Consider the following 72,089-nt stretch of genomic DNA (forward strand, 5'->3'; position numbering starts at 1 on the left):
TCTCCCATACTCCCGCCCCACATTCCCCCCCACCGCACCTATACCCCTACATTCTCCCTTACCCCCGCCCCACATTCCTCCCACCAGCACCTATACCCCTACATTTCCATACTCCCGCCCCACATTCCTCCCCACCAGCACCTATACCCCTACATTCTCCCATACTCCCCGCCCCACATTCCTCCCCACCCGCACCTATACCCCTACATTCTCCCATACTCCCCGCCCCACATTCCTCCCCACCTCACCTATACCCCTACATTCTCCATCCGCCCCACATTCCTCCCCACCAGCACCTATACCCCTACATTCTCCCATACTCCCGCCCCACATTCCTCCCCACCGCACCTATACCCCTACATTCTCCCATACTCCCAGCCCCACATTCCTCCCCAGCACACCTATACCCCTACATTCTCCCATACTCCCGCCCCACATTCCTCCCTACCACACCTATACCCCTACATTCTCCCATACCCCCCGCCCCACATTCCCCCCCACTCGCACCTATACCCCTACATTCTCCCATACTCCCAGCCCCCACATTCCTCCCCACCACACCTATACCCCTACATTCTCCCATACTCCCGCCCCACATTCCTCCCCACCCGCACCTATAACCCTACATTCTCCCATACTCCCGCCCCACATTCCTCCCCACCGCACCTATACCCTACATTCTCCCATACTCCCGCCCCACAATTCCCCCCCACCGCACCTATATCCTTACATTCTCCCATACTCCCACCCCACATTCCTCCCCAGCACACCTATACCCCTACATTCTCCCATACTCCCGCCCCACATTCCTCCCTACCACACCTATACCCCTACATTCTCCCATACCCCCCGCCCCACATTCCCCCCCACTGCACCTATACCCCTACATTCTCCCATACTCCCGCCCCACATTCCTCCCCACCACACCTATACCCCTACATTCTTCCATACCCCGCCCCACTGCACCTATACCACTACATTCTCCCATACTCCCGCCCCACATTCCCCCCCACCGCACCTATACCCCTACATTCTTCCATACTCCCGCCCCACATTCCTCCCCACCGCACCTATACCCCTACATTCTCCCATACTCCCGCCCCACATTCCCCCCCACCGCACCTATACCCCTACATTCTCCCATACTCCCGCCCCACATTCCTCCCCACCACACCTATACCCCTACATTCTCCCATACTCCCGCCCCCACCCACACCTAAACCCCTTCATTCTCCCATACCCCCGCCCCACATTCCCCCCCACTGCACCTATACCCCTACATTCTCCCATACTCCAGCCCCACATTCCTCCCCACCACACCTATACCCTACATTCTCCCATACTCCCGCCCCACATTCCTCCCACCACACCTATAACCCTACATTTTCCCATACTCCCGCCCCACATTCCTCCCCACCGCACCTATACCCCTACATTCTCCCATACTCCCGCCCCACATTCCTCCCCACCCGCACCTATACCCCTACATTCTCCCATACTCCCCGCCCCACATTCCTCCCCACCGCACCTATACCCCTACATTCTCCCATACTCCCGCCCCACATTCCTCCCCACCACACCTATACCCCTACATTCTCCCATACCCCTGCCCCACATTCCCCCCCACTGCAACTATACCCCTACATTCTCCCATACTCCAGCCCCACATTCCTCCCCACCACACCTATACCCATACATTCTCCCACACTCCCGCCCCACATTGCTCCCCAACGCACCTATAACCCTACATTCTCCCCATACTCCAGCCCCACATTCCTCCCCACCACACCTATACCCCTACATTCTCCCATACTCCAGCCCCACATTCCTCCCCACTGCACCTATACCCCTACATTCTCCCATACTCCCGCCCCACATTCCTCCCCACCACACCTATACCCCTACATTCTCCCATACTCCCGCCCCACATTCCTCCCCACCGCACCTATACCTCTACATTCTCCCATACTCCCACCCCACATTCCTCCCCAACGTACCTATACCCCTACATTCTCCCATACTCCCGCCCCACATTCCTCCACACTGCACCTATACCCCTACATTCTCCCATACTCCCGCCCCACATTCCTCCCCACCACACCTACATTCTCCCATACTCCCGCCCCACATTCCTCCCACCACACCTACACCCCTACATTCTCCCATACTCCCGCCCCACATTCCTCCTCACTGCACCTATACCCCTACATTCTCCCATACTCCAGCCCCACATTCCTCCCCACTGCACCTATACCCCTACATTCTCCCATACTCCCGCCCCACATTCCTCCCCACTGCACCTATACCCCTACATTCTCCCATACTCCCGCCCCACATTCTTCCCCAACGCACCTACAACCCTACATTCTCCCATACTCCAGCCCACATTCCTCCCCACCACACCTATACCCCTACATTCTCCCATACTCCAGCCCCACATTCCTCCCCACTGCACCTATACCCTTACATTCTCCCATACTACCGCCCCACATTCCTCCCCAACGCACCTATACCCCTACATTCTCCCATACTCCCGCCCCACCGCACCTATACCCCTACATTCTCCCATACTCCAGCCCCACATTCCTCCCCACTGCACCTATACCCCTACATTCTCCCATAGTCCCGCCCCACCTCACCTATACCCCTACATTCTCCCATACTCCCGCCCCACATTCCTCCCCACCGCACCTATACCCCTACGTTCTCCCATACTCCCGCCCCACATTCCCCCCACCGCACCTATACCCCTACATTCTCCCATACGCCCGCCCCACATTCCCCCCCACCGCACCTATACCCCTACATTCTCCATACGCCCGCCCCACATTCCCCCCCACCGCACCTATACCCCTACATTCTCCATACCCCCGCCCCACCTATACCCCTACATTCTCCCATACTAACGCCCCACATTCCCCCCACCGCACCTATATCCCTACATTCTCCCATACTAACGCCCCACATTCCCCCCACCGCACCTATATCCCTACATTCTCCCATACTCCCACCCCACATTCCTCCCCACCGCACCTATACCCCTACATTCTCCCATACTCCCGCCCCACATTCCTCTCCACCACACCTACATTCTCCCATACTAACGCCCCACATTCCCCCACCGCACCTATATCCCTACATTCTCCCATACTCCCACCCCACATTCCTCCCCACCGCACCTATACCCCTACATTCTCCCATACTCCCGCCCCACATTCCTCCCCACCACACCTATACCCCTACATTCTCCATACTCCAGCCCCACATTCCTCCCCACTGCACCTATACCCTTACATTCTCCCATACTACCGCCCCACATTCCTCCCCAACGCACCTATACCCCTACATTCTCCCATACTCCCCCGCCCCACCGCACCTATACCCCTACATTCTCCCATACTCCAGCCCCACATCCTCCCCACTGCACCTATACCCCTACATTCTCCCATAGTCCCGCCCCACCTCACCTATACCCCAACATTCTCCCATACTCCCGCCCCACATTCCTCCCCACCGCACCTATACCCCTACGTTCTCCATACTCCCGCCCCACATTCCTCCCCACCGCACCTATACCCCTACATTCTCCCATACTCCACCCCACATTCCTCCCCACCTCACCTATACCCCTACATTCTCCATACCCCCCGCCCCACATTCCCCCCCACCGCACCTATACCCCTACATTCTCCCATACGCCTGCCCCACATTCCCCCCCACCGCACCTATACCCCTACATTCTCCCATACCCCCGCCCCACCGCACCTATACCCCTACATTCTCCCATACTAACGCCCCACATTCCCCCCACCGCACCTATATCCCTACATTCTCCATACTAACGCCCCACATTCCCCCCACCGCACCTATATCCCTACATTCTCCCATACTCCCACCCCACATTCCTCCCCACCGCACCTATACCCCTACATTCTCCCATACTCCCCGCCCCACATTCCTCTCCACCACACCTACATTCTCCATACTAACGCCCCACATTCCCCCCCCACCGCACCTATATCCCTACATTCTCCCATACTCCCACCCCACATTCCTCCCCACCGCACCTATACCCCTACATTCTCCCATACTCCCGCCCCACATCCTCCCCACTGCACCTATACCCCTACATTCCCCCATACTCCCGCCTCACATTCCTCCCCACCACACCTATACCCCTACATTCTCCCTTACTCCCTCGCCCCACATTCCTCCCCACCGCACCTATACCCCTACATTTCTCCCATACTCCCACCCCACATTCCTCCCCACCGCACCTATACCCCTACATTCTCCCAAACTCCCGACCCACATTCCTCCCCACCGCACCTATACCCTTACATTCTCCCATACTCCCGCCCCACATTCCTCCCCACCGCACCTATACCCCTACATTCTCCCATACTCCAGCCCCACATTCCTCCTCACTGCACCTATAACCTACATTCTTCCATACTCCCGACCCACATTCCTCCCCACCACACCTATACCCCTACATTCTCCCATACCCCCAACCCACCGCACCTATACCCCTACATTCTCCCATACTCCCACCCCACATTCCTCCCCACCTCACCTATACCCCTACATTCTCCCGCCCCACATTCCTCCCCCCCGCACCTATACCATTACATTCTCCCATACTCCACCCCACATTCCTCCCCACCGCACCTATACCCCTACATTCTCCCATACTCCCACACCACATTCCTCCCCACCGCACCTATACCCCTACATTCTCCCATACTCCATCTATAGCCCCCCCCGCCCCACAAACCTCCCCACCGCACCTATACCCCTACATTCTCCCATACTCCCGCCCCACATTCCTCCCCACCGCACCTATACCCCTACATTCTCCCATACTCCCGCCCCACGTACCTCCCACCACACTATACCCCTACATTCTCCCATACTCCCACCCCACATTCCTCCCCACCGCACCTATACCCCTACATTCTCCCATACTCCCGCCCCACCACACCTATAACCCTACATTCTCCCATACTCCCGCCCCACATTCCTCCCCTCCGCACCTATACCCCTACATTCTCCCATACTCCCGCCCCACATTCCTCCCCACCGCACCTATACCCCCTACATTCTCCCATACTCCCACCCCACATTCCTCCCCACCGCACCTATACCCCTACATTCTCCCATACTCCCGCCCCACATTCCTCCCCACCACACCTATACCCCTACATTCTCCCATACTCCCACCCCACATTCCTCCCCACCGCATCTATACCCCTACATTCTCCCATACTCCCGCCCCACATTCCTCCCCACCACACCTATACCCCTACATTCTCCTACTCCCGCCCCACTCCTCCCCACCGCACCTATACCCCTACATTCTCCCATACTCCCACCCAACATTCCTCCCCACCACACCTATACCCCTACATTCTCCCATACTCCCACCCCACATTCCTCCCTACCGCACCTATACCTCTACATTCTCCCATACTCCATCTATAGCCCCCCCCCGCCCCACAAACCTCCCCACCGCACCTATACCCCTACATTCTCCCATACTCCCGCCCCACATTCCTCCCCACCGCACCTATACCCCTACATTCTCCCATACTCCCGCCTCACATTCCCCCCCACTGCACCTATACCCCTACATTCTCCCATACTACCGCCCCACATTCCTCCCCACCGCACCTATACCCCTACATTCTACCATACTCCCGCCCCACATTCCTCCCCACCACACCTACACCCCTACATTCTCCCATACTAACGCCCCACATTCCTCCCCACCGCACCTATACCCCTACATTCTCCCATACTCCCGCCCCACCGCACCTATACCCCTACATTCTCCCATACTCCCGCCCCACATTCCTCCCCACCGCACCTATACCCCTACATTCTCCCATACTCCCGCCCCACATTCCTCCCCACCGCACCTATACCCCTACATTCTCCCATACTCCCGCCCCACCGCACCTATAACCCTACATTCTCCCATACTCCCGCCCCACATTCCTCCCCACCGCACCTATACCCCTACATTCTCCCATACTCCCGCCCCACATTCCTCCCCACCGCACCTATACCCCTACATTCTCCCATACTCCCGCCCCACATTCCTCCCCACCGCACCTATACCCCTACATTCTCCCATACTCCCGCCCCACCGCACCTATACCCCTACATTCTCCCATACTCCCGCCCCACATTCCTCCCCACCACATCTATACCCCTACATTCTCCCATACTACCGCCCCACATTCCTCCCCACCTCACCTATACCCCTACATTCTCCCATACCCCCGCCCCACATTCCCCCCCACCGCACCTATACCCCTACATTCTCCCATACTCCCGCCCCACATTCCTCCCCACCGCACCTATACCCCTACATTCTCCCATACTCCCGCCCCACAGTCCTCCCCACCGCACCTATACCCCTACATTCTCCCATACTCCCACCCCACATTCCTCCCCACCGCACCTACACCCCTACATTCTCCCATACTAACGCCCCACATTCCTCACCACCGCACCTATACCCCTACATTCTCCCACCCCACATTCCTCCCCACAGCACCTATACCCCTACAATCTCCCATACTCCCGCCCCACATTCCTCCCCACCGCACCTATACCCCTACATTCTCCCATACTCCCGCCCCACCTATACCCCTACATTCTCCCATACTCCCGCCCCACATTCCTCCCCACCACACCTATACCCCTACATTCTCCCATACTCCCGCCCCACATTCCTCCCCACCGCACCTATACCCCTACATTCTCCCATACTCCCGCCCCACATTCCTCCCCACCGCACCTATACCCCTACATTCTCCCATACTCCCGCCCCACCGCACCTATACCCCTACATTCTCCCATACTCCCGCCCCACATTCCTCCCCACCGCACCTATACCCCTACATTCTCCCATACTCCCGCCCCACATTCCTCCCCACCACACCTATACCCCTACATTCTCCCATACTCCCGCCCCACATTCCTCCCCACCGCACCTATACCCCTACATTCTCACATATTCCCGCCCCACATTCCTCCCCACCGCACCTATACCCCTACATTCTCCCATACTCCCGCCCCACATTCCTCCCCACCGCACCTATACCCCTACATTCTCCCATACTCCCGCCCCACATTCCTCCCCACCGCACCTATACCCCTACATTCTCCCATACTCCCGCCGCACCGCACCTATACCCCTACATTCTCCCATACTCACGCCCCACATTCCTCCCCACCACATCTATACCCCTACATTCTCCCATACTACCGCCCCACATTCCTCCCCACCTCACCTATACCCCTACATTCTCCCATACCCCCGCCCCACATTCCCCCCCACCGCACCTATACCCCTACATTCTCCCATACTCCCGCCCCACATTCCTCCCCACCGCACCTATACCCCTACATTCTCCCATACTCCCGCCCCACATTCCTCCCCACCGCACCTATACCCCTACATTCTCCCATACTCCCGCCCCACATTCCTCCCCACCGCACCTACACCCCTACATTCTCCCATACTAACGCCCTACATTCCTCACCACCGCACCTATACCCCTACATTCTCCCATACTCCCACCCCACATTCCTCCCCACAGCACCTATACCCCTACAATCTCCAATACTCCCGCCCCACATTCCTCCCCACCGCACCTATACCCCTACATTCTCCCATACTCCCGCCCCACATTCCTCCCCACCGCACCTATACCCCTACATTCTCCCGCCCCACATTCCTCCCCACCGCACCTATAACCCTACATTCTCCCATACTCCCGCCCCACATTCCTCCCCACCGCACCTATACCCCTACATTCTCCCGCCCCACATTCCTCCCCACCGCTCCTATACCCCTACATTCTCCCATACTCCCGCCCCACATTCCTCCCCACCGCACCTATACCCCTACATTCTCCCATACTCCCACCCCACATTCCTCCCCACCGCACCTATACCCCAACATTCTCCCATACTCCCGCCCCACCACACCTATACCCCTACATTCTCCCATACTCCCGCCCCACATTCCTCCCCACCACACCTAAAACCCTACATTCTCCCATACTCCCGCCCCACATTCCTCCCCACCGCACCTATACCCCTACATTCTCCCATACTCCCGCCCCACATTCCTCCCCACCACACCTATACCCCTACATTTTCCCATACTCCCGCCCCACATTCCTCCCCACCACACCTATACCCCTACATTCTCCCATACTCCCGCCCCACATTCCTCCCCACCACACCTATACCCCTACATTCTCCCATACTCCCGCCCCACATTCCTCCCCACCGCACCTATACCCCTACATTCTCCCATACTCCCGCCCCACATTCCTCCCCACCACACCTATACCCCTACATTCTCCCATACTCCCGCCCCACATTCCTCCCCACCGCACCTATACCCCTACATTCTCACATATTCCCGCCCCACATTCCTCCCCACCGCACCTATACCCCTACATTCTCCCATACTCCCGCCCCACATTCCTCCCCACCGCACCTATACCCCTACATTCTCCCATACTCCCGCCCCACATTCCTCCCCACCGCACCTATACCCCTACATTCTCCCATACTCCCACCCCACATTCCTCCCCACCGCACCTATACCCCTACATTCTCCCATACTCCCGCCCCACATTCCTCCCCACTGCACCTATACCCCTACATTCTCCCATACTCCCGCCTCACATTCCTCCCCAGCACACCTATACCCCTACATTCTCCCATACTCCCGCCCCACATTCCTCCCCACCGCACCTATACCCCTACATTCTCCCATACTCCCGCCCCACATTCCTCCCCACCGCACCTTAACCCCTACATTCTCCCATACTCCCGCCCCACATTCCTCCCCACCGCACCTATACCCCTACATTCTCCCATACTCCCGCCCCACATTCCTCCCCACCACACCTATACCCCTACATTCTCCCATACTCCCGCCCCACATTCCTCCCCACCGCACCTATACCCCTACATTCTCCCATACTCCCGCCCCACATTCCTCCCCACCGCACCTATACCCCTACATTCTCCCATACTCCCGCCCCACATTCCTCCCCACCGCACCTATACCCCTACATTCTCCCATACTCCCGCCCCACATTCCTCCCCACCGCACCTATACCCCTACATTCTCCCATACTCCCGCCCCACATTCCTCCCCACCGCACCTATACCCCTACATTCTCCCATACTCCCGCCCCACATTCCTCCCCACCGCACCTATACCCCTACATTCTCCCATACTCCCGCCCCACATTCCTCCCCACCGCACCTAAACCCCTACATTCTCCCATACTCCCGCCCCACATTCCTCCCCACCGCACCTATACCCCTACATTCTCCCATACTCCCGCCCCACATTCCTCCCCACCGCACCTATACCCCTACATTCTCCCATACTCCCGCCCCACATTCCTCCCCCACCGCACCTATACCCCTACATTCTCCCATACTCCCACCCCACATTCCTCCCCACCGCACCTATACCCTTACATTCTCCCATACTCCCGCCCCACATTCCTCCCCACCACACCTATACCCCTACATTCTCCCATACTCCCGCCCCACATTCCTCCCCACCGCACCTATACCCCTACATTCTCACATACTCCCGCCCCACATTCCTCCCCACCGCACCTATACCCCTACATTCTCACATACTCCCGCCCCACATTCCTCCCCACCGCACCTATACCCCTACATTCTCCCATACTCCCGCCCCACATTCCTCCCCACCGCACCTAAACCCCTACATTCTCCCATACTCCCGCCCCACATTCCTCCCCACCGCACCTATACCCCTACATTCTCCCATACTCCCGCCCCACATTCCTCCCCACCGCACCTATACCCCTACATTCTCCCATACTCCCACCCCACATTCCTCCCCACCACACCTATACCCCTACATTCTCCCATACTCCCCGCCCCACATTCCTCCCCACCACACCTATACCCCTACATTCTCCCATACTCCCGCCCCACATTCCTCCCCACCACACCTATACCCCTACATTCTCCCATACTCCCGCCCCACATTCCTCCCCACCGCACCTATACCCCTACATTCTCACATACTCCCGCCCCACATTCCTCCCCACCGCACCTATACCCCTACATTCTCCCATACTCCCGCCCCACATTCCTCCCCACCGCACCTAAACCCCTACATTCTCCCATACTCCCGCCCCACATTCCTCCCCACCGCACCTATACCCCTACATTCTCCCATACTCCCGCCCCACATTCCCCCCCACCGCACCTATACCCCCACATTCTCCCATACTCCCGCCCCACATTCCTCCCCACCGCACCTATACCCCTACATTCTCCCATACTCCCGCCCTACATTCTTCCCCACCGCACCTATACCCCTACATTCTCCCATACTCCCGCCCCACATTCCCCCCCACCGCACCTATACCCCCACATTCTCCCATACTCCCGCCCCACATTCCTCCCCAACGCACCTATACCCCTACATTCTCCCATACTCCCGCCCCACATTCCTCCCCACCGCACCTATACCCCTACATTCTCCCATACTCCCGCCCCACATTCCTCCCCACCGCACCTATACCCCTACATTCTCCGATACTCCCACCCCACATTCCTCCCCACCACACCTATACCCCTACATTCTCCCATACTCCCGCCCCACATTCCTCCCCACTGCCCCTATATATCCCCTAATCCAGCTGTTCCCACACTGAGTGCCTCAGGTTGCTGGTCCAGGACCAAAACAAATGATTTATGGTGAAAGTGACAGGAAAGAGCAGCGCTGGCGGCTGACAAACATGAACTATATGGACAATCAGGAGCACACCGGTGTCCCCACCACATAGCGGAACAGTCACATATAAGCACAGGTTACTTCACTATCAATAAGAAACACTTGGACTTGGGTGCCATGAAACAACGCGGACGCCCTAGTTTGGGAACCACTACGCTAATCAGTAAAAATGACCCTTCAGCCCCCTACATTCCCCCCACGATCTTTATCCCTGTGCCCCAGTGTCCCCCTTACCTTTCCTCCCAATCTGCTCTTCTGAGCAGCTCCGCAGACTGACGCAGCACAAACCGGCTTAGCTGAGGAAGGAAAGAAACGCGTCGATGAGAGAGGAACACAGGGTCCTGCGTGTGGTGATACACTCTGACAGCGTCTTCTGCAGGACACCGGTCATTTCTTGTAAACGGACTCAATTTAATCACGTTAAAAACTTCTCACAACCCCCCTCCCCCACACGTCATGTGACGTGGAAGAGTCAAGCCTGTAAGTGTGGTTACACCTCTCACCTCCTCCATGTTACTGTTCTAGATGTCATAGGCGGAGACGGAAATCCCGCACTATATTCTCTTCCAGAAGCAGCGAGCACGCAGACCTACTGTATTGCGGCATTCCGCATTCTTCTCGCTGGTCTCGTAATGCCCCCTTTATTCCAATGCCCTCCTGCCAATCTCACCTATGCCTGACATTAGGAAGTGGCGACGGCTCCGGTGTGAGCCACGGATGTACCCACACAGGGGAGAACGCTGCATAAGGGACAGCCCTGGGGGCAGGAGTACATAGGCGTTGTCATAACGTGATTTATGCAGATAATGACAATGGGGGCTCTTCAGTAATTGCACCGTGAATGGGAGAGTACTACGAAATAACGGGTGACCGCGCTGCACAAGTACTCACACCTGCCGCTAGTCTCTCTGATGCTACCCCCCCCCCCCACGTCCACTCAATGTATGGACCCCCACGCGTGGGCCTCACCGTGTAGAACTTGTCCAGACGCAGACGGTCGATTCCATTCCACTCCGATTCAGGGTTTGCCAAAAACAGCGAATAAAGAGGTTCTCTGCCAGGAGATAGGAGGGGACTGTGAGATGGGGCATGTTATGTCATTATCAGCATCTTACATATTCCACAGCGGATACAGAACACTCCCCCGGGTCACATGTGTAAGAGGGAGCAATGGATTCTGGGAGGACAGATTCTGGTGGAGGTACAGATGTACCACGGTGTGGGTGACAGGGTAGGAGGGGATGGTGCCCACCATGAAAGGGTCAGAGAGGACCGGTCTAAAAGCAATCTGCACACAATGGCCCTGAGGGTGAGGGGGTATCAAGCTCCACTTCCTGGGGTCACCGTCACCACTGTATAATACATGGACAACGGAGAAACCTTTATTAAATGATTTCATGGTTATTGATTAGTCTGTGATGGCGCTTAGTGAGTGGAATCGGAGCAGCATACATACGTGACTGGCCGACTGCAGCGTGTTTATCAGCTGGGACATGGAGCGCGCCAACTCCTCCTGCAGAGAGAGACAGAGAACATGTTCATGCACCTGCGCGGGCAGACCACCGCACACCCGCACAGGCAGGCCGGGCCAACGCACACCCGCACAGGCAGGCCGGGCCAACGCACACCCGCACAGGCAGACCGGGCCACCGCACACCCGCACAGGCAGACCGGGCCACCGCACACCCGCACAGGCAGACCGGGCCACCGCACACCCGCACAGGCAGCCCGGGCCACCGCACACCCGCACAGGCAGACCGGGCCACCGCACACCCGCACAGGCAGACCGGGCCAGTTCCGCACAGCTATGGCAACACCATGATCACACACCCGCACAGACAGCGAGACTGCAGTGGCAAACAAAGCGTGATGGATTTCAGGCAGGGCGGGATTCACACAGCCATGGCGACAGTGATCACATCCTCACACAGACAAGGAGACCGCAGATGCAAACAAAGCAAGATGGCAGGCAGACGCACAGGCAGGGAGGCGGGCAGGGGGGTGGACGCACAGGAAGGGAGGCGGGCAGACGCACAGGAAGGGAGGCGGGAAGGGGGGCACAGGAATGGAGGCGGGCGGGGGGTGGACGCACAGGAATGGAGGCGGGCGGGGGTGGACACACAGGAAGGGAGGCGGGCAGGGGTGGACGCACAGGAAGGGAGGCGGGCAGGGGTGGACGCACAGGAAGGGAGGCGGGCAGGGGTGGACGCACAGGAAGGGAGGCGGGCAGGGGGTGGACGCACAGGAAGGGAGGCGGGTGGACGCACAGGAAGGGAGGCGGGCGGGGGTGGACGCACAGGAAGGGAGGCGGGCAGGGGGTGGACGCACAGGAAGGGAGGCGGGCGGGGGGTGGACGCACAGATAGGGAGGCGGGCGGCGGGTTGGACGCACAGGAAGGGAGGCGGGTAGGGGGTGGACGCACAGGAAGGGAGGCGGGTAGGGGGTGTACGCACAGGAAGGGAGGCGGGTGGGGGGGGGGGTGGACGCACAGGAAGGGAGGCGGGTGGGGGGGGGGGTGGACGCACAGGAAGGGAGGCGGGAAGGGGGGTGGACGCACAGGGGAAGGGGAGGCGGGCAGGGGGTGGACGCACAGGAAGGGAGGCGGGAAGGGGGGTGGACGCACAGGAAGGGAGGCGGGAAGGGGGGTGGACGCACAGGAAGGGAGGCGGGAAGGGGGGTGGACGCACAGGAAGGGAGGCGGGAAGGGGGGTGGACGCACAGGAAGGGAGGCGGGCGAGGGGTGGACGCACAGGAAGGGAGGCGGGCGAGGGGTGGACGCACAGGAAGGGAGGTGGGTAGGGGGTGGACACACAGGAAGGGAGGCGGGAAGGGGGGGTGGACGCACAGGAAGGGAGGCGGGAAGGGGGGGTGGACGCACAGGAAGGGAGGCGGGATGGGGGGTGGACGCACAGGAAGGGAGGCGGGTAGGGGGGGGGGTGGACGCACAGGAAGGGAGGCGGGCTGGGAGCACACAGACAGACAGGAGGACCGCAGGCAGGTAGGTTACCTGGAGCAGAGGTTTGTCCTGCATCCACATACAGTAAAAGAGACCCTTCCAGATCTTGCAGAACTCATCAGCTGTGAATCCACCTGGCCAGAAATGAGAATAAGTGGGGTCCAGCTAGCGATCAACTCGGAATGACCCCCATAGTGCAACCACATAATACTAATATCTCACCAGCAACGTCTCTCCCCCAATTCATCGTCCCAAAATACTACTATGCACACCCTACCCCTATATCCCCAGCATTACTGCCCCGTCTCCCCAGGTTACTGTCCGCTTCTCCACCCTGTCCCGAGTGTTACTGCCCCTTCTCCCCCTGTCCCCAGCGTTACTGCCCCCTTCTCCCCCTGTCCCGAGTGTTACTGCCACTTCTCCCCCTGTCCCCAGCGTTACTGCCCCGTCTTCCCAGGTTACTGTCCGCTTCTCCACCCTGTCCCGAGTGTTACTGCCCCTTCTCCCCCTGTCCCGAGTGTTACTGCCCCTTCTCCCCCTGTCCCGAGTGTTACTGCCCCTTCTCCCCCTGTCCCCAGCGTTACTGCCCCCTTCTCCCCCTGTCCCGAGCGTTACTGCCACTTCTCCCCCTGTCCCCAGCGTTACTGCCACTTCTCCCCCTGTCCCCAGCGTTACTGCCCCGTCTCCCCAGGTTACTGTCCGCTTCTCCACCCTTCCCGAGTGTTACTGCCCCCTTCTCCCCCCGTCCCCAGTGTTACTGCCCCTTCTCCCCCCGTCCCCAGTGTTACTGCCCCCTTCTCCCCCCGTCCCCAGTGTTACTGCCCCCTTCTCCCCCCCGTCCCCAGTGTTACTGCCCCCTTCTCCCCCCCGTCCCCAGTGTTACTGCCCCCTTCTCCCCCCGTCCCCAGTGTTACTGCCCCCTTCTCCCCCCGTCCCCAGTGTTACTGCCCCCTTCTCCCCCCGTCCCCAGCGTTACTGCCCCCTTCTCCCCCCGTCCCCAGCGTTACTGCCCCCTTCTCCCCCCGTCCCCAGCGTTACTGCCCCCTTCTCCCCCGTCCCCAGCGTTACTGCCCCCAGTCCCCAGCGTTACTGCCCCCAGTCCCCAGCGTTACTGCCCCCAGTCCCCAGCGTTACTGCCCCCTTCTCCCCCAGTCCCCAGCGTTACCGGGCCCCTCTCCCCCAGTCCCCAGCGTTACTGCCCCCTTCTCCCCCTGTCCCCAGCGTTACTGCCCCCTTCTCCCCCTGTCCCCAGCGTTACTGCCCCCTTCTCCCCCTGTCCCCAGCGTTACTGCCCCCTTCTCCCCCTGTCCCAGCGTTACTGCCCCCTTCTCCCCCTGTCCCCAGCGTTACTGCCCCCTTCTCCCCCTGTCCCCAGCGTTACTGCCCCCTTCTCCCCGTCCCCAGCGTTACTGCCCCCTTCTCCCCCTGTCCCCAGCGTTACTGCCCCCTTCTCCCCCCTATCCCCAGCGTTACTGCCCCCGTCCCCAGCGTTACTGCCCCCAGTCCCCAGTTTTACTGCCCCCTTCTCCCCCTGTCCCCAGTGTTACTGCCCCCTTCTCCCCCTGTCCCCAGTGTTACTGCCCCCTTCTCCCCCTGTCCCCAGCGTTACTGCCCCCTGTCCCCAGTGTTACTGCCCCCTTCTCCCCGTCCCCAGCGTTACTGCCCCCTTCTCCCCTGTCCCCAGCGTTACTGCCCCCTTATCCCCTGTCCCCAGCGTTACTGCCCCCTTCTCCCCCTCTCCCCAGTGTTACTGCCCCCTTCTCCCCCTGTCCCCAGCGTTACTGCCCCCTTCTCCCCCTGTCCCCAGCATTACTGCCCCCTTCTCCCCTGTCCCCAGCATTACTGCCCCCTTCTCCCCTGTCCCCAGCATTACTGCCCCCTTCTCCCCCTCTCCCAGTGTTACTGCCCCCTTCTCCCCCTCTCCCCAGTGTTACTGCCCCCTTCTCCCCCTCTCCCCAGTGTTACTGCCCCCTTCTCCCCAGTGTTACTGTCCCCTGCTCCCCCTGTCCCCAGCGTTACTGCCCCCTTCTCCCCCTGTCCCCAGCGTTACTGCCCCCGAGTGTTACTGCCACTTCTCCCCCTGTCCCCAGCGTTACTGCCCCGTCTCCCCAGGTTACTGTCCGCTTCTCCACCTGTCCCGAGTGTTACTGCCCCTTCTCCCCCCGTCCCCAGTGTTACTGCCCCCTTCTCCCCCCGTCCCCAGTGTTACTGCCCCTTCTCCCCCCGTCCCCAGTGTTACTGCCCCCTCTCCCCCCGTCCCCAGCGTTACTGCCCCCTACTCCCCCTGTCCCCAGTGTTACTGCCCCCTTCTCCCCCTGTCCCCAGTGTTACTGCCCCCTTCTCCCCCTGTCCCCAGCGTTACTGCCCCCTTCTACCCCTGTCCCCAGCGTTACTGCCCCCTTCTCCCACTGTCCCTGCCCCCTTCTACCCCTGTCCCCAGCGTTACTGCCCCCTTCTCCCCCTGTCCCCAGTGTTACTGCCCCCTTCTCCCCCTGTCCCCAGTGTTCCTGCCCCCTCTTCCCCTGTCCCCAGTTACTGCCCCCTTCTCCCCTGTCCCCAGCGTTACTGCCCCCTTCTCCCCTGTCCCCAGCGTTACTGCCCCCTACTCCCCGTCCCCAGCGTTACTGCCCCCTTCTCCCCGTCCCCAGCGTTACTGCCCCCTTCTCCCCCTGTCCCCAGCGTTACTGCCCCCTTCTCCCCGTCCCCAGCGTTACTGCCCCCTGCTCCCCCTGTCCCCAGCGTTACTGCCCCCTTCTCCCCTGTCCCCAGTGTTACTGCCCCCTTCTCCCCGTCCCCAGCGTTACTGCCCCCTTCTCCCCCTGTCCCCAGCGTTACTGCCCCCTTCTCCCCCTGTCCCCAGCGTTACTGCCCCCTTCTCCCCCTGTCCCCAGCGTTACTGCCCCCTTCTCCCCCTGTCCCCAGCGTTACTGCCCCCTTCTCCCCCTGTCCCCAGCGTTACAGCCCCCTTCTCCCCCTGTCCCCAGCGTTACTGCCCCCTTCTCCCCCCGTCCCCAGCGTTACTGCCCCCTTCTCCCCCCGTCCCCAGTGTTACTGCCCCCTTCTCCCCCCGTCCCCAGTGTTACTGCCCCCTGCTCCCCCTGTCCCCAGTGTTACTGCCCCCTTCTCCCCCCGTCCCCAGTGTTACTGCCCCCTTCTCCCCGTCCCCAGTGTTACTGCCCCCTTCTCCCCCTGTCCCCAGTGTTACTGCCCCCTTCTCCCCCTGTCCCCAGTGTTACTGCCCCCTTCTCCCCTGTCCCCAGTGTTACTGCCCCCTTCTCCCCCCGTCCCCAGTGTTACTGCCCCCTTCTCCCCTGTCCCCAGTGTTACTGCCCCCTTCTCCCCTGTCCCCAGTGTTACTGCCCCCTTCTCCCCCTGTCCCCAGTGTTACTGCCCCCTTCTCCCCTGTCCCCAGTGTTACTGCCCCCTTCTCCCCCTGTCCCCAGTGTTACTGCCCCTGCCCCCAGTGTTACTGCCCCCTTCTCCCCTGTCCCCAGTGTTACTGCCCCCTTCTCCCCCCGTCCCCAGTGTTACTGCCCCCTTCTCCCCTGTCCCCAGTGTTACTGCCCCCTTCTCCCCCCGTCCCCAGTGTTACTGCCCCCTTCTCCCCCTGTCCCCAGTGTTACTGCCCCCTTCTCCCCCTGTCCCCAGTGTTACTGCCCCCTTATCCCCCTGTCCCAGTTCAGTGTTACTGCCCCCTGTCCCCAGTGTTACTGCCCCCTTCTCCCCCTGTCCCCAGTGTTACTGCCCCCTTCTCCCCCTGTCCCCAGTGTTACTGCCCCCTTCTCCCCCTGTCCCCAGTGTTACTGCCCCCTTCTCCCCCTGTCCCCAGTGTTACTGCCCCCTTCTCCCCTGTCCCCAGTGTTACTGCCCCCTGCTCCCCCTGTCCCGTGTTCCTGCCCCCTTCTCCCCTGTCCCCAGTGTTCCTGCCCCCTTCTCCCCTGTCCCCAGTGTTACTGCCCCCTGCCCCCAGTGTTACTGCCCCCTTCTCCCCTGTCCCCAGTGTTCCTGCCCCCTTCTCCCCTGTCCCCAGTGTTACTGCCCCCTGCCCCCAGTGTTACTGCCCCCTTCTCCCCTGTCCCCAGTGTTACTGCCCCCTGCCCCCAGTGTTACTGCCCCCTGCTCCCCCTGTCCCCAGTGTTACTGCCCCCTTCTCCCCTGCCCCCAGTGTTACTGCCCCCTTCTCCCCCCGTCCCCAGTGTTACTGCCCCCTTCTCCCCTGTCCCCAGTGTTACTGCCCCCTTCTCCCCCTGTCCCCAGTGTTACTGCCCCCTTCTCCCCCCGTCCCCAGTGTTACTGCCCCCTTCTCCCCTGTCCCCAGTGTTACTGCCCCCTTCTCCCCTGTCCCCAGTGTTACTGCCCCTTCTCCCCTGTCCCCAGTGTTCCTGCCCCCTTCTCCCCTGTCCCCAGTGTTACTGCCCCCTTCTCCCCCTGTCCCCAGTGTTACTGCCCCTTTCTCCCCCTGTCCCCAGTGTTACTGCCCCCTTCTCCCCCTGTCCCCAGTGTTACTGCCCCCTTCTCCCCTGTCCCCAGTGTTCTGCCCCCTTCTCCCCCTGTCCCCAGTGTTACTGCCCCCTTCTCCCCCTGTCCCCAGTGTTACTGCCCCTTTCTCCCCCTGTCCCCAGTGTTACTGCCCCCTTCTCCCCCTGTCCCCAGTGTTACTGCCCCCTTCTCCCCTGTCCCCAGTGTTACTGCCCCCTTCTCCCCCTGTCCCCAGTGTTCCTGCCCCCTCTTCCCCTGTCCCCAGTGTTACTGCCCCCTTCTCCCCCTGTCCCCAGTGTTACTGCCCCCTCTTCCCCTGTCCCCAGTGTTACTGCCCCCTGCTCCCCGGTTCCTGCCCCCTCTCCGCTCCCCCATACCCCCCGGTCTCTCACCGGTCGGGGCGGCGCTCCGGGCCCTCAGGTAACCCCGCAGTTTGCGCAGGGCCCGGTCCCGGCTCTTCTTATCATTGGCCGCGAGTCTCTGCGCCAGCTGCAGGGAGAGATCCGCCATGCTGCTACCGGGCACGTTGTGCTGGCGCTCTGGGATGACGTCACTTCGGGATCCGGCGTCATACAGCACGCGCCTCTGCTGTCTCCGACGCAGGCGCCATCTTCCCGGGTTCAGCGCCGTTCACCTTTATGTTACTGGTCTCCGCAAACATGGCGGCGCTGCCCAGGTTCACGGGGACACATTCTGCTAACAATGGTGCTGGCCTCAGAGCATGTGCCTGGGTGTGAGGGGTAATAACTACGTGTGATGTGTGATAATTACATGTATGTGATGTCCCATGTGTGTGTAATAATAATTACATGTATGTGATGTCACCTGTGTGTGATAATAATTACATGTATGTGATGTCACCTGTGTGTGTGTGATAATAATAATTACATGTATGTGATGTCGTGTGTGTGTGTGTGTGTGTGTGTGTGTGTGTGTGTGTGTGTGTGTGTGTGTGTGTGTGATAATAATTACATGTATGTGATGTCCTGTGTGTGTGTGTGTGTGATAATAATTACATATATGTGATGTTGTGTGTGTGTGTGTGTGTGTGTGTGTGATAATAATTACATGTATGTGATGTCCTGTGTGTGTGTGTGTGTGTGTGTGATAATAATTACATGTATGTGATGTTTCCTGTGTGTGTGATAATAATTACATGTATGTGATGTCCTGTGTGTGTGATAATTACATGTATGTGATGTCCCGTGTGTGTGTGTGATAATAATTACATGTATGTGATGTTTCCTGTGTGTGTGATAATAATTACACGTATGTGATGTCCTGTGTGTGTGATAATTACATGTATGTGATGTCCCGTGTGTGTGTGTGTGTGTGTGTGATAATAATTACATGTATGTGATGTTTCCTGTGTGTGTGATAATAATTACATGTATGTGATGTCCCCTGTGTGTGTGTGATAATAATTACATGTATGTGATGTCCTGTGTGTGTGATAATAATTACATGTATGTGATGTCCCGCGTGAGTGATAAGAATTACATGTATGTGATGTCCCCTGTGTGTGTGATAATAATTACATGTATGTGATGTCGTGTGTGTGTGTGAGATAATAATTACATGTATGTGATGTCCTGTATGTGTGCTAATAATTACATGTATGTGATGTCCCGCGTGAGCGATAAGAATTACATGTATGTGATGTCCCCTGTGTGTGTGATAATAATTACGTGTATCTGATGTCCCCTGTGTGTGATAATAATTACATGTATGTGATGTCCCGCGTGAGCGATAAGAATTACATGTATGTGATGTCCCCTGTGTGTGTGATAATAATTACATGTATGTGATGTATTGTGTGTGTGATAATAATTACATGTATGTGATGTCCTGTGTGTGTGATAATAATTACATGTATGTGATGTCCCGCGTGAGTGATAAGAATTACATGTATGTGATGTCCCCTGTGTGTGTGATAATAATTACATGTATGTGATGTATTGTGTGTGTGATAATAATTACATGTATGTGATGTCCCGCGTGAGTGATAAGAATTACATGTATGTGATGTCCCCTGTGTGTGTGATAATAATTACATGTATGTGATGTCGTGTGTGTGTGAGATAATAATTACATGTATGTGATGTCCTGTATGTGTGCTAATAATTACATGTATGTGATGTCCCGCGTGAGCGATAAGAATTACATGTATGTGATGTCCCCTGTGTGTGTGATAATAATTACGTGTATCTGATGTCCCCTGTGTGTGATAATAATTACATGTATGTGATGTCCCGCGTGAGCGATAAGAATTACATGTATGTGATGTCCCCTGTGTGTGTGATAATAATTACATGTATGTGATGTATTGTGTGTGTGATAATAATTACATGTATGTGATGTCCTGTGTGTGTGATAATAATTACATGTATGTGATGTCCCGCGTGAGTGATAAGAATTACATGTATGTGATGTCCCCTGTGTGTGTGATAATAATTACATGTATGTGATGTATTGTGTGTGTGATAATAATTACATGTATGTGATGTCGTGTGTGTGTGTGTGTGTGTGTGTGTGTGTGTGTGTGATAATAATTACATGTATGTGATGTCGTGTGTGTGTGTGTGTGTGTGATAATAATTACATGTATGTGATGTCCCCTGTGTGTGTGATAATAATTACACGTATGTGATGTCCTGTGTGTGTGATAATTACATGTATGTGATGTCCCGTGTGTGTGTGTGTGATAATAATTACATGTATGTGATGTTTCCTGTGTGTGTGATAATAATTACATGTATGTGATGTCCCCTGTGTGTGTGATAATAATTACATGTATGTGATGTCCTGTGTGTGTGATAATAATTACATGTATGTGATGTCCCGCGTGAGTGATAAGAATTACATGTATGTGATGTCCCCTGTGTGTGTGATAATAATTACATGTATGTGATGTCGTGTGTGTGTGAGATAATAATTACATGTATGTGATGTCCTGTATGTGTGCTAATAATTACATGTATGTGATGTCCCGCGTGAGCGATAAGAATTACATGTATGTGATGTCCCCTGTGTGTGTGATAATAATTACGTGTATCTGATGTCCCCTGTGTGTGATAATAATTACATGTATGTGATGTCCCGCGTGAGCGATAAGAATTACATGTATGTGATGTCCCCTGTGTGTGTGATAATAATTACGTGTATCTGATGTCCCCTGTGTGTGATAATAATTACATGTATGTGATGTCCCATGTGTGTGATAATAATTACATGTATGTGATGTCCCTGTGTGTGTGATAATAACTACATGTATGTGATGTCCCCTGTGTGTGTGATAATAATTACATGTATGTGATGTCCCCTGTGTGTGTGATAATTACATGTATGTGATGTCCCCTGTGTGTGTGATAATAATTACATGTATGTGATGTCCCGTGTGTGTGATAATAACTACATGTATGTGATGTCCCCTGTGTGTGATAATAATTACATGTGTGTGATGTCCTGTGTGTGTGATAATTACATGTATGTGATGTCCATGTGTGATAATTACATGTATGTGATGTCCCCTGTGTGTGATAATAATTATATGTATGTGATGTCCCCTGTGTGTGTGATAATAATTACATGTATGTGAGGTCCACTGTGTGTGTGTGTGTGTGTGTGTGTGTGTGTGTGTGTGTGTGTGTGTGTGTGTGTGTGTGTGATATTAACTACATGTATGTGATGTCCCCTGTGTGTGATAATAATTATATGTATGTGATGTCCCCTGTGTTTGATAATAACTGCATGTATGTGATGTCCCCTGTGTGTGTGATAATAACTACATGTATGTGATGTCCCCTGTGTGTGTGATTATAACTACATGTATGTGATGTCCCCTGTGCGTGATAATAATTACATGCATGTGATGTCCCATGTGTAATAATAATTACATGTATGTGATGTCCCCTGTGTGTGTGATAATAACTACATGTATGTGATGTCCCATGTGTGTGTGATAATAATTACAGTATGTGATGTCCCCTGTGTGTGTGATAATAATTACATGTATGTGATGTCCCCTGTGTGTGTGATAATAAGTACATGTATGTGATGTCCCCTGTGTGTGTGATAATAACTACATGTATGTGATGTCCCGTGTTGTGTGATAATTACAGTATGTGATGTCCCATGTGTGTGATAGTTACATGTATGTGATGTCCCTTGTGTGTGTGTGTGATAATAATTACATGTATGTGATGTTCCCTGTGTGTGTGATAATTACATGTATGTGATGTCCCCTGTGTGTGTGATAATTACATGTATGTGATGTCCCCTGTGTTTGTGATAATAACTACATGTATGTGATGTCCCCTGTGTGTGTGTTAATAACTACATGTGTGTGATGTCCTGTGTGTGTGTGTGTGTGTGTGTGTGTGTGTGTGTGTGTGTGTGATAATAACTACATGTATGTGATGTCCCCTGTGTGTGTGTGTTAATAACTACATGTGTGTTATGTCCTGTGTGTGTGTGTGTGTGTGTGTGTGTGTGTGTGTGTGTGTGTGTGTGTGTGTGTGTGTGTGATAATAATTACATGTATGTGATGTCATAGTTACATAGTCAGTGAGGTTGAAACGAGGCAAAATGCCCATCGGGTTCAGCCTGTATTCTGTATTAAGCTGCTCATATTATAATGCGCCTGCTGAAGTAATGGTTTTGTACCAATTGAAGCTATGATACTTACATCTCCCTGATATTAATGTCACTATGTTAAATGCTATAACCCTGGATACATTTTCAGTTAAAATTTTGTCCAGTCCGTTCTTAAATGCATTTACAGAGTCCGCCATTATTACCTTCTCCGGCAGGGAGTTCCAATCCTTATTGCCCTTACCGTGAAGAACCCTTTCCTACGTTGTGTACGGAATTTTCTCTCCTCTAGCCTCAGCGAGTGCCGACGTGTCCTATACAGAGTTCTTATAATAAACATATCCGTTGCTAACTCCTTGTAATGTCCCTTTACATATTTGAAGGTATTAATAATGTCTCCTCTTAGTCTCCTCTTTTCTAGTGTATACATATGTAACCTAGTAAGCCTCTCCTCGTACTCCAGTGTCTCTAACCCTTTAATCAATTTAGTAGCTCGCCTTTGTACCCTTTCTAGTTCCCCGATATCTTTTTTATAATACGGTGCCCAGAACTGAACACAATATTCCAGGTGCGGACGTACCAATGATTTGTACAGCGGCAGAATTACATCCTCGTCCCTTGTTTCAATGTCCCGTTTAATGCACGCTAGCACCTTACTTGCCTTCTTTACTGCATTTTGACATTGTGTACTGTTATTAAGCTTTATTATTAATGAGTACCCCCAAATCTTTTTCCACCACAGTTACCCCTATATTTCTCATACGTCCTAGAGGATGCTGGGGTCATCATAGAACCATGGGGTATAGACGGGATCCGCGGGGAGACATGGGCACTATAAGACTTTGAATGGGTGTGCACTGGCTCCTCCCTCTATGCCCCTCCTCCAGACTCCAGTTTTAGAATTGTGCCCAGTGAGACTGGATGCACTACAGGGAGCTTTACTGAGTTTCTCTGAAAAATACTTTTGTTAGGTTTTTTATGTTCAGGGAGACCTGCTGGCAACAGGCTGCCTGCATCGTGGGACTGAGGGAAGAGAAGTATGACCCACTTCCAGTGAGTTCAATGGCTCTGCTTCTTAGGCTACTGGACACCATTAGCTCCAGAGGGTCTGATCGCTAGGTACGCCTAGATGCTCACTCCCACAGCCGGCCGTTACCCCCTTACAGAGCCAGAAGTCAGAAGACAGGTGAGTAGAAGAAGCAAAGAAGACTTCAGCTTCATTGATGGCATTTTCTCAGGTACCGCGCAGCGGGCAGACGCTGCACGCCAAGCTCCCTCACACAGCACTACAGGGTGCAGTGGGGGGGGGGGGGGGGGGCGCCCTGGGCAGCTAAAATCATCCTCATTATTCCACTGGCAAGAGGGGACATTAGTGCGACGGCACTGTTCTAACCCCCGCCAGTATAAATATCAGAAAAAGCAGGACAGAAGCGCGCCATTAAGGGGGCGGAGCTTCTTCCTCACAGCTCACGGCGCCATTTCCTCTCCGCAGGCTGCAGAGACGCTGGTCCTCCATCACACTGACAAGTACCAGGGGTACAAAACGGGGGGGAGCAGGTCAATTGGTGCAATATATATGTGGTCGTAAAAGCACTTTAGGTCTGAGGCAAATTCTTGGTGATTTCAGACCCATTGATTTAGCGCCGGGTTGTCAGCTGGCAAATCCCCTCTGTGTCTCTCTGACAGACTTTACTGTGGGTCTGTCCCCTATATGCCCGGTGTGTCTGTGGGTGATTGATGCACGTGTGTCAACATGTCTGAGGCTGAAGGCTCTTCCCAGGAGGAGGCTGTATTAGGGACACAAACGGCTGCGGGGGTGACCCTGCCGGCACTGCCGACGCCTGATTGGGTAAATGTGTTGAACGCCTTGAATGCTAATGTGCTCTTATTAGTAAGAGGCTAGATAAGTCTGAGTCGCAGACCCAGGCATGGAAGAAATCTGTAGAAGATATGTTATTGCAAAGTCAGGTCCCCTCAGGGTCGCAGAAACGTACAATGACCCAGTTGGCAGACACTGATACCGACACGGACTCTGATTCCAGTGTCGACTATAGCGATTCCAGATTAGATCCAAAATTGGCAAAGAGCATTCAGTACATGATTGTGGCGGTTAAAGATGTATTACATATCACTGAGGACCCGGCTATCCCTGATACAGGTTGAGTCTCCCTTATCCAAAATGCTTGGGACCAGAGGTATTTTGGATATGGGATTTTTCCGTATTTTGGAATAATTGCATACCATAATGAGATATCATGGTGATGGGACCTAAATCTAAGCACAGAATGCATTTATGTTTCATATACACCTTATACACACAGCCTGAAGGTCATTTTAGCCAATATTTTTTATAACTTTGTGCATTAAACAAAGTGTGTCTACATTCACACATTTCATTTATGTTTCATATACACCTTATACACACAGCCTGAAGCTCATTTTAGCCAATATTTTTAATAACTTTGTGTATTAAACAAAGTATGTGTACATTGAGCCATCAAAAAACAAAGGTTTCACAATCTCACTCTCACTCAAAAAAATCCGTATTTCGGCATATTCCGTATTTCGGGATATTTGGATATGGGATACTCAACCTGTACTAGGGTCTGTATGTATAAGGAAAGGAAAGCTGAGGTAACGTTTCCTCCCTCTCATGAACTGAACACGCTATTTGGGAAGGTCCTGACAAAAAGTTTCAAATCCCCTAAAGGATTACGGTAGCTTATCCGTTTCCCTCGGCGGATAGGGAAATGTGGGAGTCACCCCCCACTGTGGACAAGGCCCTGTCACGTTTGTCTAAAAAGGTGGCTCTCCCAGCACCAGACACGGCGGGCCTTAAGGATCCTGCGGATCGTAAACAAGAAACTACGTTAAAGTCCATTTATGCGACCACAGGTACGCTACTCAGATCTGTCATTGCGTCTGCGTGGGTAAGTAGTGCTATCGAAAAGTGGGCAGACAACTTGTCTTCTGAAATAGATACCCTAGATTCGGATAGCATCCTCTTAGCGCTGGGTTATATCAAGGACGCTGCAGCATACCTTAAGGAAGCTGCGAGAGATATTGGTCTTTTGGGATCAAAGGCCAATGCCATTGCAGTCTCAGCTAGACGAGAGTTGTGCATTCACCAATCGAATGCTGATGCTGATTCCAAGAAAAGTATGGAGTCTCTACCATATAAAGGTAAGGCCTTATTTGGTGACGGCCTTGATGATTTGGTATCTACAGCTACCGCGGGTAAGTCATACTTTCTTTTTCATCCACTAGGGGTCACTGGAGTACTCTTGGGATATGGACAGCCTCCATAGGAACAGGGCACTGAATATTTAAATTTAGAACACTCCACCCCTCCATATCCCAGAGTACCTCCGTGTTTTTTCTGTGCTCAAGTAGCAACAGGCTTGTGTGGCTTAGTCCACAATTATATTGAATATTTTTATTTTTTAGTTAATATTTTTTTCTTTTTTCATACCACATCCCTTTCCCCCTTCCAAAAGGCCAGGGTCAGGGATAGTGGAAGCTGCTACAAGCAGCTGCGGCGTGTCGGTCCTCACTAAAAGAGCACCCTCACAGCCAGAGCAGACATCCTGCAGAAAGGCTGGCCGGCGCTTACAGAGAAGCCCCGTCGGAGCCTCAACACAGGAGTCCAGCTATGTTGGTCGGGGCGGTCAGCTCACGCTGCCGCCCCGCTGTGTGGGGACAATGTTTTCTTTAACAGCTACCGCTGGCGCACCATACTACTGGCCGCTTGGATCCCTATACAGCCTGCCCGCCGCCGCTGCTCCGGCCCCCGCCGCTGCTCAGAGCGCTTCAACGGGCCGCGCTCCCCACCTCCCGCTGTCTGTTTCCAGCGCGTCCCGCTACCCGGCTCCCGCGGGCCGCCCCACACTAACGCTGCCCGCCACGCATACTGCCTCCGCAATGGAGCATACGGGGGGGGGGGGCGCATTACAGGCTGCAAGCAGCTGCACGAGGGGGTACAATCAGCGGCACGAGGGGGGACAAACAGCAGCAGTTTGCCAGGCTGCAGGGATGATATACACAGGATTTTCATACAAGGTTATATATCAGTTTAAAAGATTATAACCTGTACTGTGACTATAAGTGTAAGCATGGCAGCCATTTTAACCATGCTTCCTGTGTCTTCCTGTTGTGATTCCAGAACGTTCCTGTCCTACATCTCTACTCCACCGGAGGCGCAGGGGTGTTAGTGGGAATTTGGGATCACATTTCATAGGACTGGCTACGTGTACTGCACTTGGCCAGATATATATATCACACACACCTTAGTATTATTTTACTGAGTCGTGCAAGTGTTTTTGTGTATTGTATTGTATTGTCTGTCTCCATAATGAGTAAGGCACCAGCAAAAACTAAAAAGCAGTTTCACTGCAATGTCTGTAACAGTGTGTTACCGGATGGATCTACCACATGTACAGTATGTTTTGTGGATTCAGTTACGAGTACAATTTCTGCTCCGGTTTTAAAGCCAGTTTCCTTCCCGGACCCTCCATGGGAAATGCTAGCCAATGTACTGGCTGGGTTGCAATCAGAATTGACCGCCGCTCGACAAGAGCGGGAAGCGGCAAGATCTGAGTCTAGGGTGAGACCGCCAGAACTACCGGAGGCGTCTCAGCCTTGCGAAAGGTCCAAATCCATTTTGGGTAGACGGGATAAATTTCATATGTCTTATGATTTACCTGTTTCGGCTATATTGCATTCTGATGATTCCATGCCAGACCTCACGGCACAAGATGAGGGTGAGGAGGGAGAAGTGGAGTCAGATAGAGATGATTTTAACAGCCCAGGCATTGATAATCTCATCAGAGCGGTGCGTCAGTCTCTGAAGTTTACAGAAACTGAGGAGCCTCTGACAAATAATGAAGTCGTATTTACTAAACGACAGAGAACTCCAATGTGTTTTCCTGTTTCGGAGTCTCTTAATAAGATGTTAGTAGAAACACGACAGAATCCAGATAAACGGTTTTCTATACCTCGCAGATTTAAGTCTAGTTACCCGTTTCCAGAGTCTGTGACATGTACATGGGCGAATTCACCAATGGTTGATTCGTCGGTGTCGAAACTTACAAAGAAATTAACCATACCAGTGCCAACTGCTACTACGCTTAAAGATCCTTCAGACCGTAAAATAGAAGCTATGCTAAAGTCCATGTATATAGCAGCAGGAGTGCTGCTTAGACCTGGGTTGGTTGGCATCTGGGTCACTAAGGCGCTCATAGTATGGATAACAGAACTCAAGTCTGCCCTACATGACGATCACCTTATACTTCTTGCTGATCAAATGTGTGAGGCTGCGGAGTATCTATGTACAGCTTCTACTGACGTCTGTCAGCTCACTTCTCGCATTTCATCGTCACTGGTTACAGTACGACGAGCTCTCTGGCTGCGTTCTTGGCAAGCGGAGGCAGAGGTCAAAAGAGGTATAGAGGCGTTACCTTACGGTGGCGAGAAGTTGTTTGGTCCTGAATTGGACAAATGGATTTCTGAGGCCACGGGAGGAATGTTGGTTTTCTTACCATTGCCTCCAATGGTACCAAGACGGAGATACTCTGGACCTGCGTTCAAATCCTTTAGACCTCAGTCCTTTCGCGGACGTGGCAGAGGAACAGCCATGCCTGGTAGACGGGGTCGAGGACGTGGTTTCCAACAAACCAACACCAGTCGTCAGGACGCTAAGGTCACCGACAAGCCAGTGGCATGACGGGCTACCAGCCCATCTCGGTTCTCCGATTGTGGGAGCACGCCTTCAGACGTTCCATTTGGCGTGGTTCCAGACATCTGCGGATGGGTGGATCCGCAATTTAGTGTTAAGAGGTTACAAAATAGAGTTCGACTGTCTTCCCCCACTGCGGTTTTTCAATACAGGACTACCTCTCTCGGACGACAAGAGGGCTGTTCTGCAAATTGCCATTTAGTCCCTACTGGATTCAGCAGTTTTGATTCCGGACCCTGTACACCAACAGGGTCAGGGTTATTATTCCAGTCTGTTTGTGGTACCGAAGCCGGATGGCTCAGTCAGACCAATATTGAACTTAAAGGGTCTCAATCGGTACGTCACTTACTACAGATTCAAGATGGAATCTCTGCGCTCAGTAATTGCAGGTTTAGAGCCAAAGGAATTCATGATTGCACTAGATCTCAAGGATGCGTACTTACACATTCCGATTTGGCCACCTCATCAGAGGTTCTTGCATTTTGCAATACGCCAGAACCATTACCAGTTTCAGGCTCTACCGTTTGGCCTCTCGTCAGCGCCTCGGGTATTCACCAAAGTGATGTCTGTGATGATAGCTCATCTCAGATCCCTGGGAGTGACAATAGTTCCGTACTTAGCTGATCTGCTCATCAAAGCTCCGTCTCAACAGATCCTTCTCCAACATGCGCTGCTAACGTACAATGTACTGGTTCACCACGGTTGGATTGTCAACTTCAAGAAATCACATCTAATTCCGTCTCAATGACTTCAATTCCTAGGTATGATTCTCGATACGGTGAATCAAAGAATTTACCTACCAGAACAGAAAGTACAGATTATTCGTCATCTGGTACAATTAGTGCTCAAGCCACGCACAGTCTCGGTACATTTGTGCATTTGCCTCCTTGGAACAATGGTGGCGGCTTTCGAAGCGCTTCAGTTCGGAAGATTTCACTCGCGTCCATTTCAACTGGATGTGCTCGCACAGTGGTCAGGCTCGCATCTGCAGATTCACCACAGGGTGAGGTTGTCGGCAAGGGTGTCTCTACTCTGGTGGCTCAAGGTACACAATTTAACCGCAGGGAAACGGTTCGGCGGCTGGAATTGGATAATTCTAACGACGGACGCGAGTCTCAGAGGTTGGGGAGCTGTAGTTCAAAATTGTCAGCTCCAGGGTCTCTGGGCGGATCACGAAAGATTGCTGTCTATAAATGTCCTGGAAATCCGCGCAATTTACAATGCGCTACAACAAGCAGTACACATGCTTCGGTCTCAGACTGTCCAAGTGCAGTCAGACAACGCAACGGCAGTCGCATATATCAACAAACAAGGAGGAACGAGAAGCCGCATGGCAATGCGGGAAGTAGCTCGAATCCTCAATTGGGCAGAATACCACCAGGTGATATTGTCGGCAGTGTTCATTCCGGGAGTGGACAACTGGGAGGTGGATTATCTCAGCCGTCGGGATTTTCATCCAGGAGAATGGGCATTAAATCCAGAAGTGTTTCACATGTTGGTCCAGAGGTGGGGTTACCCTCAAGTGGACCTGATGGCGTCTCGCCACAATCACCAAACGCACCAGTGTGTGTCCAGAACGAGAGATCCAAAGGCAGTGGCGGTGGATGCTCTCACAATCGCTTGGCCGTACAGCCTAGTGTATCTGTTTCCACCGTTTCCGCTGCTCCCTCTGGTTCTAAAACGGATCAAAAGAGAGTCTGTCACAGTCATACTAGTGGCGCCTCATTGGCCTCGGAAAGCTTGGTTCTCGGATCTCCACGGACTACTCGCAGACGATCCTTGGCCGCTCCCACTACGTCCGGACTTGTTACAACAGGGTCCGTTCCTTTACCCCGATTTACCGCGGCTGCGTTTGACGGGGTGGCTATTGAGACCGCACTCTTAAGAAGAGAGGGCATTCCAGAATCGGTTATACCAACCATGTTACGAGCTAGGAAGCCAGTTACGGCAGCTCATTATTACAGAATTTGGCGTGCCTATATAGGTTGGTGTGAAGCTCGGAAGTTTCCGACATCATCTTTCAAGTTATCCCATCTTTTGCTATTTCTACAGACGGGGTTAGATGGAGGACTGCGTTTATCTACACTAAAGGTGCAGGTATCTGCGTTGTCAATTTATTTTCAAAGACGATTGGCTCTATTGCCGTCGGTACACACTTTTCTGCAAGGTGTCCTCAGAGTACAGCCTCCATTCATTCCACCTACAGCGCCATGGGACTTGACTCTGGTTTTAGATTTCTTACAGTCTTCATATTTTGAACCCTTACAGCAAGTGGATTTCAAGTTTCTCACTTGGAAAACAATTTTTCTTCTAGCCTTAGCTTCGGCAAGGCGTTGTTCAGATTTGAGTGCCTTGTCATGCAAGTCACCGTATTTGGTGTTTCATGATGACAGAGCGGAACTTCAGACGAATCCCGCTTTCTTACCAAAGGTAGTGTCATCTTTTCATATCAGTCAACCAATAGTAGTTCCTGTGTTAACAGGACATTCTGGAACTCTGGATGTGGTACGTGCATTACGCGTTTATGTATCCCGAACGTCTACAGTTCGTAAGACGGATACGTTGTTTGTTCTCTATGATGCTGCCAAGATGGGTTGGCTAGCGTCTAAGCAGACCTTATCCAGATGGATAAAACTGACCATACGTCAGGCTTATCTTTATGCTAGGTTACAGCCGCCTACATCAGTAACAGCTCATTCCACATGTTCTGTGGGAACTTCATGGGCAGCTGGTCGTGGAGCTTCTACGACGCAGCTTTGCCGTGCGGCTACATGGTCATCAGTGCACACGTTTGTGCGCTTTTACAAGTTTGATACGTTTGCGGCATCAGCATCTAGCTTTGGCCGCCTAGTGTTACAGGTGCCAAACAGCTCTCCCGCCCACGGGGGAAGCTTTGGTACGTCCCAAGAGTACTCCAGTGACCTCTAGTGGATGAAAAAGAAAATAGGATTTTGGTACTTACCAGGTAAATCCTTTTCTTTGAATCCATAGGGGGCACTGGACGCCCACCCAGAGCAGTTTTACCTGGTTTCTGGTAAGTTCAGGGGATCTTATGGTAACACACTCTCACCGACTGGTTCAAATTATCAAGTGCTGTTTATGGTGTCAACTGTTTAGTTGTCAGTAACGTTATGTGTCAACTTCATTGTTGTCCGTTATGTTATATGTAATACTCCATTGTCAACTTCTCTATAGCTCCTGTTCGGCTCAGTAAAAAACACTGAGGTACTCTGGGATATGGAGGGGTGGAGTGTTCTAAATTTAAATATTCAGTGCCCTGTTCCTATGGAGGCCGTCCATATCCCAAGAGTACTCCAGTGCCCCCTATGGATTCAAAGAAAAGGATTTACTTGGTAAGTAGCAAAATCCTGTCACAACTGAGGGTTTTGGCTGACAGGAGAAAGCCTCAGTTGTAGGGGCTGAGAGGAACTTAAACCAGGGAGGTTTAAGCAGACCCCTGGACATGTTAAAAGGAAACCCGAAGGTGTAACCATGACAACCAGGTAAAAGTCAAAATAAAAGTTTATTAACAGACTCCGTGTAAACAAACAGCATTCAAGGTAAATAATGGCAATGATAAATAATATGATTCCTGGAGCACTCTGACCATGAAATGGTTACACAGGACACTGGTAGGTAAGAACAGCTGTTACAGTCCTTAGATAGAATAACCTTACCAGGCCTGGCTGTAGTAGTGAAGATATCCAAGGAACATGCCAGTAGATGGAACAGATGAAGCTGGTAACTTGAATCAGCTGTTGTTATTGCTGGATAGAACCAGCCAGGTGGTAAGACACGGAGTGGATGCGGAATGGAATCAGCCAGATGATAAAGTCACTGAATGAATGCTGGATGGAACCAGCCAGGTGATGAAACACGGAGTGAAAATAGTAAGATGCTAGGGAGCGTGGAAACAGAGGAATTGAAGGATGATTACCGGTGGTAGTGGATACTGCTGGAAGCAGATGAAATAGCTGGAAACTGGATCAGCCACGGAGGACTGCAGAGTCAGGCTGCACCGCAGGATGGTAGGCAGGTGCGGGTCTCTTTGGTGGATGCTGGAGACAGGAGCTGGAACCTGGAAACACAACCACAGGAGAGAGACTGGAACAAGGTATGACAAACAAAGCACTGACCATTTCCTGGCCCAGGCACAGGATACTTATACCTGCAGCAATGCAGGTATTGGCTGGGCAATTATGCAGATTTCCAGAGGCAGTGGATTGGAGGAACTGAAGCATGTGATTGAATCCAACATGGCTGCGCCCATGTTAGAACTTGGAGGGAAAACTGGTTTAGATAATCATGTGGAAACATAACTGCAATGGCGGCGCCGGCCACAGAGGACAGGAGACGCCAGACTGACAAATGTATGCCGAGACTCGTGGATGACAACGGAGGCCGCGGCAGGCATGGAACACCACACTGACAACCTGCACCTACAACACAGGAGCGGCGGCGGAGGCCGCGGAGGACGGGAGACGCCATGCAGGATTCAAACATGGCGCCGCTGTGACAGCATCTCAGCGTGACAGGAGGAATGTGCAGTATATGGACACAGATGAGATCCGGCCTTGGAACGCTGAGCGAGCCTCAGGAGACATCTGAAAGGCAGGTAATGGCGTCCAGATACCCGGATCGTGAGAAATCCTATTTTTTGCCTTATGTTCCTCCACAACAAAAGAAAACGCAGCACTATCAGATGCAGTCCTTTCGGCCCAATAAATACAGAAAGGGACGAGTTTCTTCCTTCCTTGCTACTAGAGGAAGGGGAAGAGGTAAACGATCACCAGCCTTGTCAGGCTCCCAGGAGCAGAAGTCCTCCCAGGCTTCTGCCAATTCCACCGCATGACGTTGGGGCTCCTATTCGGGAGTCCGCACCAGTGGGGGCACGTCTCAAAATCTTCAGTCAGTTTTGGGTTCGTTCGGACCTAGACCCATGGGTTTTACAAATAGTATCCCAAGGGTACAAGATGGAGTTTCAAGACGTTCCCCCTCGCCGTTTTTTTTTTTTTCAAATCGGCCTTGCCAGCTTCTCTTCTGGACAGGGAGGTAGTTTGCGACGCAATACAAAAGTTGTGTCAAAATCAAGTTATCGTCAGGGTTCCCCAGTCACATGTCACGATCCGGGTATCTGGACGCCATTTCTTACCCATCAGATGCCTCCTAAGGCTGGCTCAGCGCTCCAGGTCCGGATCCCATCTGTTATCCTGATGTGTACATTCCTGTATCCTCTCCTGTCACTCTGGGACGCTGTCACAGTAAACGCCATATTACACCTGGCATGGCGTCTCCCGCGGCCTCCGCCGCCGTCCCTGCTCTTCTGCATGCAGAGTGTCTGAGTGGCGATTACGTCAGCCGCGGCCTCCGCTGTGTCCGCGTGGTTGGATGTGCATCTGTCAGCCTGGCGCCTCCTGTCTCCGGTGGCCGGCGCCGCCATTACTGTTTTCATTACCACATGGATTACAAACCAAACTTCCCTCCAAGTGTCTGCATGGGCGCAGCCATCTTGGATTCTGTCAGCTGATCATTTCCACCAATCTGTTCTCAGTATTGATAATCTGCATAATTGCCTAGCCAATCCCTTCCTTGCTGCAGGTATAAATACACTGTGCCTGTGCAAGGAAGGCGTCAGTGCTTTGGTTGTCAAACCTAGTTCCTGTTTGTCTCTCTCCTGTGATTGTCTTCCAGGTTCCAGCTCCTGTCTCAAGACTTCCACCATAGAGACCCGCACCAGCATTCCACCTGCGGTGTAGCCTGACTCTCCAATCCATTGTGGATTCATCTGTTTCCAGCTACAACATTACCTGCTTCCAGCTCAGCTTCCAGCAGAGTACAGCTTCTCTTAAAGGGCCGGTGTCCTTTCTACACTTTACCACTCTCCACCGGTATTATTATTTCATCGCTCCCAAGTTCATTTATTATTTAACTGGTTCCAGCCAGTATCCACTCCGTGCTAACAACAGTCTGGTTCCAGCCAGTATCCACAGCAGCCGTTTTATCTTCAGCAACCCAGCTTTTCCTGGAACACCAGCTGGCACAATCCTGGGTTATCTCCATTGCTACAGTCGGGCCTGGTAAGGACTTTAAATCTAGAAGATTATAAGAACTATCTCACACTACCAGTGCCCTGTGGCTCCTGCCATCCTGTAGTACCCAGGAACTGTATTTATTCTTTGCTGACTTTTACGTTTTCTTTTACTGCTGCTGTGTTGCGGAGTTGTCATAATAAACATCATTGACTTTTATCCAAGTTGTCGTGGTCACGCCTTCGGGCAGTTATTATTCATGTTACTTACATGTCCAGGGGTCTGATACAACCTCCCAGGTTCCGGTACATCTCAGCCCCTACAACTGAGGCTGCCTCCCGTCAGCTCAGGCCCTCAGTTGTGACAGTAAGCACTGACCTAATGAATCCAGCCGGAGACCAGGATCAAGCGGCCAGGCCGATGCAAGAACTGGCAGCCCGACTAGAACATCAGGAGGCTGCACAGGGCCACATCATCCGCTGTCTCCAGGATCTCTCTACTCGGCTGGATGGGATTCAGACAACTCTCCGTGGATCAGGCGCGTCTGGTGCGTCAACCACAGTGACTCCAGTTATAACCCCACCCACCTTACCCATTTCTGCTCCACGTCTTCATCTTCCAACGCCAGCAAAATTTGACGGATCTCCAAGATTCTGCAGGGGATTTCTCAACCAGTGTGAGATTCAGTTTGAGCTACAACCTGGCAATTTTCCCAGTGACCGTACAAAAATTGCCTACATTATTTCTCTTCTCAGTGGCTCAGCCCTTGATTGGGCATCACCGTTATGGGAGAGGTCCGACACCCTGCTATCTTCCTACACTGCCTTCGTGTCAACATTCAGGCGTATCTTCGACGAGCCAGGCCGGGTAACCTCAGCTTCATCCGAGATTCTCCGTTTACGCCAGGGGTCACGTACTGTAGGACAATATCTGATACAGTTCCAGATCCTGGCATCCGAACTGGCATGGAACGACGAGGCCCTGTATGCTGCATTCTGGCATGGCTTATCTGAGCGTATTAAAGATGAGTTAGCTACCAGAGACTTACCTTCTAAGTTAGATGAGCTAATCTCACTGTGCACGAAAGTTGATTTACGTTTCAGAGAGAGAGCAACTGAGCGTGGAAGATCATCTGCTCCAAAATCTTCTGCTCCTCCTCCTCGTCAACTGTCACCATCTAAAGATGAGCCCATGCAACTTGGCCGTTCCCGTTTAACTCCTGCTGAGCGCCGAAGACGTCTCTCCGAGTCTCTCTGTCTCTATTGTGCAGCTCCGTCTCACACCATTAATGCCTGTCCCAAACGTCCGGGAAACTCCAAATCCTAGCTCGCCAAGGAGAGGGCCGGCTAGGAGTAATGATCTCCTCTCCATCTCCTCAAGATTGTAATCTCCCAGTCTCGCTTCAAGTTGCTCAACGTTATCGGAACGTCATTGCCCTCCTTGATTCCGGAGCAGCTGGGAACTTTATTACCGAAGCCTATGTTAAACGGTGGTCCCTACCCACCGAGAGACTTCCTTCGTCCATTTCTTTAACTGCCGTGGATGGCAGCAAAATTTTTGATGCAGTTATTTCTTTAAGGACTCTACCAGTTCGTCTGAGAGTGGGAGTTCTTCATTCCGAACTTATTTCTTTTTTAGTGATTCCAAGAGCCACACATCCTGTGGTCCTGGGCCTTCCATGGCTCCGTCTTCACAATCCTACAATTGATTGGACGACTACGCAAATCCTGGCATGGGGTTCCTCCTGTGCTGAGACATGTTTGTTTAAAGTATTGCCTGTCTGTTCTTCCTCCCCCAGGTCGTCTGATGTTCCACCTCCTCCATATCAAGATTTCACGGATGTGTTCAGTAAAGCTTCTGCTGATATCCTTCCTCCTCATAGAGAATGGGACTGCCCGATTGATCTCGTTCCAGGGAAGGTTCCACCTCGAGGCCGAACTTATCCGTTGTCTCTGCCTGAGACGCATTCTATGGAGGAATATATTAAAGAGAACCTAGCAAAGGGGTTCATTCGACCTTCTTCTTCTCCAGCCGGCGCAGGCTTCTTTTTTGTAAAAAAAAAAGATGGTGGTCTGCGGCCGTGCATCGACTACAGAGGTTTGAACGACATTACCATCAAGAACCGTTATCCTTTACCCCTGATTACTGAGCTCTTTGACAGAGTTAGCGGAGCTACCATCTTTACAAAGCTGGACTTGAGAGGTGCATACAATCTCATCCGGATCCGTGAGGGTGACGAGTGGAAGACCGCCTTTAACACCCGTGACGGACATTATGAGTACCTCGTCATGCCCTTCGGATTGAGCAATGCTCCAGCTGTCTTCCAGCATTTTGTCAATGAGATCTTCAGAGACATTCTATACCGTCATGTCGTGGTCTATCTAGACGATATCCTCATTTTTGCCAACGATTTAGAGGAACATCGTTTTTGGGTTAAAGAGGTTCTGTCCCGTCTCCGTGTCAATCATCTCTATTGCAAATTAGAAAAATGCGTCTTTGAAGTCAAGTCCATTCCGTTTCTAGGGTACATTGTGTCCGGTTCCGGACTAGAGATGGATCCTGAGAAACTACAAGCAATCCAAAATTGGCCGGTACCCTTAACCCTCAAAGGGGTCCAGAGGTTCTTAGGGTTCGCCAACTATTACCGAAAGTTTATACGAGACTTTTCCACCATTGTGGCGCCTATTACTGCTTTCACTAAGAAGGGTGCTAACCCGTCCAAGTGGTCTGAAGAAGCCATGCAAGCATTTCATCTTTTAAAACAAAGGTTCATCTCTGCGCCTGTTCTGAAAAAGCCTGACATCGACTCTCCTTTCATCTTAGAGGTGGATGCCTCCTCCGTTGGAGTAGGAGCGGTGTTATCTCAGAGGGCTAAAGATGGCCATTTACACCCTTGCAGTTTCTTCTCCCGGAAGTTCTCCCCAGCTGAGCGCAACTATGCCATTGGCGACCAGGAGTTGCTAGCCATCAAGCTCGCTCTAGAAGAGTGGAGGTATCTGTTGGAGGGAGCTTCTCATTCAATCACCATACTTACAGACCACAAGAACCTTTTATATCTGAAAGGCGCACAATGTCTCAACCCTCGTCAGGCCAGATGGGCACTTTTCTTTTCCAGGTTCGACTTTAAACTCCAGTTCTGTCCGGGCTCTCAGAATCGCAAGGCCGATGCCCTTTCCCGCTCATGGGAGCAAGAAAATGAGTCAGAGTCTTCAGACAAGCATCCTATTATAAATCCGTTGGCATTCTCCACGGTAGGGATGGACTCTACGCCCCCATCAGGGAAAAGTTTTGTGAAACCGATGCTAAGGAAGAAGCTCATGCATTGGGCCCATGCTTCCCGTTTTGCCGGACATACAGGTATCCAAAAAACCCTGGAGTTTATCTCTAGGTCCTATTGGTGGCCAACTCTGAAAAAGGACGTCTTGGAGTTTATTGCATCTTGCCCAAAGTGTGCTCAACATAAGGTATCCCGCCAGTCGCCTGCGGGGCAACTGGTTCCACTATCTGTTCCCCGTCGACCTTGGACCCATTTGTCGATGGATTTTATTACAGATTTACCCATGTGCAACAAGTTCAATACCATCTGGGTGGTAGTTGACCGGTTCACCAAGATGGCACACTTCATTCCTCTCACCGGTCTTCCGTCAGCTTCCAAGTTGGCTCAAGTATTCATACAAGAGATCTTCCGACTCCACGGTCTTCCTGAAGAAATTATCTCAGATCGAGGAGTTCAATTCACAGCCAAATTCTGGCGAAGTTTATGTCAAGTCCTCCAAGTCAAGCTAAAGTTTTCCACGGCTTACCATCCTCAGACCAATGGTCAAACCGAGAGGGTGAATCAGGACTTGGAGGCCTTCCTCCGCATCTATGTGTCCTCCTCTCAAGATGACTGGGTTCAATTACTTCCCTGGGCCGAGTTCTGTCATAACAACCAGTATCATTCTTCATCTGCTTCAACACCATTCTTCACTAACTTTGGATTCCACCCTAAAGTCCCTGAGTTCCAACCGCTTCCAGCAACTTCTGTTCCCGCAGTGGATATCACCTTGCATCAGTTTGCCAATATCTGGAAGAGCGTACGATCAGCTCTGCTCAAGGCATCGTTCAGGTACAAGAAGTTTGCGGATAAGAAGCGTCGAGCAGTTCCTGCTCTCAAGGTGGGTGATCGGGTATGGTTATCCACGAAGAATTTGAGGTTAAGAGTTCCCAGTATGAAGTTTGCACCTCGCTATATCGGTCCTTTCAAGATTGAACAAGTCATCAATCCTGTTGCTTACAGACTCCAGTTGCCTCCCTTCTTAAAAATACCCAGGACATTCCATGTTTCCCTGTTGAAACCGCTGATCTTGAATCGGTTTCATTCCTCACTTCCTCCAACTCCGAAAGTCCAAACTCAACGAGGCGTTGAGTATGAAGTGGCCAAGATCCTGGACTCACGTCACCGTTACGGTCAACTACAATATCTTATTGACTGGAAGGGTTATGGTCCTGAGGAACGTTCATGGACCAATGCTTCTGATGTCCATGCTCCTGCCTTGGTCCGGAGATTCCATTCCAAGTTTCCTCAAAAGCCAAAGAAGTGTCCTGGGGCCACTCCTAAAGGGGGGGGTGCTGTCACGATCCGGGTATCTGGACGCCATTTCTTACCCATCAGATGCCTCCTAAGGCTGGCTCAGCGCTCCAGGACCGGATCCCATCTGTTATCCTGATGTGTACATTCCTGTATCCTCTCCTGTCACTCTGGGACGCTGTCACAGTAAACGCCATATTACACCTGGCATGGCGTCTCCCGCGGCCTCCGCCGCCGTCCCTGCTCTTCTGCATGCAGAGTGTCTGAGTGGCGATTACGTCAGCCGCGGCCTCCGCTGTGTCCGCGTGGTTGGATGTGCATCTGTCAGCCTGGCGCCTCCTGTCTCCGGTGGCCGGCGCCGCCATTACTGTTTTCATTACCACATGGATTACAAACCAAACTTCCCTCCAAGTGTCTGCATGGGCGCAGCCATCTTGGATTCTGTCAGCTGATCATTTCCACCAATCTGTTCTCAGTATTGATAATCTGCATAATTGCCTAGCCAATCCCTTCCTTGCTGCAGGTATAAATACACTGTGCCTGAGCAAGGAAGGCGTCAGTGCTTTGGTTGTCAAACCTAGTTCCTGTTTGTCTCTCTCCTGTGATTGTCTTCCAGGTTCCAGCTCCTGTCTCAAGACTTCCACCATAGAGACCCGCACCAGCATTCCACCTGCGGTGTAGCCTGACTCTCCAATCCATTGTGGATTCATCTGTTTCCAGCTACAACATTACCTGCTTCCAGCTCAGCTTCCAGCAGAGTACAGCTTCTCTTAAAGGGCCGGTGTCCTTTCTACACTTTACCACTCTCCACCGGTATTATTATTTCATCGCTCCCAAGTTCATTTATTATTTAACTGGTTCCAGCCAGTATCCACTCCGTGCTAACAACAGTCTGGTTCCAGCCAGTATCCACAGCAGCCGTTTTATCTTCAGCAACCCAGCTTTTCCTGGAACACCAGCTGGCACAATCCTGGGTTATCTCCATTGCTACAGTCGGGCCTGGTAAGGACTTTCCATCTAGAAGATTATAAGAACTATCTCACACTACCAGTGCCCTGTGGCTCCTGCCATCCTGTAGTACCCAGGAACTGTATTTATTCTTTGCTGACTTTTACGTTTTCTTTTACTGCTGCTGTGTTGCGGAGTTGTCATAATAAATATCATTGACTTTTATCCAAGTTGTCGTGGTCACGCCTTCGGGCAGTTATTATTCATGTTACTTACATGTCCAGGGGTCTGATACAACCTCCCAGGTTCCGGTACATCTCAGCCCCTACAACTGAGGCTGCCTCCCGTCAGCTCAGGCCCTCAGTTGTGACATCACAACAGGGAGAAGGTTTTTATTCGAGCCTGTTTGTGGTCCCGAAGCCGGACGGCTCGATCAGACCAATCCTAAACCTGAAATCCCTAAATTTCTACCTAAAGAAATTCAAATTCAAGATGGAGTCTCTCCGAGCAGTGATCTCCAGTCTGGAGGAGGGGGATTTTATGGTGTCAGTGGACATAAAGGATGCCTACTTACATGTTCCCATTTATCCTCCGCATCAGGCATACCTGAGGTTTGCAATTCAGGATTGTCATTACCAATTTCAAACGTTGCCGTTTGGTCTGTCCACGGCTCCGAGGATTTTCACCAAAGTGATGGCGGAGATGATGGTTCTCCTTCGCAAGCAAGGAGTCACGATTATCCCATACTTGGACGATCTCCTGATAAAGGCGAGATCCAGGTACCAACTGGTGCAAAACATTGCACTCTCCCTGACAGTTCTTCAACAACATGGTTGGCTCCAAAACTTGCCAAAATCACAGTTTATTCCGATGACGCGGTTGTCGTTTTTGGGAATGATACTGGACACAGAACTACAGAGAGTTTTTCTTCCAGTGGAAAAGGCTCTGGAACTTCAGAGTCTTGTCAAACAAATTCTGAAACCAGCAAGAGTGTCAATCCATCAATGCATTCGGTTGCTGGGGAAGATGGTTGTGGCCTACGAGGCCATTCAGTTTGTCAGGTTCCATGCCAGAGTGTTCCAATGGGATCTGTTGGACAAGTGGTCCGGGTCCCACCTACACATGTACCGGAGGATAATCCTGTCTTCCAAGACCAGGGTATCACTCCTGTGGTGGCTGCACAGCTCTCACCTCCTAGAGGGGCGCAGGTTCGGGATACAGGACTGGATCCTGCTGACCAGGGATGCAAGCCTCCGAGGCTGGGGGACAGTCACAATGGGAGAAAACTTCCAAGGAAGATGGTCAAGTCAGGAAACTTGTCTCCACATAAACGTTCTGGAGTTAAGGGCCATTTACAACGGCCTTCTGCAAGCGGAACATCTTTTTCGAGATCTGCCTGTGCTGATCCAGTCGGACAATGTAACAGCAGTAGCGTACATAAACCGTCAGGGCGGAACAAAAAGCAGAGCAGCAATGGCTGAATCCACAAGGATTTTCCGCTGGGCGGAAAAGAATACAAGCGCTCTGTCAGCGATCTTCATTCCAGGAGTGGACAACTGGGAAGCAGACTTCCTCAGCAGACACGATCTCCATCCAGGAGAGTGGGGCCTCCACTAAGAAGTCTTCGCAGAGGTGACAAGTCGTTGGGGAGTTCCTCAAGTAGACATGATGGCATCTCGTCTCAACAAGAAGCTTCAGACATATTGTTCCAGGTCAAGGGACCCTCAAGCAATTGCAGTGGATGCACTGGTGACACCGTGGGTGTTTCAGTCGGTGTATGTATTCCCTCCACTTACTCTCATTCCAAAGGTTCTAAAGATCATAAGAAGAACCAAGGTCCTGGCGATCCTCATTGTCCCAGACTGGCCAAGGAGGGCTTGGTATCCAGATCTTCAGGAATTACTCATAGGAGATCCCTGGCCTCTTCCTCTGCGCGAGGACCTGTTACAACAGGGGCCGTGCGTGTATCAGGACTTACCGTGGCTACGTTTGACGGCATGGCGGTTGAGCGCAAAATCCTAGCCCGTAAGGGTATTCCCAGTGACGTCATTCCCACACTTATTCAGGCCAGAAAAGGGGTAACGTCTTAACATTACCACCGTATTTGGAGAAAATATGTTTCTTGGTGTGAATCCAAGGGGGCTCCTACTGAAGAGTTTCGGCTAGGACGTTTTCTCCATTTTCTACAAGCAGGTGTGGATGCCGGCCTAAAATTGGGCTCATTTAAGGTACAGATTTTGGCCTTATCGGTTTTCTTTCAGAAACAATTGGCCTTACTTCCAGAAGTTAAAGACTTTCATGAAAGGTGTGTTGCACATCCAACCTCCGTTTGTGCCTCCAGTGGCACCATGGGATCTTAATGTGGTGTTGCGGTTCCTGCAATCACATTGGTTTGAACCTTTACGGAAGGTGGAGTTGAAATTCCTCACTTGGAAAGTGGTCATCCTGTTGGCCTTGGCATCTGCAAGGCGGGTGTCTGAGTTAGCGGCCTTGTCTCACAAGAGCCCTTATTTGATCTTCCATGAAGATAGAGCTGAATTGAGGACACGTCAACAATTTCTACCGAAGGTGGTTTCCTCTTTCCACATGAACCAACCTATTGTGGTGCCTGTGGCTACTGACGCCTTCGCTGAGTCAAAATCTCTGGATGTGGTCAGAGCTTTGAAGATTTATATCGCCAGAACGGCTCAGATTAGGAAAACAGAGGCTCTGTTTGTCCTGTATGCTCCCAACAAGGTTGGGTGTCCTGCTTCCAAGCAGACCATTGCACGCTGGATCTGTAACACGATTCAGCATGCTTATTCCACGGCTGGATTGCCGTTACCGGAATCGGTGAAGGCCCATTCTACTAGAAAGGTGGGCTCATCCTGGGTGGCTGCCCGGGGGTCTTGGCATTGTAACTTTGCCGAGCAGCTACTTGGTCAGGGTCAAACACATTTGCAAAGTTCTACAAGTTTGACACCTTGGCCGATGAAGACCTTAAGTTTGGTCAATCGGTGCTGCAGAGTCATCCGCACTCTCCCGCCCGTTCTAGAGCTTTGGAATAACCCCATGGTTCTATGATGACCCCAGCATCCTCTAGGACGGATGAGAAAATAGAGTTTTAATACCTACCGGTAAATCCTTTTCTCTTAGTCCGTAGAGGATGCTGGGCGCCCATCCCAGTGCGTACTGTATCTGCAGTTATTAGTTGTGGTTACACACATTTTGTGTTACGGTTTTGATCAGCCTGTTGCTGAAATTGTTCATGCCCTTGGCTTGTGTTCTGTTGAATGCCACGTTCTGCGGAATGCTTGAGGTGTGAGCTGGTATGAATCTCACCTTAGTTTAACAATAAATCCTTTCCTCAAAATGACCGTCTTCCTGGGCACAGTTCCTATAACTGGAGTCTGGAGGAGGGGCATAGAGGGAGGAGCCAGTTCACACCCTTTCAAAGTCTTAAAGTGCCCATGTCTCCTGCGGATCCCGTCTATACCCCATGGTTCTATGATGACCCCAGCATTCTCTACGGACAAAGAGAAAAGGATTTACCGGTAGGTATTAAAATCCTATTTTTCTCTGACGTCCTAGTGGATGCTGGGGACTCCGTAAGGACCATGGGGAATAGACGGCTCCGCAGGAGACTGGGCACATCTATAGAAAGATTTAGGTCTATCTGGTGTGCACTGGCTCCTCCCCCTATGACCCTCCTCCAAGCCTCAGTTAGATTTCTGTGCCCGGCTGAGCTGGATGCACACTAGGGGCTCTCCTGAGCTCCTAGGAAGAAAGTGTTTGTTAGGTTTTTTATTTTCAGTGAGACCTGCTGGCAACAGGCTCACTGCATCGAGGGACTAAGGGGAGAAGAAGCGAACCTACCTAAGTGGTGGTAGCTTGGGCTTCTTAGGCTACTGGACACCATTAGCTCCAGAGGGATCGAACACAGGACCCGACCTCGTCGTCCGTTCCCGGAGCCGCGCCGCCGTCCCCCTTACAGAGCCAGAAGCAAGAAGGTGGTCCGGAAAATCGGCGGCTGAAGACTTCTGTCTTCCCCAAGGTAGCGCACAGCACTGTAGCTGTGCGCCATTGCTCCTCATGCACACCACACACTTCGGTCACTGAAGGGTGCAGGGCGCTGGGGGGGGGGGGCGCCCTGAGCAGCAATACTGACACCTTGGCTGGCAAACTGGCACCATATATAGCTCCAGAGGCTATATAGGTGCTTTTTAACCCCTGCGAGAATCCATAAAAATGCGGGAGAAAGGCCGCGCAAAAGGGGCGGAGCTATCTCCTTTCAGCACACTGGCGCCATTTTTCCCTCACAGCTCCGTTGGAGGGAAGCTCCCTGGCTCTCCCCTGCAGTCAATACTACAGAAAGGGTTAAAAAGAGAGTGGGGGCACAATTTAGGCGCAGTATACAATATATATAGGCAGCTATACGGGAAAACACTCTTATATGTGATATCCCTGTGATATATAGCGCCCTGGTGTGTGCTGGCATACTCTCCCTCTGTCTCCCCAAAGGGCTTTGTGGGGTCCTGTCCTCTGTCAGAGCATTCCCTGTGTGTGTGCTGTGTGTCGGTACGGCTGTGTCGACATGTATGAGGAGGATAATGATGTGGAGGCGGAGCGAATGCCTGTAAATGTGATGTCACCCCCTGCGGGATCGACACCGGTGTGGTTGGACTTATGGAAGGATTACGTGAAAGTGTCAACTCCTTACACAAAAGGTCGACGACACAGAACAGCCAGCTACTCAGCTTGTGCCTGTTCCAGCGTCTCAAATGTCATGGGGGGCTCTAAAAACGCCCGCTACCTCAGATGGCAGAAACAGATGTCGACACGGATACCGACTCCAGTGTCGACGACGATGAGACTAGTGTACCCTCCAAATAGGTCCACCCGTTACATGATTGAGGCAATGAAAAATGTATTACACATTTATGATAATACCCCAGGTACCACATAAAAGGGTATTATGTTTGGTGAGAGAAAACTACCAGTAGTTTTTCCTGCATCTGAGAAAATAAAATGAGGTGTGTGAGGAAGCGTGGTCTTCCCCCGGTAAGAAATTGATAATTTCTAAACGGTAATTGGCAGCGTACCCTTTCCCGCCAGAGGATAGGTCACGTTGGGAAACACCCCATAGGGTAGATACAGCGCTTACACGCTTATCAGAAAAGGTGGCACTACCGACTCCGGATACGGCCGCCCTGAAGGAACCTGCTGATAAAAAGCAGGGGGTTACCCTAAAAGATATAGTCACACACTCGGGCATTATATTGCGACCAGCCATTGCTTCGGCATGGATGTGCAGTGCTCCCGCTGCGTGGTCAGATTCCCTGTCGGAAAATTACTATGGATAGGGACAATATTTTGCTGACAATAGAGCATATAAAAGACGTGGTCTTATACATGCGTGATGCACAGAGGGATATTTGCCGGCTGGCATCAAAAATAAGCGCTAGGTCCATTGCCGCCAGACGGGGGTTATGGACTCGGCAATGGTCAGGCGATGCCGACTCGAATCGGCACATGGAAGTTTTGCCCTATAAGGGGGTAAAACTGTTTGGGGATGGTCTTTCAGACCTCGTTTCCACAGCTACTGCTGGGAAATCGACTTTTTTGCCACAGGCTACCCCACAACAAAAGAAAGCACCGTATCATCAAGTACAGTCCTTTCGGCCCCAGAAAAGCAAGAGGGCTAGAGGCTCATCCTTTCTGCCGAGAGGCAAAGGTAGAGGAAAAAGCTGCAGCACAGAGCTAGTTCCCAAGAGCAGAAGTCCTCCCTGCGTCCGGTAAGTCCACAGCATGACGCTGGGGCTGCTCAGGCGGACCCGGGTACGGTGGGGGCCCGTCTCAGAAATTTCAGCGCCCAGTGTGCTCTCTCACATGGATCCCTGGGTCCTTCAAGTAGTATCTCAGGGGTACAGGCTGGAGTTCGAGACGTTCTTCCCCCCGCCGTTTCCTAAAATCTGCCTTACCAGCACCTCCCTCTGCCAGGGAGGTGGTGTTGGTGGCTATTCAACACTATAATCACAACAAGTGATTGTCAAGGTGCCCCTCCTTCAGCAAGGAAGGGGTTACTATTCCACAATGGTTGTGGTACCGAAACAGAACGGTTCGGTGAGACCCATCTTAAAATTAAAATACTTGAACTTTTATATCAGAAGATTCAAGTTCAAGATGGAATCGCTCAGGGCGGTTATTACGAGCCTGGACGAGGGGGATTACAGGGTCTCCCTGGACATCAAGGATGCGTACCTGCATGTCCCCATTTACCCTCCTCACCAGGAGTACCTCAGATGTGTGGTACAGGACTGTCACTATCAGTTCCAGACGCTGCCGTTGGAGTTGTCCACGGCACCGAAGGTCTTTACCAAGGTAATGGCCGAAATGATGATACTCCTTCGCAAGAAGGAAGTTTTTATTATCCCGTACTTGGACGATCTCCTGATAAAGGCGAGGTCCAAAGAACAGTTGGTAGTGGGGGTAGCACTCTCTCGGGAAGTGCTACAACAGCACGACTGGATTATCAATATTCCAAAGTCACAGCTGGTCCCGACGACACGTCTTCTGTTCCTGGGAATGATTCTGGACACAGACCAGAAAAGAGTGTTTCTTCCAGTGGAAGCACACGAGTCCTGAAAAAAATGGTAGCTTCGTACGAAGCATAATTCCATTCGGAAGGTTCCACGTAAGGACGTTCCAGTGGTACCTGTGGGACAAATGGCCCGGGTCCCATCTACAGATACAACAGCGGATGACCCTGTCGGCAAGAAACAGGTTGTCGCTGCTGTGGTGGCTGCAGAGGGCTCATCTACTAGAGGGCCGCAGATTCGGAATACAGGACTGGGTCCTGGTGACCACGGAGGCCAGCCTTCGGGGCTGGGGTGCAGTCACACAGGGAAGAAATTTCCAAGGAGATTTCGCTTCAAGCAAGGCCCCTGCTTCAGAACCAGCCGGTACTGATCCAATCAGACAATATCACGGCGGTCGCCCATGTAAACAGACAGGGCGGCACAAGAAGCAGGATGGCGATGGCAGAAGCCACAAGGATTCTCCGATGGGCGACCTACACCCAGGAGAATGGGGACTTCTTCCAGAAGTTTTCCAAATGCGGGTAAACCGTTGGGAATGACCACGGGTGGACATGATGGCGTCCCGCCTCAACAAAAAGTTGAAAAGATATTGCGCCAGGTCAAGGGACCCTCAGGCGATCGCTGTGGACACTCTAGTGACACCGTGGGTGTACCAGTCGGTTTATGTGTTTCCTCCTCTACCTCTCATACCCAAGGTACTGAGAATAATAAGAATGCGAGGAGTGAAAACCATACTCGTGGTTCCGGATTGGCCAAGAAGAGCTTGGTACCCGGAACTTCAAGAGATGCTGGCAGAGGACCCTTGGCCTCTGCCGCTCAGACAAGACCTGCTGCAGCAGGGACCCTGTCTGTTCCAAGACTTACCGCGGCTGCGTTTGACGGCATGGCGGTTGAACACCGGATCCTAAAGGAAAAGGGTATTCTGGAGGAAGTCATCCCTACCCTGATCAAAGCCAGGAAGGATGTCACCGCAAGACATTATTACCGCATTTGGCGGAAATATGTTGCTTGGTGTGAGGCCATGAAGGCCCGGACGGAGGAATTTCAATTGGGTCGATTCCTACACTTCCTGCAAGCAGGGGTGACGTTGGGCCTCAAATTGGGGTCCATCAAGGTCCAGATTTCGGCTCTGTCGATTTTCTTCCAGAAAGAACTGGCTTCACTACCTGAAGTTCAGACTTTTGTCAAAGGAGTTCTGCATATTCAGCCTCCTTTTGTGCCCCCAGTGGCACCTTGGGATCTCAATGTGGTTTTGGCATTCCTGAAATCACATTGGTTCGAACCACTTAAGACTGTGGAATTGAAATATCTCACGTGGAAAGTGGTCGTACTGTTGACCCTGGCTTCGGCCAGGCGGGTTTCAGAATTGGCGGCTTTGTCTTGAAAAAGCCCTTATCTGATTTTCCAGATGGATAGGGCAGAATTGAGGACTCGTCCTCAGTTTCTCCCGAAGGTGGTCTCAGCTTTTCACTTGAACCAACCTATTGTAGTGCCTGCGGCTACTAGGGACTTGGAGGATTCCAAGTTGCTGAACGTAGTCAGGGCCCTGAAAATTTATGTTTCCAGGACGGCTGGAGTCAGAAAAACTGACTCGCTGTTTATCCTGTAGGCACCCAACAAGCTGGGTGCTCCTGCTTCTAAGCAGTCTATTGCGCGCTGGATTTGTAGCACTATTCAGCTGGCGCATTCTGCGGTAGGATTACCGCAGCCTAAATCAATAAAAGCCCATTCCACAAGGAAGGTGGGCTCATCTTGGGCGGCTGCCCGAGGGGTCTCGGCTTTACAACTTTGCCGAGCAGCTACTTGGTCAGGGGCAAACACGTTTGCTAAATTCTACAAATTGGATTCCCTGGCTGAGGAGGACCTGGAGTTCTCTCATTCGGTGCTGCAGAGTCATCCGCACTCTCCCGCCCGTTTGGGAGCTTTGGTATAATCCCCATGGTCCTTACGGAGTCCCCAGCATCCACTAGGACGTCAGAGAAAATAAGATTTTACTCACCGGTAAATCTATTTCTCGTAGTCCGTAGTGGATGCTGGGCGCCCATCCCAAGTGCGGATTGTCTGCAATACTTGTACATAGTTATTGTTACAAAAATCGGGTTTTGTTGTGAGCCATCTCTTCAGAGGCTCCAATTGTTATCATACTGTTAACCGGGGTTCCTATCACGTGTTATATGGTGTGATTGGTGTGGCTGGTATGAGTCTTACCCGGGATTCAAAAATCCTTCCTTATTGTGTCAGCTCTTCCGGGCACAGTTCCTAACTGAGGCTTGGAGGAGGGTCATAGGGGGAGGAGCCAGTGCACACCAGATAGACCTAAATCTTTCTTTAGATGTGCCCAGTCTCCTGCGGAGCCGTCTATTCCCCATGGTCCTTACGGAGTCCCCAGCATCCACTACGGACTACGAGAAATAGATTTACCGGTGAGTAAAATCTTATTTTCCCCATTTAGAGTGTAGAATGCATGTGTGTTTTTTGTCCCAAAGTGCATAACCTTGCATTTGTCTGTATTGAACCTCATTTTCCATTTAGACGCCCAGAGTTCAAGTTTAGACAGATCATTCTGTAGAGACTCCACATCCAATTCTGAACTAATTACCTTACACAGTTTAGTATCATCTGCAAAGATTGACACTGTGCTTTCCAGGCCTATTCCTAGATCATTGATAAATATAGTGAACAGTAGCGGGCCAAGTACGGACCCTTGTGGTATTCCACTGACTACTGGTGCCCAGCTAGAGAACATCCCATTGACCACAACTCGTTGTACCCTGTTATCCAGCCAATTACCTATCAATATACAAATAGTATTTCCTAGTCCGAGTTCCCTTAATTTGATGATCAGTCTCCTGTAAGGCACTGTATCGAAGACTTTTGCAAAATCTAAATACACCACATCCACTACTTTTCCCTGGTCGAGATTCTCGCACACTTCATCGTAGAAGCTAATTAAATTAGTTTGACACAATCTGTCCCTCACAAACCCATGCTGACTATTGCTAATAATCTTATTAACCTACAGATAATCCTCTATACTATCTGTGACCGGACGGTCCCGTACAAAAGCCCTCACCACTTTTGTGTCCCATCCCCAGTATACGGAATGGAGTTTTAGGTCACACGGGACCTGGCCACATAGGGGATTGCCGCTTACTGTCAGTAACCACCTGTTACTGACTCCACCAACTGCGCAGTGGGCGGGTACTACGCTGCCACCACCAACCTCTTCGTAGCCGTGACGTCTGGAACCACGGTTCTGCTCTGTATGCGTCGACACACTGTCTTACCACACCTGTGTGGTGTTGACGAATCCCCACTAGTCGCTTGACTAGGTCTCTACCCGGTAGCTGGCTGGAGGCGGAGCTTGGAGATGCTGGATACACCCTGGACAGCCGGAAAATGGAGCTAGGTTTGGCCTAGCCCTGTAGGTCACAAGATGAAGCGGTTGTCTTGAGGCAGGTGATGTTTATTTGCTCAAATAGTCTTTAAAAATACTTCCCTATTGCTAGGGGCAACAGCAATACAGCAGAAAAAAAAGGTAAAATACAACTGGAAGCTCACAGGTCTCCTCTTTTTATACAGTAAAACCACACTGCATCTCAAGGGGCGAGTTACCCCCCCCCCCCCCCCCCACCCCTCCCGCCTGAGCCCTTTCCATCCAATCAGGATATCTTACAAAATATAAATAAATAAATTACATTTTAAAAGGATATAAGTGCATGAAGCAATTTCCTCCTTCCTGTCACACACAAAGTTTGGTGTCATTTAAATTCCATCCTCTACCACAGTCACTATTGATATATTTATCATATATCGGTATATTTATTATATACCGGTATATGATAGAGAGGTGACAGGATATGATAGAGGGGTGACAGGATATGATAGAGAGGTGACAGGATATGATAGAGGGATGACAGGATATGATAGAGGGGTGACGGGATATGATAGAGAGGTGACAGGAAATCATAGGGGGGTGACAGGATATAACGGGGGTGATGGGATATGATAGAGAGGTGACAGGATATGATAGAGGGGTGTCAGGATATCATAAAGGGGTGACAGGATATGATAGAGAGGTGAAAGAGTATGATAGATGGGTGACAGGATATGACAGGGGGTGACGGGATATGATAGAGGGATGATAGGCTATGATAGACAGGTGACAGACTATAACGGGGGTGACGGTATATGATAGAGGGGTGACAGTATATGATAGAGGGGTTACAGGATATCATAGAGAGGTGACAGGCAATGATAGAAGGGTGACAGGATATGATAGAGGGGTGACAGGATATGATAGAGGGGTGACAGGATGTGATAGGTGACGGGATATGATAGAGGGGTGACGGTATATTATAGAGGGGTGATGGGATATGATAGAGGGGTGACAGGATCCGGTAGAGAGGTGACAGGATATGATAGCGAGGTGACAGGATGGTATCCGGACTCCAGGTCGGCACCTGGAATAGGTCGACATGGAAAAAGGTCGACATGAGTTTTTCCCTTTTCTCTTACGTCCTAGAGGATGCTGGGGACTCCAAAAGGACCATGGGGTATAGACGGGATCCGCAGGAGCTTGGGCACACTAAAAGACTTAAGACTGGGTGTGAACTGGCTCCTCCCTCTATGCCCCTCCTCCAGACCTCAGTTAGACTTTGTGCCCAGGAGAGACTGGACACATACTAGGGGAGCTCTACTGAGTTTCTCTAGAAAATACTTTTTGTTAGGTTTTTTATTTTCAGGGAGACCTGCTGGCTACAGGCTCCCTGCATCGTGGGACTGAGGGGAGAGAAGCAGGACCTACTTCTGTGAGTTTCAAGGCTCTGCTTCTCGGCTACTGGACACCATTAGCTCCAGAGGGTTCGATCACTTGGTGCGCCTAGCTGCTTGTTCCCGGAGCCGTGCAGTCACCCCCTCACAGAAGCCAGAAGAAAGAAGCCGGGTGAGTATGAGAAGACCAAAAGACTTCAGGACGGCAGAAGACTTCAGTGACAGAAGGTACAGCGGTGATGCTGTGCTCCATGCTCCCACACACATCACCAACGGTATTCAATGGGTGCAGGGCGCTGGGGGGGGGGGGGGGCGCCTTGGGCAGCATGTTACTGGAGTTTTTAGGGCGGCAGAATGCTTGTGGGTGCCTCGGCACCGAGTACAGACCCCCTCCGGCATCTTTTACAAATTTGAAATTGGCGGGTCGAGGCGCGCCGGGAAGGGGGCGGAGCTTCGACCCGCAGCTCACCGGCGCCATTTTCTCTGCAACACGCGGCTGCGGAAGAGAGATGCTGCTGGGACCTCCACGCTTTCCCAAGTAACGGGGGGATTATTCTGAGGGGGCCGCAGTGGTGGTGCTCAATAGTGGTTAGGCAGCACTGGGTGCATATATCGTTTTTTGCGATATATGGCCGCTGGGGTGTGAGCTGGCATACTCCCTCTGTGTCCTCTATCTGGGCTTTATTGTAGGCCTGTCACCTACTAGGGACGTTCTGGGTGTTGTGGTGTGTCGGCAATGGCGGATCTTGCCACGGGCAAGCAGGACTTTTGCCCGGGGCGCCGCCTTCCGGAGGCGCCGGCGCCATCCGGAGGGCGCCGCACCATGGCAAGATCCGCCACTTTGCAGAGAGCCCCCCAGCAGTGCCCCCGCGCTGTGCCTCCCCCCGCTGTGAGAAGGGAACCAGACGCTACGTGTCTAGTTTCCCTTCGTGGCGCTGGTCCCCCCCCGCTGTGAAGGGAATCAGACGCTAAGCGTCTAGTTTCCCTTCATGGAGAGGACCTTTGGTGTGCGGTGCGCGATGACGTCATCGCGCACCGCACAGCATTGTAGCAAAGACGCTAGGGGTCATAATTGACCTCTAGTGCCTATGCTGTGCTATGGGGGAGACGTCATGACTGACGTCTCTCCCATAGATCCGAGGAGAAGAGCGGCGCCAAGGGGAGGTCTGCAGGTCTGGAATCAGGAGCGGGGTATAGTAAGTATACTTTATTTTTTTTTAAATTTCCTTTCAGCGGCGCTACAAATGAGGGCTTGACTGACCACGCGCCCACATTAAGCCACACCCCTAACTTTTGCCCGGGGCGCCACAAGGGCAAGAACCGGCCCTGTGTGTCGTACTGTGTGTCGACATGTCTGAGGCGGAAGCTTATTCACCGGAGGAGGTTATTGGGGGAGTGGATGCGGGGCTAGAATTGGGAATGTCGACGCAGCCGACACCGGATTTACTAGCATTACTCAGTACATTAAACTCGAATGTAACTTCCTTATCAAAGAGGTTAGATAAGTCTGAGGTGCAGACCCAGGTGTGGAAAAAGTCCATGGAAGAGGCTTTGTCTCAGGTTCAAACCCCATCTGGGTCGCAAAAGCGGACATATAATCAGGTGGGGGATACTAATACCGACACGGACTCTGATTCCGACGTCGATTTCACTGAGGCAGCATTACATCCCCGTTTGGTTAAAAGTATTCAGTACATGATTGTGGCTATAAAAGATGTTTCTCTGACGTCCTAGTGGATGCTGGGAACTCCGTAAGGACCATGGGGAATAAACGGGCTCCGAAGGAGACTGGGCACTCTAAAAGAAAGATTAGGTACTATCTGGTGTGCACTGGCTCCTCCCTCTATGCCCCTCCTCCAGACCTCAGTTAGAATCTGTGCCCGGCCAGAGCTGGATGCACCTAGTGGGCTCTCCTGAGCTTCCTAGAAAAGAAAGTATTTGTTAGGTTTTTTATTTTCAGTGAGATCTGCTGGCAACAGACTCACTGCTACGTGGGACTGAGGGGAGAGAAGCAAACCTACCTGCTTGCAGCTAGCTTGGGCTTCTAAGGCTACTGGACACCATTAGCTCCAGAGAGATCGAACACAGGCCCAGTCCTCGGTCGTCCGGTCCCGGAGCCGCGCCGCTGTCCCCCTTGCAGAGCCAGAAGAACCGAAGAGAAGTTGAAAATCGGCGGCTGAAGACTCTGGTCTTCATTAAGGTAGCGCACAGCACTGCAGCTGTGCGCCATTGCTCCCCATGCACACCACACACTCCGGTCACTGATGGGTGCAGGGCGCTGGGGGGGGGGGGGGGGGGGGCGCCCTGGGAAGCAATTAGATTACCTTTTGGCAATAAAAACACACATAATACAGTCTAGTACTGTATATGTGTAAAAACCCCCGCCATTAAAGTACATAAAATGGCCGGGCCTTCTTCCTCAGCACTCTCCCCTGCAGTATCCTGGTACACAAAGGGTGAAAAGAGAGGGGGGGCACATAAATTTAGGCGCAAAAATTTGTATATACAGCAGCTACTGGGTAAACACTGAGTTGTAGTGTAATCCCTGGGTTATATAGCGCTGTGGTGTGTGCTGGCATACTCTCTCTCTGTCTCTCCAAAGGGCCTGGTGGGGGAACTGTCTTCAAATAGAGCATCCCCTGTGTGTGTGTGGTGTGTCGGTACGCGTGTGTCGACATGTCTGAGGTAAAAGGCTCCTCTAAGGAGGTGATAGAGCGGATATGTGTGTGGGAGGGTGTCTCCGTCGACAACGCCGACACCTGTTTGGATATGTGTAAGTGCTGAGGTAAAATGATTGCACAAAAGGTTAGGGAACAGAAAGGAAATCTACCCTGGTCTGTCCCTATGTCACAGAGTCCTTCAGAGTCTCTCTATGCTCACTATCCAAAATAACAAACACTGGTATCGACACGGAGTTTAACTCCACTGTCGACTACGATAATGCAAAGTTACAGCCAAGACGGCTAAAAGATATTCAATATATGATTATTGGAATAAAAGATGATTTGCATATCACTGATGACTCATCTGTCCCTGACACGAGGGTACACATGTTAAGGGGAAGAATGCTGAGGTAAATTTCCCTCCTCTCATGAGGAAAAAGAGCGGGAATCTCCAGACAAGAGACGGCAGCTTCCCACAAGAGAATTCTCAGGCTGTATCCTTTCCCCACTAGGGCCAGGTGTGTTGAGAATCTTCCCCTTGGGTGTCCTGTTTGCACTAGCTATTCTCAGGGATCCTGCAGATAGTGTGCACATTCTAGTATACTACCCAGATCGGCGATTGTGTCGGCATGGGTTTATAGCGCTGTGGCAGCGTGGACAGGTACCTTATCAGCAGAGATTGAGACCCTAGTATGCATATAAATATATTAAGATGCTGTCTTAAGGGAAAGATATATAATTATAAAGCATGCCCAAAGGGACATGAGTATACTGGGTCCTAGAGTCAAAAGCTATGTCGATTTCTGCTTGACGTGTCCTGTAGAATATACATTGGACAGATGATGCCGACTTAAGAGGCATATGGAAGGCTGAGGATTGTGTGGAGAAAGGTTCTCGGGCCTGGTCTCCACAGCTATAGTTGGTAATTCTGCTAGTTTGCCCTATATTCCTGCACAGCCTAGGAAAGCACGACATTATTAAATGCAGCTTTTCGAATAAAGAAACAAGAAAGTCTGAGGTGCGTCCTTTCTTGTCAGAGCCGGGGGCAGAGGAAAGAAGCTGTACAACACAGCTAGTTCCCAGGAACAGAAGTCCTCCCCGGCCTCTACAAAAATCCACCAATGTCGCTGGGGCTCCACAGACGGAGCTAGGCCCGGTGGGGACACGCCTTCGTAAGTTCAGCCACAAGTGGATTCACTCCCTGTTAGAGCCCTGGGCAATAGAAATTGTGTCGCAGGGATACAGGCTGGACTGTGAGAAGATGGCCCCTCTCCGAGGACCCGGCGGGCTTCCCCCCAAGAGAGGGAGCCAGTGTTAACTGCAATTCGTAAATTGTATCTTCAACAGGTGGTGGTCAAGGGTCCCCTCCTTCAACAAGAGGGTGTTATTATTCGACCATGTTATAATCCCGAAACCAGACGGTTCGGTTAGACCCATATTGAAATAAAAATCCCTGAACATATACCTGAAAAGGTTCAAGTTCAAGATGGAATCGCTAAGAGCGGTCATTGCAAGCCTGAAAAGGGGGAGACTTTATCGTGAATCGGGACATAAGGGATGCATACCTTCATGTCCCCATTTATTCACCTCATCAGGCGTACCTCAGAATTGCGGTACGGGATTATCATTACCAATTTCACCGAGGTAATGGCGGATATGATGGTGCTCCTGCGGAAGCAAGGTGTCACTATTATCACATACTTGGATGATCTCCTCATAAAAGCGAGATCAAGAGAGCAGTTGCTGGACAGCGTATCACCTTCTCTGGAAGTGAAATGGCAACACGACTGGATTCTATATATTCCGAAGTCGCAGTTGGTTCCTACAGCTCATCTGCCTCGCCTAGGCATGATCCTAGACACAGACCAGAAAAGGGTTATCTCCCGATAGAGAGAGCTCAGGAGCTCATGACACTGGTCAGGAATCCATTGAAAACCAAAACAGGCGTCAGTGCATCACTGCACTCGAGTCCTGGGAAGGATGGTGGCATCATACGAGGCCATCCCCTTCGGCTGGTTCCATGCAAGGACAATGGAACTTACTGGACAAGTGGTCCGGATCACATCTTCAGATACATCGGTTAATCACCCTATCCCCCAGGCCCAGGGTGTCTCTCCTGGGGTGGCTGCGGAGTGCTCACCTTCTCGAGGGCCGCAGATTCGGCATTCAGGACTGGGTCCTGGTGACCACGGATGCAAGCCTCCGAGGGTGGGGGGCAGTTACACAGGGAAGAAAATTCCAAGGTTTGTGGTCAAGCCAACAGACTTGCCTTCACATCAATATCCTGGAACTAAGGGCCATATACAACACCCTAAGTCAAGCGGAGTTCCTGCTTCGCGACCAACCGGTTCTGATCCAGTCAGTCGCAGGGGATCATGTAAACCGCCAAGGCGGCACAAGGAGCAGGGTGGCGAGGGTAGAAGCCACCAGAATTCTTCGCTGGGCGGAGAATCAAGTAAGCGCACTGTCAGCAGTGATCATTCCGGGAGTGGACAACTGGGAAGCAGACTTCCTCAGCAGGCGCGACCTCCACCCGGGAAAGTGGTGACTTCATCAGGAAGTCTTCACACAGTTTTGCAAATTGATGGGAACTGCCTCAGGTGGACTAGATGGCGTCCCACCTCAATAAAAAGATTAAAAAAGGTTTTACGCTGGGTCAAGGGACTCTCAGGCGATAGCTGTGGTCGCACTAGTAACACCGTGGGTGTTCCAGTCGGTCTATGTATTCCCTCCTCTTCCTCTCAGACCCAAGGGCTGAGAATTGTAATAAAAGGAGGAGTGTGAAAAATATTATTTGCTCCGGATTGGCCAAGAAGGACTCGGTACCCGGAACTGCAAGAAATGCTCTCAGAGGACCCATGGCCTCTGCCTCTCAGACAGGAAATGTTGCAACAGGGACCATGTCTGATCCAAGACTTACCGCGTCTGCATTGGACGGCATGGCGGTTGAACGCCGGATCCTAGCGGAAAAGGGCATTCCGGATGCAGTTATTCCTACGCTGATAAAGGCTAGGAAAGACGTGACAGCAAGACTTTTTCACTGTATATGGCGAAAATAGGTTGCTTGGTGTATGGCCGGGAAGGCCCTACAGAGGAATTCCAGGGGGGTCGATTCCTGCACTTCCTACAGTCAGGAGTGACTATGGGCCTAAAATTAGGATCCATAAAGGCCAAGATTTCGGCCCTATCCCTTTTTCTCTCAAAAAGAACTGGCTTCACTGCCTGAAGTTCAGACGTTGTTACAGGGGTGCTGCATATTCAGCCTCCTATTGTGCCACCAGTGGCACCTTGGGATCTTAACGTTGTGTTGGATTCCTAAAATCCCACTGGTTTGAGCCACTTAAGACCGTGGAGCTAAAAATATCTCACGTGGAAAGTGGTCATGCTTTTGGCCTTAGCTTGGACTAGGCGTGTGTCAGAATTGGAGGCTTTGTCAGGTAAAAGCCCATATCTGATCTTCCATATGGAAAGGGCAGAATTGAGAACTCGTCCCCAATTTCTCCCTAAGGTGGTATCATCGTTTCATTTGAACCAACCTATGGTGGTGCCTACGGCTACTAGGGACTTGGAGGACTCCAAGTTGCTGGACGTGGTCCGGGCCCTGAAAATTTATGTTTCCAGGACGGCTAGAGTCAGAAAAACTGACTCGCTATTTATCCTGCATGCACCCAACTAGCTGGGTGCTCCTGCTTAAAAGCAGACTATTGCTCTCTGGATCTGTAGCACGATTAAGCTGGCACATTCTGCGGCTGGACTGCCGCATCCTAAATCAGTAAAAGCCCATTCCACAAGGAAGGTGGGCTCTTTCTTGGGCGGCTGCCCGAGGGGTCTCGGCATTACAGCTTTGCCGAGCTGCTACTTGGTCGGGTTCAAACACATTTGCAAAAATTCTACAAGTTTGATACCCTGGCTGAGGAGGACCTTGAGTTTGCTCATTCGGTGCTGCAGAGTCATCCGCACTCTCCCGCCCGTTTGGGAGCTTTGGTATAATCCCCATGGTCCTTACGGAGTTCCCAGCATCCACTAGGACGTCAGAGAAAATAAGAATTTACTCACCGGTAATTCTATTTCTCGTAGTCCGTAGTGGATGCTGGGCGCCCGTCCCAAGTGCGGACTCTCTGCAATACATGTATATAGTTATTGCTTAACTAAAGGGTTATTGTTATGAGCCATCTTTTGAATGATGCTCAGTTTTTTGTTCATACTGTTAACTGGGTAAGGTTATCACGAGTTGTACGGTGTGATTGGTGTGGCTGGTATAAGTCTTACACTGGATTTCAAATCCTTTACTTGTAATGTCAGCTCTTCCGGGCACAGTTTCCTTAACTGAGGTCTGGAGGAGGGGCATAGAGGGAGGAGCCAGTGCACACCAGATAGTACCTAATCTTTCTTTTAGAGTGCCCAGTCTCCTTCGGAGCCCGTCTATTCCCCATGGTTCTTACGGAGTTCCCAGCATCCACTACGGACTACGAGAAATAGAATTACCGGTGAGTAAATTCTTATTTTTACACATTACTGATGAACCTGCGGTTCAGGAAACAAGGATTTGCTTATGCAAAGAAAAGAAACCTGAGGTAAAATTTCCCCCCTCTCATGAAATGAATACTCTTTGTGAAAAGGCTTGGGAGTCGCCGGATAAGAAATGGCAGATTCCCAAGAGAATTAAATAGCGTATCCTTTTCCCTCTGATGACAGGGAAAAATGGGAGGCATCTCCGACTGTTGACAAAGCTTTATCTCGTTTGTCTAAGAAAGTGGCACTTCCATCTCCCGACACGGCAGCTCTCAAAGATCCGGCGGATCGCAAGCTGGAGACGTCTCTGAAGTCCATTTACGCTAATTCGGGTGCTTTGCTCAGACCCGCTGTGGCGTCGTTATGGGTGAGTAGTGCCATTGCTAAATGGGCTGAGAATTTAGCAAATGATATGGATACTCTTGATAGAGATAATGTCCTGCTAACTCTCGGTTATATTAAGGACGCTGCAGATTACATAAAAGATGCGGGAAGGGACGTCTGTCTCTTGGGTTCAAGAACCAGTGCCATGTCGATATCCGCCAGAAGGGCCCTGTGGATCCATCAATGGAACGCTGATGCCGACTCCAAGAGGGCTATGGAAGCGCTACCCTTCAAAGGTAATGTCTTGTTTGGGGACGGCTTGGCTGACCTGGTCTCGACCGGGACTGCGGGTAAGTCCTCTTTTCTTCCCTATGTTCCCACACAGCAGAAAAAGGCACCACATCAACAGATGCAGTCCTTTCGTCACAATAAATACAGGCGTGGAAAAGGTTCGTCCTTCCTCGCCTCAAAGGGTAGGGGACGGGGAAGAAAGCCTCCTGCAGCCTCAGGCGCACAGGACCAGAAGTCCTCCCCGGCTGCTACCAAGTCCACCGCATGACGCTGGGGCTTCCCTGGGGGAGTCCGAACCGGTGGGGGGCCGTCTACAAAATTTCAGTCAGGCCTGGATTCAATCAGGCCTGGATCCTTGGGTACTAGAGATCGTTTCTCAGGGATACAAGCTGGAATTTCAGGAGTTGCCCCCTCACCGGTTCTTTATTTCGGCGTTACCAGTAGCTCTGCCGGACAGGGAGGAGGTGTTAGAAGCAATTCAAAAACTGTGTCTACAGAGGGTCATTATTCCCGTTCCCTCATCGCAGCGGGGGGAGGGGTTTTACTCGAGTCTCTTTGTAGTGCCGAAACCGGACGGTTCGGTCAGACCAATTCTAAATCTAAAATCCCTCAATCCATACTTGAAAGTTTTCAAGTTCAAGATGGAATCCCTTCGAGCTGTGATCTCCAGCCTAGAAGGGGGGGATTTTATGGCGTCAGTCGACATAAAGGATGCCTACTTGCATGTCCCGATATATCCTCCGCATCAGGCTTTCCTCAGGTTTGCGATACAGGATGCTCATTACCAATTTCAGACGTTGCCGTTTGGGCTTTCCACGGCTCCGAGGATTTTCACCAAGGTCATGGCGGAAATGATGGTTCTTCTTCGCAAACAAGGGGTTTCAATTATCCCGTACTTGGACGATCTCCTGATAAAGGCGAGGTCCAAGGAACGATTGCTGAGAAGTGTGGAGGAGTCTCTATCGGTTCTGCGACAACACGGATGGGTTATTTATTTATTACCAGTTATTTATATAGCGCACACATATTCCGCAGCGCTGTACAGAGAATATTTGCCCATTCACATCAGTCCCTGCCCCAGTGGAGCTTACATTCTATATTCCCTACCACATGTACACAGACACATTCATACTAGTGTTAATTTTGTTGGGAGCCAATTAACCTACCAGTATATTTTTGGATTGTGGGAGGAAACCGGAGTACCCGGAGGAAACCCACGCAAGTACGGGGAGAATATACAAACTCCACACAGTTAGGGCCATGGTGGGAATCGAACCCATGACCTCAGTGCTGTGAGGCAGTAATGCTAACCATTACACCATCCGTACTGCCCCGTACTGGGTTCTCAATTTGCCGAAATCCCAGTTGACTCCGACCACTCGGCTTACGTTTCTGGGCATGGTTCTGGACACGAAGTTACAGAAGGTATTCCTTCCAGAAGAAAAGGCTCTGGAATTGCAGACGATGGTCAGAGAACTTCTGAAGCCGTCGAGTGTGTCGATACATCATTGTACTCGGGTTCTGGGGAAGATGGTTGCGGCGTACGAAGCCATTCCATACGGCAGATTTCATGCCTGCGTTTTTCAGTGGGACTTTCTGAGCAAATGGTCCGGGTCTCATCTACACATTCACCGGAAAATAAGTTTATCTCCCAGAGCCAGAATTTCTCTCCTGTGGTGGCTACAAGCTTATCACCTTCTGGGAGGACGTCGATTCGGTATCCAGGATTGGGTTCTTCTGACGACAGATGCAAGTCTCCGGGGCGGGGGTGCAGTCACCCAAGGAAGAAACTTCCAGGGAAAATGGTCGATCCAGGAAGCCTGTCTCCACATAAATGTTCTAGAGTTAAGAGCCATTTACAACGGCCTGCTCCAAGCAGGAAGTCTTCTTCAGGGTCGACCGGTCCTGGTACAGTCAGACAACATCACAGCGGTGGCCCATATAAACCGGTAAGGCGGAACAAGGAGCAGAGCGGCAATGGCGGAAGCCACAAAGATACTTCGCTGGGCGGAACAACACGTCAGCGCACTGTCAGCAGTTTTCCTACCGGCGGTGGACAACTGGGAAGCGGATTTTCTCAGCAGACACGACCTCCATCCGGGGGAGTGGGCTCTACACCAAGAGGTCTTTGCAGAGGTGACAAGACGCTGAGGAATTCCGTTAATAGACATGATGGCGTCTCGTCTCAACAAGAAGCTCCCAAGGTATTGTTCCAGAACAAGGGACCCACAAGCCACGGCGGTGGACGCCCTGGTGTCTCCGTGGGTTTTCCAGTCGGTGTGTGTGTTCCCTCCTCTTCCTCTCATTCCAAAGGTGCTGGGGATCATTCGTCGAGCAAAGGTTCAGGTGATTCTCGTCGTTCCAGACTGGCCAAGAAAGGCCTGGTATCCGGATCTTCAGGACTTACTGGTGGAAGATCCTTGGCCGCTTCCTCTAAGGGAGGATCTGTTGTTACAGGGTCCATGCGTGTTTCCGGACTTACCGCGGCTGCGTTTGACGGCATGGAGGTTGAGCGCCAGATCTTAGCTCGTAAGGGTATTCCCAGGGAGGTCATTCCAACTCTTATTAAGGCTAGAAAAGAGGTTAAGGCGAAACACTATCACCGTATCTGGAGGAAGTATGTTTCCTGGTGTGAGGTTAAAAAGACTCCTGCGGAGGATTTTCACTTGGGTCGTTCTCTCCACTTTTTACAGGCGGGTGTAGATGCAGGCCTGAAATTGGGTTCCATAAAAGTGCAAATTTCGGCTTTGTCTATTTTCTTTCAAAAAGAGTTAGCTGCTCTCCCAGAGGTTCAGACTTTTGTAAAGGGTGTAATGCATATCAATCCGCCGTTTGTACCGCCTGTAGCGCCATGGGACCTTGATGTAGTTTTGATGTTCCTCATGTCTTCCTGGTTTGAACCTTTGCGGAAGGTTGAGTTAAAGTTTCTCACTTGGAAGGTTGTTATGCTTTTAGCACTGGCATCGGAATTGGCAGCGTTATCTCATAAGAGTCCGTACTTGGTTTTTCATTCAGATAGGGCGGAATTGAGGACTCGTCAACAATTTCTGTCAAAGGTGGTTTCGTCATTTCACATTAACCAACCTATTGTAGTTCCGGTGGCTACGGAAGAGGTGGCGATTCCAAAATCTCTGGACGTTGTAAGAGCGTTAAAAGTTTACGTTTCTAGGACAGCGGTTACTAGGAAAACTGAAGCGTTGTTTGTTTTGTATGCGGCTAACAAGATTGGTCATCCTGCGTCAAAACAGACTATTGCACGCTGGATTTGTAGAACGATCCAGCAAGCTCATTCTTCGGTGGGGTTGCCGGTGCCAAAGTCGGTAAAAGCCCATTCTACCAGGAAGGTGGGCTCTTCTTGGGCGGCTGCCCGAGGTGTTTCGGCACTACAACTTTGCCGTGCGGCTACTTGGTCGGGTTCGAACACTTTTGCAAAATTCTATAAGTTCGATACCCTGGCCGATGAGGACCTGGCGTTTGCTCAATCGGTGCTGCGGAGTCGTCCGCACTCTCCCGCCCGTTCTGGAGCTTTGGTATAATCCCCATGGTCCTTTTGGAGTCCCCAGCATCCTCTAGGACGTAAGAGAAAATAGGATTTTGGTACTCACCGTTAAATCCTTTTCTCCTAGTCCGTAGAGGATGCTGGGCGCCCGTCCCAGTGCGGACTTTGTTCTTGCATTAGATATATTTATTTTTCTTACTGGTTAAGTTAGTTTACACGACTTGTGTATTGGGTTATTCCAGCTGGTTGCTGGAGTTTTTTTTTTTTGCATACTGTTATCTGGTTTGGTGATATTCCGGTTGTACGGTATGTTATGGTGTGAGCTGGTATGTATCTCACCCTTAGTTAAGACAAAAATCTTTCCTTGTAATGTCCGTCTCTCCTGGGCACAGTTCCTATAACTGAGGTCTGGAGGAGGGGCATAGAGGGAGGAGCCAGTTCACACCCAGTCTTAAGTCTTTTAGTGTGCCCAAGCTCCTGCGGATCCCGTCTATACCCCATGGTCCTTTTGGAGTCCCCAGCATCTTCTACGGACAATGATAAAAGGATTTAACGGTGAGTACCAAAATCCTATTTTTTTTTAATTTTTTGAACTTTTTCATACTTTACGATCCACATGGACTACAATTGGGAACGGTAACCTGTGCCGAGCGGTACCGGAGCGTGGCTCCGAGCGGACACGGTGCACTAATTGGGGTTCCCGGTCACATTACGGAGAAAACAACACCAAAAAACCATAAAAAACTCATGTCAACCTTTTCCCATGTTGACCTTTTTCATGTGTCGACCAATTGGTGTTGACCTAATTGGTGTCGACCCTGAGTCCCAGACCTGACAGGATACGATAGAGGGGTGACAGGATATGACGGGGGTGACAGGATATGATAGAGGGGTGACGGGTTATGATAGAGGGGTGATGGGATATGATAGAGGGGTGACGGGCTATGATAGAGGGGTGATGGGATATGATAGAGGGGTGATGGGATATGATAGAGGGGTGACGGGCTATGATAGAGGGGTGATGGGATATGATAGAGGGGTGATGGGATATGATAGAGGGGTGACGGGCTATGATAGAGGGGTGATGGGATATGATAGAGGGGTGATGGGATATGATAGAGGGGTGACGGGCTATGATAGAGGGGTGATGGGATATGATAGAGGGGGTGACAGGATATGACGGGGGTGACGGCATATGATAGAGGGGTGACAGGATATGATAGAGGGGTGATGGGATATGATAGAGGGATGACAGGGGGGTGACGGGATATGATAGAGGGTGACAGGATATGATAGAGGGGTGACGGGCTATGATAGAGGGGTGATGGGATATGATAGGGGGATGACAGGATATGATAGAGGGGTGATAGGATATGATAGAGGGGTGATGGGATATGATAGAGGGGTGATAGGATATGATAGAGGGGTGACAGGATATGATAGAGGAGTGACAGGATATGATAGAGGGGTAATAGGGTATGATAGAGGGGTGATAGGATATGATAGAGGGGTGATAGGATATGATAGAGGGGTGACAGGATATGATAGAGGAGTGACGGGCTATAATATTGTGGGTTACTTCTCAGGGGTACATGTAATTGTGGGTTACATCTCCTCAGGGGTACATGTAATTGTGGGTAACATCTCCTCAGGGGTACATGTAATTGTGGGTTACATCTCCTCAGGGGTACATGTAATTGTGGTTACATCTCCTCAGGGGTACATGTAATTGTGGGTTACTTCTCCTCAGGGGTACATGTAATTGTGGGTAACATCTCCTCAGGGGTACATGTAATTGTGGGTTACATCTCCTCAGGGGTACATGTAATTGGGGGTTACATCTCCTCAGGGGTACATGTAATTGTGGGTAACATCTCCTCAGGGTACATGTAATTGTGGGTTACATCTCCTCAGGGGTACATGTAATTGTGGGTAACATCTCCTCAGGGGTACATGTAATTGTGGGTAACATCTCCTCAGGGGTACATGTAATTGTGGTTACATCTCCTCAGGGGTACATGTAATTGTGGGTTACTTCTCCTCAGGGGTACATGTAATTGTGGGTAACATCTCCTCAGGGGTACATGTAATTGTGGGTTACATCTCCTCAGGGGTACATGTAATTGGGGGTTACATCTCCTCAGGGGTACATGTAATTGTGGGTAACATCTCCTCAGGGTACATGTAATTGTGGGTTACATCTCCTCAGGGGTACATGTAATTGTGGGTAACATCTCCTCAGGGGTACATGTAATTGTGGGTTATATCTCCTCAGGTGTACATGTAATTGTGGGTTATATCTCCTCAGGGGTACATGTAATTGTGGGTAACATCTCCTCAGGGGTACATGTAATTGTGGGTTATATCTCCTCAGGTGTACATGTAATTGTGGGTTATATCTCCTCAGGGGTACATGTAATTGTGGGTTACATCTCCTCAGGGGTACATGTAATTGTGGGTTATATCTCCTCAGGGGTACATGTAATTGTGGGTTACATTTCCTCAGGGGTATATGTAATTGTGGGTTATATCTCCTCAGGGGTACATGTAATTGAGGGTTATATCTCCTCAGGGGTACATGTAATTGTGGGTTACATCTCCTCAGGGGTACATGTAATTGTGGTTACATCTCCTCAGGGGTACATGTAATTGTGGGTTACTTCTCCTCAGGGGTACATGTAATTGTGGGTTACATCTCCTCAGGGGTACATGTAATTGTGGGTTACATCTCCTCAGGGGTACATGTAATTGGGGGTTACATCTCCTCAGGGGTACATGTAATTGTGGGTAACATCTCCTCAGGGTACATGTAATTGTGGGTTACATCTCCTCAGGGGTACATGTAATTGTGGGTAACATCTCCTCAGGGGTACATGTAATTGTGGGTTATATCTCCTCAGGTGTACATGTAATTGTGGGTTATATCTCCTCAGGTGTACATGTAATTGTGGGTTATATCTCCTCAGGGGTACATGTAATTGTGGGTTACATCTCCTCAGGGGTACATGTAATTGTGGGTTATATCTCCTCAGGGGTACATGTAATTGTGGGTTACATTTCCTCAGGGGTATATGTAATTGTGGGTTATATCTCCTCAGGGGTACATGTAATTGTGGGTTACATCTCCTCAGGGGTACATGTAATTGTGGGTTACATCTCCTCAGGGGTACATGTAATTGTGGGTTACATCTCCTCAGGGGTACATGTAATTGTGGGTTATATCTCCTCAGGGGTACATGTAATTGTGGGTTACATCTCCTCAGGGGTACATGTAATTGTGGGTTATATCCCCTCAGGGGTACATGTAATTGTGGTTTACATCTCCTCAGGGGTACATGTAATTGTGGGTTACATCTCCTCAGGGGTACATGTAATTGTGGGTTATATCTCCTCAGGGGTACATGTAATTGTGGGTTACATCTCCTCAGGGGTACATGTAATTGTGGGTTACATCTCCTCAGGGGTACATGTAATTGTGGGTTATATCACCTCAGGGGTACATGTAATTGTGGGTTACATCTCCTCAGGGGTACATGTAATTGTGGTTACATCTCCTCAGGTGTACATGTAATTGTGGTTTACATCTCCTCAGGGGTACATGTAATTGTGGGTTACATCTCCTCAGTGGTACATGTAATTGTGGGTTATATTTCCTCAGGGGTACATGTAATTGTGGGTTATATCTCCTCAGGGGTACATGTAATTGTGGGTTACATCTCCTCAGGGGTACATGTAATTGTGGGTTACATCTCCTCAGGGGTACATGTAATTGTGGGTTATATCACCTCAGGGGTACATGTAATTGTGGTTTACATCTCCTCAGGGGTACATGTAATTGTAGTTACATCTCCTCAGGTGTACATGTAATTGTGGGTTACATCTCCTCAGGGGTACATTTAATTGTGGGTTACATCTCCTCAGGGGTACATGTAATTGTGGGTTATATCTCCTCAGGAGTACATGTAATTGTGGTTACATCTCCTCAGGTGTACATGTAATTGTGGGTTACATCTCCTCAGGGGTACATTTAATTGTGGGTTACATCTCCTCAGCGGTACATGTAATTGTGGTTACATCTCCTCAGGGGTACATGTAATTGTGGGTTACATCTTCTCAGGGGTACATGTAATTGTGGGTTATATCTCCTCAGGGGTACATGTAATTGTGGCTTATATCTCCTCAGGGGTACATGTAATTGTGGTTACATCTCCTCAGGGGTACATGTAATTGTGGGTAACATCTCCTCAGGGGTACATGTAATTGTGGGTTACTTCTCCTCAGGGGTACATGTAATTGTGGGTAACATCTCCTCAGGGGTACGTGTAATTGTGGGTTACATCTCCTCAAGGGTACATGTAATTGTGGGTAACATCTCCTCAGCGGTAAATGTAATTGTGGGTTACATCTCCTCAGGGGTACATGTAATTGTGGGTTATATCTCCTCAGGGGTACATGTAATTGTGGGTAACATCTCCTCAGGGGTACATGTAATTGTGGGTTATATCTCCTCAGGGATACATGTAATTGTGGGTAACATCTCCTCAGCGGTAAATGTAATTGTGGGTTACATCTCCTCAGGGGTACATGTAATTGTGGGTTACATCTCCTCAGGGGTACATGTAATTGTGGGTTACATCTCCTCAGGGGTACATGTAATTGTGGGTTATATCTCCTCAGGGGTACATGTAATTGTGGGTTATATCTCCTCAGGTGTACATGTAATTGTGGGTTATATCTCCTCAGGGGTACATGTAATTGTGGGTTATATCTCCTCAGGGGTACATGTAATTGTGGGTTATATCTCCTCAGGGGTACATGTAATTGTGGGTTATATCTCCTCAGGGGTATATGTAATTGTGGGTTACTTCTCCTCAGGGGTACATGTAATTGTGGGTTACATTTCCTCAGGGGTATATGTAATTGTGGGTTATATCTCCTCAGGGGTACATGTAATTGTGGGTTATATCTCCTCAGGTGTACATGTAATTGTGGGTTATATCTCCTATGGGGTACATGTAATTATGGGTAACTTCTCCTCAGGGGTACATGTAATTATGGGTTACTTCTCAGGGGTACATGTAATTGTGGGTTACATCTCCTCAGGGGTATATGTAATTGTGGGTTATATCTCCTCCGGGGTACATGTAATTGTGGGTTACATCTCCTCAGGGGTACATGTAATTGTGGGTTACATCTCCTCAGGGGTATATGTAATTGTGGGTTATATCTCCTCAGGGGTACATGTAATTGTGGGTTACATCTCCTCAGGTGTAAATGTAATTGTGGGTTATATCACCTCAGGGGTACATGTAATTGTGGGTTACATCTCCTCAGGGGTACATGTAATTGTGGGTTATATCTCCTCAGGGGTACATGTAATTGTGGGTTATATCTCCTCAGGGGTACATGTAATTGTGGGTTATATCTCCTCAGGGGTACATGTAATTGTGGGTTACATCTCCTCAGGGGTACATGTAATTGTGGGTTACATCTCCTCAGGGGTACATGTAATTGTGGGTTATATCTCCTCAGGGGTACATGTAATTGTGGGTTACATCTCCTCAGGGGTACATGTAATTGTGGGTTACATCTCCTCAGGGGTACATGTAATTGTGGGTTATATCACCTCAGGGGTACATGTAATTGTGGGTTACATCTCCTCAGGGGTACATGTAATTGTGGGTTATATCTCCTCAGGGGTACATGTAATTGTGGGTTACATCTCCTCAGGGGTACATGTAATTGTGGGTTATATCACCTCAGGGGTACATGTAATTGTGGTTTACGTCTCCTCAGGGGTACATGTAATTGTGGGTTACATCTCCTCAGGGGTACATGTAATTGTGGGTTATATCTCCTCAGGGGTACATGTAATTGTGGGTTACATCTCCTCAGGGGTACATGTAATTGTGGGTTATATCTCCTCAGGGGTACATGTAATTGTGGGTTACATCTCCTCAGGGGTACATGTAATTGTGGGTTATATCACCTCAGGGGTACATGTAATTGTGGTTTACATCTCCTCAGGGGTACATGTAATTGTGGGTTACATCTCCTCAGGGGTACATGTAATTGTGGGTTATATCTCCTCAGGGGTACATGTAATTGTGGGTTACATCTCCTCAGGGGTACATGTAATTGTGGGTTACATCTCCTCAGGGGTACATGTAATTGTGGGTAACATCTCCTCAGGGGTACATGTAATTGTGGGTTACATCTCCTCAGGGGTACATGTAATTGTGGGTTACATCTCCTCAGGGGTACATGTAATTGTGGGTTATATCTCCTCAGGGGTACATGTAATTGTGGGTTATATCACCTCAGGGGTACATGTAATTGGGGGTTACATCTCCTCAGGGGTACATGTAATTGTGGGTTATATCTCCTCAGGGGTACATGTAATTATGGGTTATATCTCCTCAGGGGTACATGTAATTGTGGGTTACATCTCCTCAGGGGTACATGTAATTGTGGGTTATATCTCCTCAGGCGTACATGTAATTGTGGGTTACATCTCCTCAGGGGTACATGTAACTGTGGGTTACATCTCCTCAGGGGTACATGTAATTGTGGGTTATATCACCTCAGGGGTACATGTAATTGTGGTTACATCTCCTCAGGAGTACATGTAATTGTGGGTTATATCACCTCAGGAGTACATGTAATTGTGGGTAACATCTCCTCAGGGGTACATGTAATTGTGGGTTATATCTCCTCAGGGGTACATGTAATTGTGGGTAACATCTCCTCAGGGGTACATGTAATTGTGGGTTACATCTCCTCAGGAGTACATGTAATTGTGGGTTATATCACCTCAGGGGTGCATGTAATTGTGGGTAACATCTCCTCAGGGGTACATGTAATTGTGGGTTATGTCTCCTCAGGGGTACATGTAATTGTGGGTAACATCTCCTCAGGGGTACATGTAATTGTGGGTTATATCACCTCAGGGGTACATGTAATTGTGGTTACATCTCCTCAGGTGTACATGTAATTGTGGGTTATATCACCTCAGGGGTACATGTAATTGTGGGTTACATCTCCTCAGGGGTACATGTAATTGTGGTTACATCTCCTCAGGTGTACATGTAATTGTGGTTTACATCTCCTCAGGGGTACATGTAATTGTGGGTTACATCTCCTCAGTGGTACATGTAATTGTGGGTTATATTTCCTCAGGGGTACATGTAATTGTGGGTTATATCTCCTCAGGGGTACATGTAATTGTGGGTTACATCTCCTCAGGGGTACATGTAATTGTGGGTTACATCTCCTCAGGGGTACATGTAATTGTGGGTTATATCACCTCAGGGGTACATGTAATTGTGGTTTACATCTCCTCAGGGGTACATGTAATTGTAGTTACATCTCCTCAGGTGTACATGTAATTGTGGGTTACATCTCCTCAGGGGTACATTTAATTGTGGGTTACATCTCCTCAGGGGTACATGTAATTGTGGGTTATATCTCCTCAGGAGTACATGTAATTGTGGTTACATCTCCTCAGGTGTACATGTAATTGTGGGTTACATCTCCTCAGGGGTACATTTAATTGTGGGTTACATCTCCTCAGCGGTACATGTAATTGTGGTTACATCTCCTCAGGGGTACATGTAATTGTGGGTTACATCTTCTCAGGGGTACATGTAATTGTGGGTTATATCTCCTCAGGGGTACATGTAATTGTGGCTTATATCTCCTCAGGGGTACATGTAATTGTGGTTACATCTCCTCAGGGGTACATGTAATTGTGGGTAACATCTCCTCAGGGGTACATGTAATTGTGGGTTACTTCTCCTCAGGGGTACATGTAATTGTGGGTAACATCTCCTCAGGGGTACGTGTAATTGTGGGTTACATCTCCTCAAGGGTACATGTAATTGTGGGTAACATCTCCTCAGCGGTAAATGTAATTGTGGGTTACATCTCCTCAGGGGTACATGTAATTGTGGGTTATATCTCCTCAGGGGTACATGTAATTGTGGGTAACATCTCCTCAGGGGTACATGTAATTGTGGGTTATATCTCCTCAGGGATACATGTAATTGTGGGTAACATCTCCTCAGCGGTAAATGTAATTGTGGGTTACATCTCCTCAGGGGTACATGTAATTGTGGGTTACATCTCCTCAGGGGTACATGTAATTGTGGGTTACATCTCCTCAGGGGTACATGTAATTGTGGGTTATATCTCCTCAGGGGTACATGTAATTGTGGGTTATATCTCCTCAGGTGTACATGTAATTGTGGGTTATATCTCCTCAGGGGTACATGTAATTGTGGGTTATATCTCCTCAGGGGTACATGTAATTGTGGGTTATATCTCCTCAGGGGTACATGTAATTGTGGGTTATATCTCCTCAGGGGTACATGTAATTGTGGGTTACTTCTCCTCAGGGGTACATGTAATTGTGGGTTACATTTCCTCAGGGGTATATGTAATTGTGGGTTATATCTCCTCAGGGGTACATGTAATTGTGGGTTATATCTCCTCAGGTGTACATGTAATTGTGGGTTATATCTCCTATGGGGTACATGTAATTATGGGTAACTTCTCCTCAGGGGTACATGTAATTATGGGTTACTTCTCAGGGGTACATGTAATTGTGGGTTACATCTCCTCAGGGGTATATGTAATTGTGGGTTATATCTCCTCCGGGGTACATGTAATTGTGGGTTACATCTCCTCAGGGGTACATGTAATTGTGGGTTACATCTCCTCAGGGGTATATGTAATTGTGGGTTATATCTCCTCAGGGGTACATGTAATTGTGGGTTACATCTCCTCAGGTGTAAATGTAATTGTGGGTTATATCACCTCAGGGGTACATGTAATTGTGGGTTACATCTCCTCAGGGGTACATGTAATTGTGGGTTATATCTCCTCAGGGGTACATGTAATTGTGGGTTATATCTCCTCAGGGGTACATGTAATTGTGGGTTATATCTCCTCAGGGGTACATGTAATTGTGGGTTACATCTCCTCAGGGGTACATGTAATTGTGGGTTACATCTCCTCAGGGGTACATGTAATTGTGGGTTATATCTCCTCAGGGGTACATGTAATTGTGGGTTACATCTCCTCAGGGGTACATGTAATTGTGGGTTACATCTCCTCAGGGGTACATGTAATTGTGGGTTATATCACCTCAGGGGTACATGTAATTGTGGGTTACATCTCCTCAGGGGTACATGTAATTGTGGGTTATATCTCCTCAGGGGTACATGTAATTGTGGGTTACATCTCCTCAGGGGTACATGTAATTGTGGGTTATATCACCTCAGGGGTACATGTAATTGTGGTTTACGTCTCCTC

General features: G+C 50.9%; 1 protein-coding gene across 1 annotated transcript; it reads right to left on the reverse strand.

Annotated features, from left to right (window-relative positions):
• Nucleotides 1-11,050: 11,050 nt before the first annotated feature.
• Nucleotides 11,051-18,862, reverse strand: RRP1 (ribosomal RNA processing 1). The gene is made up of 4 exons (XM_063951074.1): nucleotides 18,653-18,862; nucleotides 13,833-13,915; nucleotides 11,795-12,338; nucleotides 11,051-11,121 (listed from the first exon to the last, which is right to left on the reverse strand). Exons 1-3 carry the CDS (start codon nucleotides 18,768-18,770, stop codon nucleotides 12,234-12,236), a joined length of 306 nt encoding a protein of 101 aa, XP_063807144.1. The 5' UTR covers nucleotides 18,771-18,862; the 3' UTR covers nucleotides 11,051-11,121; nucleotides 11,795-12,233.
• Between the last annotated feature and the right edge of the window lie 53,227 nt (nucleotides 18,863-72,089).

The sequence above is a fragment of the Pseudophryne corroboree genome, unplaced genomic scaffold (genome assembly GCF_028390025.1).
Source record: "Pseudophryne corroboree isolate aPseCor3 unplaced genomic scaffold, aPseCor3.hap2 scaffold_1380, whole genome shotgun sequence".
In the NCBI taxonomy this organism is placed as follows: Eukaryota; Metazoa; Chordata; class Amphibia; order Anura; family Myobatrachidae; genus Pseudophryne; species Pseudophryne corroboree.

Bases quoted from the DNA above. Each gene is read 5' to 3' on its own strand.
- RRP1 (XM_063951074.1), bottom strand. From the start codon at position 18,770: ATGGCGGATCTCTCCCTGCAGCTGGCGCAGAGACTCGCGGCCAATGAT. The intron at 13,916-18,652 runs GTGAGAGACCGG...ATTTCTGGCCAG, and splicing joins CCGGAGCGCCGCCCCGACCG to GTGGATTCACAGCTGATGAG. The intron at 12,339-13,832 runs GTAACCTACCTG...CTCTCTCTGCAG, and splicing joins AGGACAAACCTCTGCTCCAG to GAGGAGTTGGCGCGCTCCAT.